We start from the raw sequence: 72,089 nt of genomic DNA on the forward strand, positions 1-72,089 counted from the left end.
GATGTACTGAACTTTGTTGCGATGTTACGGATAGAATCCGCATCGGTGCCGGATAAAACCAGCAAATGAAAAATGTGGACGGAAAGAATCCGCTTTGCATCATTACCGTGATTTAGAGTGCAAACAAAGTTGTTGTTTTTTAATTGACCTATTCATTAGCAAACATTTGACGTTGCCTATAGGTCTGTTCGGCGTCGTACTCCGACGTGGGTTTGACGTGGGATTTAGGTTGGTTTTGCAAAGTGGTTTGACGTCAAAACCTGGCGCCGATATATAGCTACTAAATAACACGACCAATATTCGAACTTAACTTACATTTCATGAATATCATCAACATCATGTAGGTCAGATGAAAATAACAACAACACAACCTAAAGCTGCAAACACATAAACATGGATGCATATGATGAGTATAGATAAACCGAGACAAGAGCAATAACTATCAGCCCAGTTGTCCAACCTCGACCTGTAAACAAACTTGACCGATATATATATATGTTTGATGCGGATTGCTTCCGAAACGTTGCTACTTAAATGATCAAAAGACAATTTATTGACAGACCAAGGACGGGCACCAGACAACTGCCTAGGGTGAGCTGTATTAAAACGATGTTTACGTCTGAAATAACGGTTTCTTCTTTCGCTTTTAGCTAAATGGTCTCTTTTAAGACTCGTAAACAGGAGTTCTAAGCTACCGCGCTCCTTGCATCACATGATTTTCAATAAACATTTTATCAAAAAATATAATTTAAACAAACATGAAAAAAAATAGAATGAAAATTGTGTTATATGCAATATATCACAGGTTAATGGTTGACGAATATCAAGGGAAATAAGCAAAATAGAAATAGGCAATTAAAGTCTTCGTTGTTATTTTCCTTATGTTAGGATTTGTACACGTGTTAATATGGAAGTAATACCAAGAAGCAGTAAATGTTCATTACAGGCGCCAATGTCATGGGACAGTAAGGGTTCATAACAGGCGTCAATATCGTGGACAGGTTCACTGCAGGAATCAATGACATAGAACAGAAAAGGTTCACTGTCAGAATCAATGTCATGTACTAGTAAAGGTTCATTACAGGCGTCGATGTCATGGAAGTGTTTAGGTTTAAAACAGATGTCAATGTCATAGAACAGTAATGGTTTACTGCAGAAATCGATGTCATGGATCAGTTAAGGTTCATTATAGATGCCATGTCATTGACCAGTAAAGGTTCATTACATGCGTCAATGACATGAAACAGTAAAGGATACAGGCGACAATGTCATGTTACTGCGAAGGTTTATTGCAGGAATCAATCTTATAGACCACCAAAGGTTCATAACAGATGCCATGTCATAGACCACTAAGGGTTCATTACAGGCGTCAGTGTCATAGACCACTAAGGGTTCATTACAGGCGTCAGTGTCATAGACCACTAAGAGTTCATTACAGGCGTCAGTGTCATAGACCACTAAAGGTTCATCACAGGCGTCAGTGTCATAGACCACTAAAAGTTCATCACAGGCGTCAGTGTCATAGACCACTAAGAGTTCATTACAGGCGTCAGTGTCATAGACCACTAAAGGTTCATAACAGATGCCATGTCATAGACCACTAAGGGTTCATTACAGGCGTCCGTATCATAGACCACTAAGGGTGCATTACAGACGTGTCAATGGCATAGACCGTTAAGGGTTCATTACAGGCGTCAGTGTCATAGACCACTAATGGTTCATTACAGACGTGTCAATGTCATAGACCGCTAAGGGTTCATTACAGGCGTCAGGCTCATAGAACACTAAGGGTTCATTACAGGCGTCAATGTCATAGACCACTAAGGGTTCATTACAGGCGTCAGTGTCATAGACCACTACGGGTCGTTTACAGGCGTCAGTGTCATAGACCACTAAGGGTCCATAACAGGCGTCAGTGTCATAGACCACTTAGGGTCCATTACAGGCGACAGTGTCATAGAACACTAAGGGTTCATTACAGGCGTCAGTGTCATAGACCACTAAGGGTTCATCAAAGGCAGGCGTCAGTGTCATAGACCACTAAGGGTTCATCAAATGCGTCAGTGTCATAGACCACTAAGGGTTCATTACAGGCGTCAGTGTCATAGACCACTAAGGGTTCATCACAGGCGTCAGTGTCATAGACCACTAAGGGTTCATTACAGGAGTCAGTGTCATAGACCACTAAGGGTTCATCAAAAGCGTCAGTGTCATAGACCACAAAGGTTTCATCAAAGGCGTCAGTGTCATAGACCACTAAGGGCTCATTACAGGCGTCCGTGTCATAGACCACCGAGGGTTCATTACAGGCGTCAGTGTCATAGACCACCAAGAGTTCATTACAGGCATCTGTGTCATAGACCACCAAGAGTTCATTACAGGCGTCAGTGTCATAGACCACTAAGGGTTCATTACAGGTGTTTGTGTCATAGACCACCGAGGGTTCATTACAGGCGTCAGTGTCATAGACCACCAAGAGTTCATTACAGGCATCTGTGTCATAGACCACCAAGAGTTCATTACAGGCGTCAGTGTCATAAACCACCAATAGTTCATTACAGGCGTCTGTGTCATAGACCACCAAGAGTTCTTTACAGGCGTCAATTTCATAGACCACTAAGAGTTCATTACAGGCGTCAGTGCCATAGACCACTAAGGGTTCATTACAGGCGTCAGTGTCATAGACCACTATAGGTTCATAACAGATGCCATGTCATAGACCACTAAGAGTTCATTACAGGCGTCAGTGTCATAGACCACTGAGAGTTCATCAAAGGCGTCAGTGTCATAGACCACTAAGAGTTCATCAAAGGCGTCAGTGTCATAGACCACTATAGGTTCATAACAGATGCCATGTCATAGACCACTAAGAGTTCATTACAGGCGTCAGTGTCATAGACCACTGAGAGTTCATCAAAGGCGTCAGTGTCATAGACCACTAAGAGTTCATTACAGACGCCAATGTCAGAGACCACTAATGGTTCATTACAGGCGTCAGTGTCATAGACCACTAAGAGTTCATTACAGACGCCAGTGTCATAGACCACTAAGGGTTCATTACAGGTGTCAGTGTCATAGACCACTAAGAGTTCATTTCAGGCGTCAGTGTCATAGACCACTAAGAGTTCATCAAAGGCGTCAGTGTCTTACCACTAAAGGTTCATCACAGGCGTCAGTGTCATAGACCACTAAGAGTTCATTACAGGCGTCAGTGTCATAGACCACTAAAGGTTCATAACAGATGCCATGTCATAGACCACTAAGGGTTCATTACAGGCGTCAGTGTCATAGACCACTAAGGGTTCATTACAGGCGTCAGTGTCATAGACCACTAAGGGTTCATCAAAAGCGTCAGTGTCATAGACCACTAAGGTTTCATCAAAGGCGTCAGTGTCATAGACCACTAAGGGTTCATCAAAAGCGTCAGTGTCATAGACCACTAAGGTGTCATTACAGACGTCCGTGTCATAGACCACTAAGGGCTCATTACAGGCGTCCGTGTCATAGACCACCGAGGGTTCATTACAGGCGTCAGTGTCATAGACCACCAAGAGTTCATTACAGGCATCTGTGTCATAGACCACCAAGAGTTCATTACAGGCGTCAGTGTCATATACCACCAATAGTTCATTACAGGCGTCTGTGTCATAGACCACCAAGAGTTCTTTACAGGCGTCAATTTCATAGACCACTAAAAGTTCATTACAGGCGTCAGTGCCATAGACCACTAAGGGTTCATCACAGGCGTCAGTGTCATAGACCACTAAGGGTGCATTACAGATGCCATGTCATAGACCACTAAGAGTTCATTACAGGCGTCAGTGTCATAGACCACTAAGAGTTCATTTCAGGCGTCAGTGTCATAGACCACTAAGAGTTCATCAAAGGCGTCAGTGTCATAGACCACTAAAGGCTCATCAAAGGCGTCAGTGTCATAGACCACTAAGAGTTCATTACAGGCGTCAGTGTCATAGACCACTAAAGGCTCATCAAAGGCGTCAGTGTCATAGACCACTAAGAGTTCATTACAGGCGTCAGTGTCATAGACCACTAAAGGTTCATAACAGATGCCATGTCATAGACCACTAAGGGTTCATTACAGGCGTCCGTGTCATAAACCACTAAAGGTTCATAACAGATGCCATGTCTTAGACCACTAAGGGTGCATTACAGGCCTCAGTGTCATATACTGCTAAGGGTTCATTACAGACGTGTCAATGGCATAGACCGTTAAGGGTTCATTACAGGCGTCAGTATCATAGACAACTAAAGGTTCATAACAGATGCCATGTCTTAGACCACTAAGGGTTCATCAAAAGCGTCAGTGTCATAGACCACTAAGGTGTCATTACAGGCGTCAGTGTCATAGACCACTAAGGGTTCATTACAGGTGTTTGTGTCATAGACCACCGAGGGTTCATTACAGGCGTCAGTGTCATAGACCACCAAGAGTTCATTACAGGCATCTGTGTCATAGACCACCAAGAGTTCATTACAGGCGTCAGTGTCATATACCACCAATAGTTCATTACAGGCGTCAGTGTCATAGACCACTAAGAGTTCTTTACAGGCGTCAATTTCATAGACCACAAAGAGTTCATTACAGGCGTCAGTGCCATAGACCACTAAGGGTTCATTACAGGCGTCAGTGTCATAGACCACTAAGAGTTCATTACAGGCGTCAGTGCCATAGACCACTAAGGGTTCATTACAGGCGTCAATTTCATAGACCACTATGAGTTCATTACAGGCGTCAGTGACATAGACCACTAAGGGTGCATTACAGATGCCATGTCATAGACCACTAAGAGTTCATTACAGGCGTCAGTGTCATAGACCACTGAGAGTTCATCAAAGGCGTTAGTGTCATAGACCACTAAGAGTTCATCAAAGGCGTCAGTGTCATAGACCACTAAGAGTTCATTACAGACGCCAATGTCAGAGACCACTAAGGGTTCATTACAGGCGTCAGTGTCATAGACCACTAAGAGTTCATTACAGACGCCAGTGTCATAGACCACTAAGGGTTCATTACAGGTGCCAGTGTCATAGACCACTAAGGGTGCATTACAGGCGTCAGTGTCATAGACCACTAAGGGTTGATTACAGGTGTTTGTGTCATAGACCACTAAGAGTTCATTACAGGTGTCAGTGTCATAGACCACTAAGAGTTCATTTCAGGCGTCAGTGTCATAGACCACTAAGAGTTCATCAAAGGCGTCAGTGTCATAGACCACTAAAGGCTCATCACAGGCGTCAGTGTCATAGACCACTAAGAGTTCATTACAGGCGTCAGTGTCATAGACAACTAAAGGTTCATAACAGATGCCATGTCATAGACCACTAAGGGTTCATTACAGGCGTCCGTGTCATAGACCACATAAGGTTCATAACAGATGCCATGTCTTAGACCATTAAGGGTGCATTACAGGCATTAGTGTCATATACCGCTAAGGGTTCATTACAGACGTGTCAATGGCATAGACCGTTAAGGGTTCATTACAGGCGTCAGTGTCATAGACAACTAAAGGTTCATAACAGATGCCATGTCTTAGACCACTAAGGGTTCATTACAGGCGACAGTGTCATAGACCACTAAGGGTTCATCAAAGGCAGGCGTCAGTGTCATAGACCACTAAGGGTTCATCAAATGCGCCAGTGTCATAGACCACTAAGGGTTCATTACAGGCGTCAGTGTCATAGACCACTAAGGGTTCATCACAAGCGTCAGTGTCATAGACCACTAAGGGTCCATAACAGGCGTCAGTGTCTTAGATCACTTAGGGTCCATTACAGGCGACAGTGTCATAGACCACTAAGGGTTCATTACAGGCGTCAGTGTCATAGACCACTAAGGGTTCATCAAAGGCAGGCGTCAGTGTCATAGACCACTAAGGGTTTATCAAATGCGTCAGTGTCATAGACCACTAAGGGTTCATTACAGGCGTCAGTGCCATAGACCACTAAGGGTTCATCACAGGCGTCAGTGTCATAGACCACTAAGAGTTCATCACAGGCGTCAGTGTCATAGACCACTAAGGGTTCATTACAGGCGTCAGTGCCATAGACCCTAAGGGTTCATTACAGGCGTCAGTGCCATAGACCACTAAGAGTTCATCACAGGCGTCAGTGTCATAGACCACTAAGGGTTCATCACAGGCGTCAGTGTCATAGACCACTAAGGGTTCATTACAGGCGTCAGTGTCATTGACCACTAAGGGTTCATCACAGGCGTCAGTGTCATAGACCACTAAGGGTCCATAACAGGCGTCAGTGTCATAGACCACTTAGGGTCCATTACAGGCGACAGTGTCATAGACCACTAAGGGTTCATTACAGGCGTCAGTGTAATAGACCACTAAGGGTTCATCAAAGGCAGGCGTCAGTGTCATAGACCACTAAGGGTTCATCAAATGCGTCAGTGTCATAGACCACTAAGGGTTCATTACAGGCGTCAGTGTCATAGACCACTAAGGGTTCATCACAGGCGTCAGTGTCATAGACCACTAAGGGTTCATTACAGGCGTCAGTGTCATAGACCACTAAGGGTTCATCAAAAGCGTCAGTGTCATAGACCACTAAGGTTTCATCAAAGGCGCCAGTGTCATAGACCACTAAGGGTTCATCAAAAGCGTCAGTGTCATAGACCACAAAGGATTCATTACAGGCGTCCGTGTCATAGGCCACTAAGGGCGCATTACAGAAGTCAGTGTCATAGACCACTAAGGTGTCATTACAGGCGTCAGTGTCATAGACCACCAAGAGTTCATTACAGGCATCTGTGTCATAGACCACCAAGAGTTCATTACAGGCGTCAGTGTCATATACCACCAATAGTTCATTATAGGTGTCTGTGTCATAGACCACCAAGAGTTCTTTACAGGCGTCAATTTCATAGACCACTAAGAGTTCATTACAAGCGTCAGTGCCATAGACCACTAAGGGTTCATTACAGATGCCATGTCATAGACCAATAAGAGTTCATTACAGGCGTCAGTGTCATCGACCACTGAGAGTTCATCAAAGGCGTCAGTGTCATAGACCACTAAGAGTTCATTACAGGCGCCAGTGTCATAGAACACTTAGGGTCCATTACAGGCGACAGTGTCATAGACCACTAAGTGTTCATTACAGGTGTCAGTGTCATAGACCACTAAGGGTTCATCAAAGGCAGGCGTCAGTGTCATAGACCACTAAGGGTTCATCAAATGCGTCAGTGTCATAGACCACTAAGGGTTCATTACAGGCGTCAGTGTCATAAACCACTAAGGGTTCATCACAGGCGTCAGTGTCATAGACCACTAAGGGTTCATTACAGGCGTCAGTGTCATAGACCACTAAGGGTTCATCAAAAGCGTCAGTGTCATAGACCACTAAGAGTTCATTACAGGCGTCAGTGTCATAGACCACTAAGGGTTCATCAAAAACGTCAGTGTCATAGACCACTAAGGGTTCATCAAAAGCGTCAGTGTCATAGACCACTAAGGGTTCATCAAAAGCGTCAGTGTCATAGACCACTAAGGGTTCATCACAGGCGTCAGTGTCATAGACCACTAAGGGTTCATTACAGGCGTCAGTGTCATAGACCACTAAGGGTTCATCAAAAGCGTCAGTGTCATAGACCACTAAGAGTTCATTACAGGCGTCAGTGTCATAGACCACTAAGGGTTCATCAAAAGCGTCAGTGTCATAGACCACTAAGGGTTCATCAAAGGCGTCAGTGTCATAGACCACTAAGGGTTCATCAAAAGCGTCAGTGTCATAGACCACTAAGGTGTCATTACAGGCGTCCGTGTCATAGACCACTAAGGGCTCATTACAGGCGTCCGTGTCATAGACCACCGAGGGTTCATTACAGGCGTCAGTGTCATAGACCACCAAGAGTTCATTACAGGCATCTGTGTCATAGACCACCAAGAGTTCATTACAGGCGTCAGTGTCATATACCACCAATAGTTCATTACAGGCGTCTGTGTTATAGACCACCAAGAGTTCTTTACAGGCGTCAATTTCATAGACCACTAAGAGTTCATTACAGGCGTCAGTGCCATAGACCACTAAGGGTTCATTACAGGCGTCAGTGTCATAGACCACTATAGGTTCATTACAGATGCCATGTCATAGACCAATAAGAGTTCATTACAGGCGTCAGTGTCATCGACCACTGAGAGTTCATCAAAGGCGTCAGCGTCATAGACCACTAAGAGTTCATTACAGGCGCCAGTGTCATAGACCACTTAGGGTCCATTACAGGCGACAGTGTCATAGACCACTAAGGGTTCATTACAGGTGTCAGTGTCATAGACCACTAAGGGTTCATCAAAGGCAGGCGTCAGTGTCATAGACCACTAAGGGTTCATCAAATGCGTCAGTGTCATAGACCACTAAGGGTTCATTACAGGCGTCAGTGTCATAGACCACTAAGGGTTCATCACAGGCGTCAGTGTCATAGACCACTAAGGGTTCATTACAGGCGTCAGTGTCATAGACCACTAAGGGTTCATCAAAAGCGTCAGTGTCATAGACCACTAAGAGTTCATTACAGGCGTCAGTGTCATAGACCACTAAGGGTTCATCAAAAACGTCAGTGTCATAGACCACTAAGGGTTCATCAAAAGCTTCAGTGTCATAGACCACTAAGGGTTCATCAAAAGCGTCAGTGTCATAGACCACTAAGGGTTCATCACAGGCGTCAGTGTCATAGACCACTAAGGGTTCATTACAGGCGTCAGTGTCATAGACCACTAAGGGTTCATCAAAAGCGTCAGTGTCATAGACCACTAAGAGTTCATTACAGGCGTCAGTGTCATAGACCACTAAGGGTTCATCAAAAGCGTCAGTGTCATAGACCACTAAGGGTTCATCAAAGGCGTCAGTGTCATAGACCACTAAGGGTTCATCAAAAGCGTCAGTGTCATAGACCACTAAGGTGTCATTACAGGCGTCCGTGTCATAGACCACTAAGGGCTCATTACAGGCGTCCGTGTCATAGACCACCGAGGGTTCATTACAGGCGTCAGTGTCATAGACCACCAAGAGTTCATTACAGGCATCTGTGTCATAGACCACCAAGAGTTCATTACAGGCGTCAGTGTCATATACCACCAATAGTTCATTACAGGCGTCTGTGTCATAGACCACCAAGAGTTCTTTACAGGCGTCAATTTCATAGACCACTAAGAGTTCATTACAGGCGTCAGTGCCATAGACCACTAAGGGTTCATTACAGGCGTCAGTGTCATAGACCACTATAGGTTCATAACAGATGCCATGTCATAGACCACTAAGAGTTCATTACAGGCGTCAGTGTCATAGACCACTGAGAGTTCATCAAAGGCGTCAGTGTCATAGACCACTAAGAGTTCATCAAAGGCGTCAGTGTCATAGACCACTAAGGGTTCATTACAGGCGTCAGTGTCATAGACCACTAAGAGTTCATTACAGACGCCAGTGTCAGAGACCACTAAGGGTTCATTACAGGTGCCAGTGTCATAGACCACTAAGGGTTCATTACAGGCGTCAGTGTCATAGACCACTAAGGGTTCATTACAGGTGTTTCTGTCATAGACCACTAAGGGTTCATTACAGGTGTCAGTGTCATAGACCACTAAGAGTTCATTTCAGGCGTCAGTGTCATAGACCACTAAGAGTTCATCACAGGCGTCAGTGTCATAGACCACTAAGGGTTCATCACAGGCGTCAGTGTCATTGACCACTAAGGGTTCATCACAGGCGTCAGTGTCATAGACCACTAAGGATTCATTACAGGCGTCAGTGTCATACACCACTAAGAGTTCATTAAAGGCGTCAGTGTCATAGACCACTCAGAGTTCATGACAGTTGTCAGTGTCATAGACCACTAAGAGTTCACTACAGACGTCAGTGTCATAGACCAGTAAGAGTTCATTACAGGCGCCAGTGTCATAGACCACTAAGGGTTCATTACAGGCGTCAGTGGCATAGACCACTAAGGGTTGATTACAGGTGTTTGTGTCATAGACCACTAAGGGTTCATTACAGGCGTCAGTGTCATAGACCACTAAGGGTTGATTTCAGATGTTTGTGTCATAGACCACTAAGGGTTCATTACAGGCGTCAGTGTCATAGACCACTAAGAGTTCATTACAGGCGTCAGTGTCATAGACCACTAAGGGTTTATCACAGGCGTCAGTGTCATAGACCACTAAGGGTTTATCACAGGCGTCAGTGTCATAGACCACTAAGGGTTCATCACAGGCGACAGTGCCATTTACCACTAAGGGTTCATTACAGGCGTCAGTGCCATAGACCACTAAGAATTCATTATAGGAGTCAGTGCCATAGACCACTAAGGGTTCATTACAGGCGTCAGTGTCATAGACCACTAAGGGTTCATCACAGGCGTCAGTGTCATGTACCACTCAGAGTTCATGACAGTTGTCAGTGTCATAGACCACTAAGGGTTCAGTACAGGCGTCAGTGTCATAGACCACTGAGAGTTCATCAAAGGCGTCAGTGTCATAGACCACTAAGAGTTCATTACAGGCGTCAGTGTCATAGACCACTAAGGGTTCATCACAGGCGTCAGTGTCATAGACCACTCAGAGTTCATACCAGACGTCAGTGTTATTGAACAATGAAGCTTTTTGATATCAATCATAGATAATAATGTATCTTCATTTGGTGATATTTTCCCAGTACCCTGCTTATTATATCTTATAATGATGTCACAAAGATTACCGGACAGTGGCCTTGGTCTGCCATCCGTATCTCACACTCTTATCATTTTTGTCTGGCGCCGTCTACAAACTATCGTCATTTTCTTACGCGGTAAATATGGATCAGTGAAATCTCTTGTGAAAATCTGACATCAGAATACTGATCGCGTTTTGCTTAAAGCCTACCTACATGCATACCAAATGTTTCCTATCCATTCTCTTTCTTCTCCGAAAATGTCCAGGTCCGGCGACGTTTAAAGCAACCTATTTCTGATACTGAGACATCTGATATTACAATGTATTACTCTTTTGGAGTTTTACTTTAAGCTGTCAAATAGCGGTAATATTCTTTTGTGAAGGTGTTCACAAATAACGAACGCGTTGCATGTCATCGGGCATGAAACCCATTTGTATTTAACTTCATGTTTACCTCCTTATTGGTGGAGTATGCCGCCCTCCAGATTCAAACAACACTTAGTGGCTTAACATGGAACAACGTCATCGGGCAGTATAAGAGCAACAGCGTACTTGTGACCGGCGATTCTAACATAAATAAGACGAAAACGATGAAGGTTGATCGTTTCTTTTAATGCAGTGCAGCCTATCAATTATCCAACCCATTTTACGGATTCTATGTTCATGAAATATCACAATATTCTTTCCAGTTTTGTGGCTGACCTCTTAATCCCGATATGAACCAACCTCTTTAATTAAAAAGCAATCGAAAGCTGAATACCAAAATAGAATAATTGTACCAACCAGCAAAGACAATTTAAGTGATAAAAAGAGGTTAAAATTTGCAAAATAATGATTAAAAAATCATCAGCTATCCACACCTTGACCATCGGCATTAAATCAACAACAAACTTATGGATTTATCAAGGCGATTAAGTGAACCAGCTATAATTATGTAGGGCATTGCAGTCAACCAGCCCACGTATCTTCACCGCGAAATATGTAGGGCATGTAGTAAATTAACACACGTATCTTAACGGCGATATATGTAGGGCATTGGATAGAACTAGCACACGTATCTTAACGGCGATATATGTAGGGTATTGCAGGGAACTAGCACACGTATCTTAACGGCGATATATGTAGGGTATTGCAGGGAACTAGCACACGTATCTTTACGGCGATATATGTAGGGCACTACAGGGAACTAGCACACGTATCTTTACGGCAATATATGTAGGTTATTGCAGGGAACTAGCACACGTATCTTTACGGCGATATATGTAGGGTATTGCAGAGAACTAGCACATGTATCTTAACGGCGATATATGTAGGGTATCGCAGGGAACTAGCACACGTATCTTTACGGCGATATATGTAGGGTATTGCAGGGAACTAGCACACCTATCTTAACGGCGATATATGAAGGGTATTGCAGAGAACTAGCACACGTATCTTTACGTCGATCTATGTAGGGCACTGCAGTGAACTAGCACACGTATCTTTACGGCGTTATATGTAGGGCATTGCAGAGAACTAGCACACGTATAATTACGGCGATATATGAAGTGCATCGCAGTGAACCAACCCACGTATCTTTACGGCACAACATATAGGGCAAAGGAGTGAAGCAGCTCAAGTATCTTCACGGTGATTTATGTATTGCATTGCAGTGAACCAGCACACGTATCTTTACGGCGATATATATAGGGTATTGCAGGTAATTAGCACATGTATCTACACAGCAATATATATAGGGCATTGCAGTGACCCAGCTGACGTATGAACTAGCACACGTATCATCACTGCGATATAATAAGGGCATTGCAGTAAAATAGCCCCGTATTTTCACGGCAATATATGTAGGGCATTGCAGTGGATTAGCACCCGTACCTTCACGGCGATATATGAAGGGCATTGCAGTGAACTCGCACATGTATCTTTACGGCGATATATGTAGGGCATTGCAGTGAACTAGCACACGTATCTTCACGGCGATATATCAAAGGCATTACAGTGAACTAGCTCCGTATTTTCACGGCAATATATGTAGGGCATTGCTGTGGATTAGCACCCGTACCTTCACGGCGATATATGAAGGGCATTGCAGTGAACTCGCACTTGTATCTTTACGGCGATATATGAAGGGCATTGCAGTGAACTCGCAAATGTATCTTTACGGCGATATATGAAGGGCATTGCAGTGAACTCGCACATGTATCTTTACGGCGATATATATAGGGCATTGCAGAGAACTAGCAGACGTATCTTTACGGCGATATATGAAGGGCATTGCAGTGAACCAGCTCACGTATCTTTACGGCGATATATATAGGGCATTGCAGTGAATTAGCATACGTATTTCTACGGCGGTATATATAGGGCATTGCAGTGAATTAGCACACGTATTTCTACGGCGATATATATAGGGCATTGCAGTGAATTAGCACACGTATTTCTACGGCGATATATATAGGGCATTGCAGTGAATTAGCACACGTATTTCTACGGCGGTATATATACGGCATTGCAGTGAATTAGCACACGTATCTTTACGGCGTTATATGAAGGGCATTGCAGTGAACCAGCTCACGTATCTTTACGGCGATATATATAGGGCATTGCAGTGAACTCGCACATGTATCTTTACGGCGATATATGAAGGGCATTGCAGTGAACTCGCACATGTATCTTTACGGCGATATATATAGGGGATTGCAGAGAACTAGCAGACGTATCTTTACGGCGATATATGAAGGGCATTGCAGTGAACCAGCTCACGTATCTTTACGGCGATATATATAGGGCATTGCAGTGAATTAGCACATGTATTTCTACGGCGGTATATATAGGGCATTGCAGTGAATTAGCACACGTATTTCTACGGCGATATATATATATATATGGCATTGCAGTGAATTAGCACACGTATTTCTACGGCGGTATATATAGGGCATTGCAGTGAACCAGCTCACGTATCTTTACGGCGATATATATAGGGCATTGCAGTGAATTAGCACACGTATTTCTACGGCGGTATATATAGGGCATTGCAGTGAACCAGCACACGTATCTTTACGGCGATATATGTAGGGCATTGCACTGAACCATCACACGTATCTTTACGGCGATATATGTAGGGCTTTGCAGGGAACTATCACACGTATCTTCACGGCGATATCTTAAGGGCATTGCAGTGAACCAGCCCCGTATCTTCCCGGCGATATAAGTAGGGCATTGCAGTGAATTAGCACATGAATCTTTACTGCGATATATGGAGGGCATTGCAGAGAACTAGTACACGCATCTTCACGGCGATATATGTAGGGTATTGCAGAGAACCAGCTCACGCATCTATACGGCGATATACGTAGGGCATTGCAGTGAACTAACACACGTATCTTCACGGCAATATATGTAGGGCATTGCAATGAACTAGCAGCACACGTATCTTCGCGGCGATATATGTAGGGCATTGCAACGAACTAGCACACGTATTTTCACGGCGATATATGTAGGGCATTGCAGTGAATTAGCACCCGTACCTTTACGGCGATAAATGAATGGAATTGTAGTGAACTAGCATATGTATCTTTACGGCGAGATATGAAGGGCATTGCAGTGAACTAGCACACGAATCTTTACGGCGATATATTTTGGGCATTGAAGTGAACTACCACACGTATTTTAACGGCTTAATATGTACCTGGCATTGCAGGAAACCAGATCACGTATCTTTACGGCGATATATAAAGGGCAATGCAGGAAACCAGCTAACGTATCTTTACGGCGATAGTTGTAGGTCATTGCAGAGAACTAGCCCGGCAGCTTCACGGCGATATATGTAGGGCATTGCAGAGAACAATGGTCACGTATTTATACGGCGATATATGTAGGGCATTGCAATGAACAAGCACACGTTTCTTCACGGTGATATATGTAGGGCATTGAAATGAACTAGGACACGTTTTTTCACGGCGATACATGTAGGGCATTGCAGTGAATTAGCTCCCGTATCTTCCCGGCGATATATATATGGCATTGCAGAGAACCTGCTTACATATCTTTACGGCGGTATATGTAGGGCATTGCAGTGAACCAGCTCAAATATCTTTACGGCGATATATGTAGGACATTGCATTGAATTAGCACAAGTATCTTTACGGCGGTATATGTAGGACATTGCAGTAAACCAGCTCAAATATCTTTACGGCGACATATGTAGGGCATTGCATTGAATTAGCACACGTATCTTTACGGCGGTTTATGTAGGGCATTGCAGTAAACCAGGTCACGTATCTTTAAGGCGATATATGTAGGGCATTGCAGGTAACTAGCACACGTATCTAAACAGCGATATATATATGGCATTGCAGTGAACCAGCTCATGTATCTTTACGACGATATATGTAGGACATTGCAGGTAACTAGCACACGTATCTACACAGCGATGTATAAAGTGCATTGCAGTGAACTAGCACACATATCTATACGACGATATATGTATGGCATTGCAGGTAACTAGCACACGTATCTAAACAGCGATATATATAGGGCATTGCAGTGAACCAGCTCACGTATCTTTACGACGATATATGTAGGACATTGCAGGTAACTAGCACACGTATCTACACAGCGATGTATAAAGTGCATTGCAGTGAACTAGCACACATATCTATACGACGATATATGTAGGGCATTGCAGGTAACTAGCACACGTATCTAAACAGCGATATATATAGGGCATTGCAGTGAACCAGCTCACGTATCTTTACGACGATATATGTAGGACATTGCAGTGAACCAGTTCACGTATCTTTAAGGCGATATATGTAGGACATTGTAGGGAACTAGCACACGAATCTTTACGGCGATATATGTAGGGCATTGCAGAGAACTAGCACTCGTATCTTTACGACGATATCTATAGGGTACTGCAGTTAACTTGCACACGTAACTTTACGGCGATATATGTAGGGCATTGCAGTGAATAAGATCACGTATTTCTACGGCGGTATATATAGGGTATTGCAATAAACCAGCTCACGTATCTCTACGGTGATATATGTAGGGCATTGCAGTGAACCAGCACGAGTATATTTACGACGGTATATGTACGGCAATGTAGGGAACTAGCACCCGTATCTACACGGCATTTATATAGGGCATTGCAGTGAACCAGCTCACGTAAATTTACGAAGATATATGTAGGGCATTTCAGTGAACACTATCACGTATCTTAACGACGATATATGTAGGGCATTGCAGTGAACTGGCACTTGTATTTTCAAGGCGATATATATAGGGCATTGCAGTGAATTAGCACCTGTACCTTCCAAGCGATATGTAGGGCATTGCAGTGAACCAGATCACGTATCTTAACGGCGATAGAGGTAGGGCATTGCTGTTAATCAGCCCAAGTATCATTATGGCAATATATGTGGGGCTATGCAGGAAACTAGCACACGTATCTACACAGCGATATATGTAGGGCATTGCAGTGAACCAGCCAATGTGCCTTTACAGCGATAAATGAAGTGCATTGCAGAGAACCAGCCCACGTAACTTAACGGCGATATATGTAGGGCATTGCAGTGGACAAGCACAAGTATTTACACGGCGATATAATATGTAGGACATTGCAGTGAACTAGCACGCGTATCTTCACGGCGATATATTTACTGCATTGCAGTGTATTGAGCACACGTATCTTCCCGGCCATATATGTAAGGTATTGCAGAGAGCCAGCTCACGAATCTTAACGGCGATATATGTAGGGCATTGCAGTAAACCAGCCCAAGGATTTTTACTAAATATGAAGGGCACTGCAGTGAACCAGCCCACGTATCTTTACAGTAATATATGAAGGGCATTGCAGAGAGACCAGCACATGTTTCTTCACGGCGATATATGTAGGGCATTGCGGAGAGACCAGCACATGAATTTTTATAGCGATATATGTAAGTACTTGCAGGGAACTTGCACGCGTATCTTAACGGCTATATATGTAGGGCATTGCAGTGAACCAGCACACGTATCTTAATTGCGATATATATTAAGGGCATTGCAGTGAACTAGCACACGTATCTTAACGGCGATATATGTAAGTCATTGTAGGGAACTAGCTTCACGGCAATATATGTAGGGCATTGCAGTATACCAGCTTAAGTATCTTTACGGCGACAAATGTAGGGCAATGCAGTGAACCAGCCCACGTATCTTTACGGCGATATATGTAGGGCATTGCACTGAACTAACTCACGTATTTTACGGCGAAATAGGAAGGGCATTGCAGAGAACCAGCTCATGTATCTTAACGCCGATATATGTAGGGCATTGTACTGAACTAACTCACGTATTTTACGGCGATATAGGAAGGGCTTTGCAGAGAACCAGCTCATGTATTTTAACGACGATATATGTAGGGCATTGCAGAGAACCAGCTCATGTATCTTTACGGCGATATATGTAGGACATTGCAGAGAACCAGCACACGAATTGTCATGGCGATATATGTAGGTAATTGTAGTGAACTTGCACACGTATCTTCACGGCGATATATGTAGGGCTTTGCAATGAACTAGCACATGTTTATTAACGGCGGCATATGTAAGGCATTGCAGAGAAACAGCTCATGTTTCTTAACGGCGATATGTGTAAGGCATTGCAGAGAACCAGCCCACGTGTCTTTACAGCGATATATGTAGTGCATTGCGGAGAACCAGCTCACCTATCTTTACGGCGACATATGTAGGACATTGCAGGGAACTAGCACACGTATCTACACGGCGACATATAAAGTGCATTGCAGTGGACCAGCACACGTATATTCACGGCGATATATGTAGGGCATTGCAGGGAACTAGCACACGTATCTACACGGCGACATATAAAGTGCACTGCAGTGAACCAGCACACGTATATTTACGGCGATATGTGTAGGGCATTGCAGGGAACTAGCACACGTATCTACACGGTGACATATAAAGTGCATTGCATTGAACCAGCACAAGTATATTTACGGCGATATGTGTAGGGCAATGCAGGGAACTAGCACACGTATCTACACGGCGACATATAAAGTGCATTGCATTGAACCAGCACATGTATATTTACGGCTATATATATTGGGCAATGCAGTGAACCAGCCCACGTATCTTTACTATTTATGAAAGGCATTGCAGTTAACCAGCCCACGTATCTTTACTATTTATGAATGGCATTGCAGTTTACCAGCACACTTATCTTTTCTACATATGAAGGGCATTGCAGTGAACTAGCCCACGTATCTTTTCTACATATGAAGGGCATTGCAGTGAACCAGCCCACGTATCTTTTCTACATATGAAGGACATTGCAGTGAACCAGCCCACGTATCTTTTCTACATATGAAGGGCATTGCAGTGAACCAGCCCACGTATCTTTTCTACATTATGAAGGGCATTGCAGTGAACCAGCCCACTTATGTTTACGGCGATATATGAAAAGCATTGAAGAGAACCAACAAATTAATGTTCATGGCAATATATGTAGGTAATTGCAGGGAACTAAAACACGTATCTTAACGGCGAATTATGTAGGTTATTGCAGTGAACCGGCACTATTATCTTAATGGGGATATATGTAGGACATTGCAGTGAACCAGCACTCGTATCTTAATGGCGATATATGTAGGGCATTGCAGGGAACAAGCACACGTATCTTGACGGCAATAAATGTAGGGCATTGCAGTAAACCAGCTCAAGTATCTTTACGACAAAATATGTAGTGCATTGCACAGAACCACCACACATATCTTTACGGCGACATATGTAGGGCAATGCGCTGAACCAGCCCACGTATCTTTACTATATATGTAGGGCATTGCACAGACCCAGCTCAAGTATCTTTACGGCGATATATGTAGGGCAATGCAGTTAACCAGCCCACGTATCTTTACTATATATGAAGGGCATTGCAGTGAACCAGCCCACATATCTCTACGGCGATACATGAAGGACATTGCAGTGAGCTAGCACATGTATCTTCACGGCGATATATGTAGGGCATTGCAGGAAACTAGCACAAGTATCTTTACGGCGATAAATGAAAGGCATTGCAGTTAACAAGCACTCGTATCTTCACGGCGATGTATGTAGGGCATTGCAGTGAACCAGCTCAAGTATCTTTACGACGATATATGTATTACATTGCAGTGAACCAGCACACGTATCTTTACTATATATGAAGGGCATTGCAGTGAACCAGCCCACATATCTCTACGGCGATATATGAAGGACATTGCATTTAACCAGCCCACATATCTCTACGGCGATACATGAAGGACATTGCAGTGAGCTAGCACATGTATCTTCACGGCGATTTATGTAGGGCACTGCAGGAAACTAGCACAAGTATCTTTACGGCGATAAATGAAAGGCATTGCAGTTAACAAGCACTCGTATCTTCACGGCGATGTATGTAGGGCATTGCAGTGAACCAGCTCAAGTATCTTTACGACGATATATGTATTACATTGCAGTGAACCAGCACACGTATCTTTACGGCGACATATGTAGGGCTATGCAGTGAACCAGCCCACGTATCTTTACTGCAATATACGTAGGACATTGCACAGACCCAGCTTAATTATATTTACGGCGGTATATGTAGGGTAATGCAGTGAACCAGCCCACGTATCTTTACTATGTATGAAGGGCATTGCAGAGAACCAGCTCACGTATTTTTACGGCGACATTTGCAGAGCATTGTACGAAGTTAAGAAGTTCGCCTTGTCTTTTGTGGTATATCCAATGCATTTGACAGACTTTGGCATCGAGGTCTTCTCTTCAATGTTATAGTATTAAAGGCATTTTACTTATCTGTTTTTTTACCTCTAATCTGTCAGACCAGGCAATGTGTTTTTGTCTTTGAAATTCTTTGTCAAGCTGGAAATCTATCAACGCCGACATACGGAGGGGCTCCTTTCTTTGCCGTTTCCTTTTTCTTGTCTATATCAACGACATAGTCGCCGACATCCAAGCCAATATCCGCCTTTTTGCTGCCGACAGAAGTCTTAACATAATCATTGATGGCCATAACGAATCAAGTTCTTAATAACATTTTTTAAGATTCAATGTTGGTCTTATGCTTGTTTGGTCTCCTTTTTTCCCGCCAATACGGTCTATGCTTGTTCACATAAACGCAACAGGCGAGATCATCTGGATATCATGAAGCAGGTATCCGAAGATTTAAGTCTAAACGCACAAACGCCCCTGTTTAGCCGGTCGGACAACGTTAAATAGACATCCCATAAAGCATCTTCGGTGAATAAAGTTGGCAGCAACTTGGTATACAGCGATCTTTGAAATTTCAAGCTTGACCAAATCTTGAACGCCTATACGTATCTTTCACCAAGCCGTTCATTAAATATAGTGATGTGACATGGAAAACCTGCTCTTATGACCTGAAAAATGGCAGTCTAGTTTCATTTAAGGCTTCAATGCCATGAAACTGTAAAGGCTTAGTATAGGGGTAAATATGTCATGGATAACAGATATGAACTTGACGGGACAATAAAGGTTCATCAGATGCGCTAAAACCATGGAACAGTGAAGGTAAATTTCAGGAGTTTAAGTCATGGAACGGAAATGGTTCATAATCAATGTCACAAGGCAGTCGGTAATGGTTCATAACAGACGCGAATGTCATAGAGTAGCAAAAGTTTATTACATGGGTCAATCTCAATGGACAGTAAAAGTGAATTTCTGGTATCAATTTCATGAAACAGTATAGGTTCGATACTGGCGTCAAAGTCACGACACCTACATATTCATTAGAGAAATAAATGTCACGGAACTGTAAAGTGTCGATACAAATGTCAATGCCATGGAACAGCAAAGGCCAATTAGAGCAAACAATGTCATTTGAGAGTTAAAGTTCATTATAAGCGTAAAAAATGAGACAGTAAATGTTCATTACACACGCCAATGTCATGGAATAGTTAGGATTCATAACATACATCAATAACATCGAACACTTTATGTTCATTACAGACGCCAATGTCATGGAATAGTTAGGATTCATAACATACATCAATAACATCGAACACTTTATGTTCATTACAGACGCCAATGTCATGGAATAGTTAGGATTCATAACATACATCAATAACATCGAACACTTTATGTTCATTACAGACGCCAATGTCATGGAATAGTTAGGATTCATAACATACATCAATAACATCGAACACTTTATGTTCATTACAGACGCCAATGTCATGGGATAGTTAGGATTCATAACATACATCAATAACATCGAACACTTTATGTTCATTACAGACGCCAATGTCATGGGATAGTTAGGATTCATAACATACATCAATAACATCGAACACTTTATGTTCATTACAGACGCCAATGTCATGGAATAGTTAGGATTCATAACATACATCAATAACATCGAACACTTTATGTTCATTACAGACGCCAATGTCATGGAATAGTTAGGATTCATAACATACATCAATAACATCGAACACTTTATGTTCATTACAGACGCCAATGTCATGGAATAGTTAGGATTCATAACATACATCAATAACATCGAACACTTTATGTTCATTACAGACGCCAATGCCATGGAATAGTTAGGATTCATAACATACATCAATAACATCGAACACTTTATGTTCATTACAGACGCCAATGCCATGGAATAGTTAGGATTCATAACATACATCAATAACATCGAACACTTTATGTTCATTACAGACGCCAATGTCATGGAATAGTTAGGATTCATAACATACATCAATAACATCGAACACTTTATGTTCATTACAGACGCCAATGTCATGGAATAGTTAGGATTCATAACATACATCAATAACATCGAACACTTTATGTTCATTACACACGCCAATGTTCTGCCACATGTTCTTTAGAGAAATCAGTGTATTGGGACAGTAAAGTTTCATTTAAAAGGGTAAATGTCAGGGGATAGTTAAGGTTTATAATCGATGTCAATGTCGTGGAAAGGATAGGATTCATCACAGAAGCCGACCATGGAACTTTAAAGGTTCATTACAGACGTTTATGTGATGGAACAGTTAAAATTGATTACAGACGCCAACTCCATGTAGCAGTAAAGGTTGATTAAAGTAAAGGAATCAATGTAATGGAACAGTGAAGGTTGAATACAGGCGTCAATGCCATTGTACATTAAAACTTCGTTACTGGCACCAATGTCATTCAAAAAATTACCGCAGTCATAGTCATGGAGCAGTCACTCAAGGTTCAGAGCAGGCGTGAATGCTATGGAAGAGCTAAGGTTTCTCACTGGTGTCGACGCAATGGAAGGGCTAAGGTTTCTCACAGGTGTCGACGCAATGGAGGAGCTAAGGTTTCTCACAGGTGTCGACGCAATGGAGGGGCTAAGGTTTCTAACTGGTGTCGATGCAGTGGAAGAGCTACGGTTTCTCACTGGTGTCGACGCAGTGGAAGAGCTACGGTTTCTCACAGGTGTCGACGCGATGGAAGAGTTAAGGTTTCTCACAGGTGTCGACGCAATGGAAGGGCTAAGGTTTCTCACAGGTGTCGACGCAATGGAAGAGCTAAGGTTTCTCACTGGTGTCGACACAATGGAAGGGCTAAGGTTTCTCACAGGTGTCGACGCTATGGAAGGGCTAAGGTTTCTCACAGGTGTCGACGCAATGGAAGGGCTAAGGTTTCTCACAGGTGTCGACGCAATGGAAGAGCTAAGGTTTCTCACAGGTGTCGACGCAATGGAAGGGCTAAGGTTTCTCACAGGTGTCGACGCAATGGAAGGGCTAAGGTTTCTCACAGGTGTCGACGCTATGGAAGGGCTAAGGTTTCTCACAGGTGTCGACGCTATGGAAGGGCTAAGGTTTCTCACAGGTGTCGACGCAATGGAAGGGCTAAGGTTTCTCACAGGTGTCGACGCTATGGAAGGGCTAAGGTTTCTCACAGGTGTCGACGCAATGGAAGGGCTAAGGTTTCTCACAGGTGTCGACGCAATGGAAGAACTAACTAAGGTTTCTCACAGGTGTCGACGCAATGGAAGGGCTAAGGTTTCTCACAGGTGTCGACGCTATGGAAGAGCTAAGGTTTCTCACAGGTGTCGACGCAATGGAAGAGCTAAGGTTTCTCGCAGGTGTCGACGCAATGGAAGAGCTAAGGTTTCTCGCAGGTGTCGACGCAATGGAAGAGCTAAGGTTTCTCGCAGGTGTCGACGCAATGGAAGAGCTAAGGTTTCTCGCAGGTGTCGACGCAATGGAAGAGCTAAGGTTTCTCGCAGGTGTCGACGCAATGGAAGAGCTAAGGTTTCTCGCAGGTGTCGACGCAATGGAAGAGCTAAGGTTTCTCGCAGGTGTCGACGCAATGGAAGGGCTAAGGTTTCTCACAGGTGTCGACGCAATGGAAGAGCTAAGGTTTCTCACTGGTGTCGACGCCATGGAAGAGCAAAGGTTTCTCACTGGTGTCGACACCATGGAAGAGCTAAGGTTTCTCACTGGTGTCGACGCCATGGAAGAGCTATGGTTTGTCACTGGTGTCGACGCCATGGAAGAGCTAAGGTTTTTACAGGCGTTACTGCCATGGATATTTAAGGGCTCATAACATGAATAAATAAATGCCTTCGAACGGTTAAAGCGTTATTAACTTATTACAGAAATCAATGTTTTCAAATAGTAAAACTTCATTAGCTTCATTACAGGCGTCAATATTATAAGCAGCAATTGTTCATAATGGTTATAAATTTCATGGGATGGTTAAAGCTCATCACAGGCCCGAATAAAATGTAAATGTAAAGGTTCATCAAGGGCGTCAATGTTATGGGAAAGTAAAGGTTCAATAGATAAATCAATGTCATGGAACTGAACAGTGAATGTTAACTACAAGTGTCAATGTCATTGCCCAGTTAATGTTCATTACAGACGCCAATATCATGGAACAGTAAATTTTCAACATGCGTTAATGTCATGGAACAGTAAAGGTTAATCGCAGACACAATGACATTGAGAAGTAAAGGTTTGTGACATGAATCAATGTCATTTGACAGTGCATGTTTGAAACATAAGAGATACGAACTAGTTAATATGGATAACATGATAACGTTCGCGAATTGTTTCGTGTTAAACACTTAATTTTCGCGATAATTATCTAGCTAAATAGATAATATTTGCGTTACTTTTTTCGTAAGATAAATATCGAAAAACTAAAAACAATGAAATTATTAAGTGGAATTCCCAATCCATAACTAGTTAACCTGTTAGTGTTGTACATCTTAAAAGGTATTAGGTGGAAGTTCTTGGCACTCTCAAGCCTGTTTTTAGTCTTATGATATTTATCTTCCAAAAAAGGTAACGCGAATAATTAAATAGACAGCTAAATAATTATCGCGAAAATTAAGTGGATAACACGAACCAATTTGCGAACGCCATCAGGTTCTCTGACGGCATTAACTCATATGCCACCATAGGTTACATTCGGAACTCCTCGGCCATTTTTTTCAAAAACAACCTCGGATGTATGCAGGTACATCAGTTGAAGTAGTTCGTAAAATTTTGAATTATATCATTAATTAAATGTAGTGTTTTAGAGTTGTATATATTGATCTAAGTTTAAATTGATTGCCATTGAATTGTATTATTGCAAACATAATAAAGAATCCCAAGAGTTAAGTCACAAAGTTTAACTGCTAAATAAAATTACTACGCGATCTACTTGCAGCGGACTTAAACGTACCACTTTTTGAGTATGTAAACCGTCCAAATACATCCGAGGTTGTTTTCGATAAAATGGCCGAGGAGCTCCGAATGCATAGGTTAACGTAATAAGATTCGTGTTACCACTTAGCTATAAATGCATTCCAGATTCAGGCGCTAACAGGTTAACTGGTTATGGTTTGCGAATTCCACTTAATAAGTCTTATAACGTTAACCAGTTAGTATGTTACTTATTAAGTGAAATTCGCAAACCATAACTAGTTAACCTGTTAATGTTGTACAGCTAAAAAGTAAACAAGTGGGAGTTCTGGGCACATTCAAGCCTGTAAATAGTCTTATGATATTTATCTTACCTAAATAGTAACGCGAATATTAACTAGTTAATTAGATAATTATCGCGAAAATTAAGTGGTTTACACAAAACAATTCGCGAACGTTAACATGTTATCTTACGCCAGTTATATGCCACCATAGTTTTGTAAACATTTAAACTTGGAACATTTTTATGAGCGAACTTCAAGGGAAGTTAATATGACAGATTTACATTTTCTTCTATTAAGCTATTAATTCCCTTGTTTCATATTATTTTGTTTCGTTTTAAATACAGTAAAACAACAGAAAAAGTTAAGTGACTCGGAAACTTCTACTGCTGCTTCAAGTATCTTGCAATGTGAATGGAAGCATAGAATTAGACAAAGTGTACAAACGTTATCACAGGGACCAACAGTTATAAACGTTGTCACAGTCACCACGTTGTGTCAAACGTCATAACAGTGACCGACAGTGACACACGTTGTCAAAGTGTCAAACAGTGACAAACGTCATCACAGTGACCAACAGTGACACACGTTGTCACAGTCACCAACAGTGATAAACGTCATCACAGTGACCAACAGTGACACACGTTGTCAAAGTGACCAACAACGCCAAACGTCATCACAGTGTCCAACAATGCCAAACGTCATCACAGTGACCAACAATGACAAACGTCATCACAGTGACCAACAATGCCAAACGTCATCACAGTGACCAACAATGCCAAACATCATCACAGTGACCAACATTACTTAACGTTGTCACAGCGACCAACAGAGCTAAACGTTATCACAGTGAACAACAGTGACAAACATCATCCCAGTGACCAATAGTGCCAAACGTCATCGCAGTGACCAATAGTGCTATAACGTCATCCCAGTGACTGACACTCCCAAACGTCATCGCAGTGAACAACAGTATTAAAAGTCATCCAGTGACAACGTTGTGTCAAACGTCATAACAGTGGCCAACAGTAAAAAACGTTGTCACACAGTCACCAACAGTGACAAACGTTGCCACAGTGTCCAACAGTGCCAAACGTCATCACAGTGATCACATTGTGTCAAACGTCATAACAGTGACCAACAGAGACAGACGTTGTCACAGTGTCCAACAGTGCCAAACGTCATCACAGTGACCACATTGTGTCAAACGTCATAAGAGTGACCAACAATGACAAACGTTGCCACAGTGTCCAACAGTGCCAAACGTCATCACAGTGACCACATTGTGTCAAACGTCATAACAGTGACCAACAGAGACAGACGTTGTCACAGTGTCTAACGTCATCACAGTGACCAACAGTGACAAAAGTTGTCACAGTAACCAACAATGACAAACGTAACCACAGTGACCAACAGTGACAAACGACCAACAGAGCCAAACGTCATCACAGTGAACAACAGTGACACACATTATCTCAGCGACCAACAGTGCCAAACATCATCCCAGTGACTTACACTCCCAAACGTCATCGCAGTGAACAACAGTGAAAAACGTTGTCAAAGTCACCAATAGTTACAAACGTTGTCACAGTGATCAATAGTGACAAACGTCATCCCAGTGACCAACAGTGCCAAAACGTCTTCACAGTGTGACAAGCGTTACCACAGTGACCAAGAGTACCAAACGTTATTCCAGCGACCAACCGAACCAAACGTCATCCCAGTGACCAACATTGTCCAACGTTATCATAGTGACCATCAGCGCAAAACATTATCCCAGTGACCAACCTCACCAAACGTCATCCTAGTAGCCAACGGTGCCCTACGTAATCCCAGTGACCAACAGTGGCTAGCGTCATCCAAGTGACCAACAGTGGCTAGCGTCATCAAAGTGACCAACAGTGGCAAACGTCATCAAAGTGACCAACAGTGGCAAACGTTATCACAGTGACCAACAGTGGCTAGCGTCATCCAAGTGACCAACAGTGGCTAGCGTCATCCAAGTGACCAACAGTGGCAAACGTCATCAGAGTTACCAACAGTGTCTAGCGTCATCCAAGTGACCAACAGTGGCTAGCGTCATCCCAGTGACTAACACTGCCAAACGTCATCCCAGTGACCAATACTGCCAAACTCCATCCAAGTGACCAACAGCACCAAACATCATCCCAGTGACCAACAGTGGCTAGCGTCTTCCCAGTGACCAACAGCACCAAACTACATCCCGGTGACCAACAGTGGCTAGCGTCATCCCAGTGACCAACAGTGGCTAGCGTCATCCCAGTGACCAACAGTGGCTAGCGTCATCCCAGTGACCAACAGCGGCTAGCGTCATACACAGTGACCAACAGTGCCTAGCGTCATCCCAGTGACCAACAGTGGCTGGCGTCATCCCAGTGACCAACAGTGCCGAACATCATCATTGTGCCCAACAGTGGCTAGCGTCATCCAAATTGACCAACAGTGCCTAGCGTCATCCCAGTGACCAACAGTGCCTAGCGTCATCCTAGTGACCAACAGTGCCTAGCGTCATCCCAGTGACCAACAGTGGCTAGCTTCATCCCAGTGACAAACAGTGCCTAGCGTCATCCCAGTGACCAACAGTGGCTAGCGTGATCCCAGTGACCAACAGTGGCTAGCGTGATCCCAGTGACCAACAGTTGCTAGCGCCATCCCAGTGACCAACAGTGGCCAGCGTCATCACAGTGACCAACAGTGCCTAGCGTCATCCAAGTGACCAACAGTGCCAAACGTCATCCCAGTGACCAACAGTGCCTAGCGTCATCACAGTGACCAACAGTGCCTAGCGTCATCACAGTGACCAACAGTGCCTAGCGTCATCACAGTGACCAACAGTGCCTAGCGTCATCACAGTGACCAACAGTGCCTAGCGTCATCACAGTGACCAACAGTGCCTAGCGTCATCCAAGTGACCAACAGTGCCAAACGTCATCCCAGTGACCAACAGTGGCTAGCGTCATCACAGTGACCAACAGTGCCTAGCTTCATCCTTGTGACCAACAGTGCCAAGCGTCATCCCAGTGACCAACAGTGCCAAGCGTCATCCCAGTGACCAACAGTGGCTAGCGTGATCCCAGTGACCAACAGTGCCTAGCGTCATCCCAGTGACCAACAGTGGCTAGCGTCATCCCAGTGACCAAAAGTGGCTAGCGTCATCCCAGTGACCAACAGATGCTAGCGACATCAAAGTGACCAACAGTGGCTATCGTCATCATAGTGACCAACAGTGCCTAGCGTCATCCAAGTGACCAACAGTGCCAAACGTCATCCCAGTGACCAACAGTGCCTAGCGTCATCCCAGTGACCAACCGAAGCTAGCGTCATCACAGTGACCAACAGTGCCAAACGTCATCCCAGTGACCAACAGTGCTTAGCGTCATCCAAGTGACCAACCGAAGCTAGCGTCATCCCAGTGACCAACAGTGGCTAGCGTCATCCCAGTGACCAACCGAAGCTAGCGTCATCCCAGTGATCAACAGTGGCTAGCGTCATCCCATTGACCAACCGAAGCTAGCGTCATCCCAGTGACCAACCGAAGCTAGCGTCATCCCATTGACCAACCGAAGCTAGCCTCATCCCAGTGTCCAACAGTGGCTAGCGTCATCCCAGTGACCAACAGTGGCTAGCGTCATCCCAGTGACCAACCGAAGCTAGCCTCATTCCAGTGACCAACAGGGCTAGCGTCATCACAGTGACCAACAGTGGCTAGCGTCATCCCAGTGACCAACAGTGCCTAGCGTCATCCCAGTGACCAACAGTGGCTAGCGTCTTCACAGTGACCAACAGTTGCTAGCGTCATCACAGTGACCAACAGCACCAAACGTGATCCCAGTGACCAACAGCACCAAGCGTCATCCCAGTGACCAACAGTGCCGAACATCATCCTTGTGCCCAACAGTGGCTAGCGTCATCCAAATTGACCAACAGTGGCTAGCGTCATCCCAGTGACCAACAGCGCCTAGCGTCATCACAGTGACCAACAGTGCCTAGCGTCATTCAAGTGACCAACAGTGCCAAACCTCATCCCAGTGACCAACAGTTGCTAGCGTCATCACAGTGACCAACAGTGCCTAGCTTCATCCTTGTGACCAACAGTGGCAAGCGTCATCCCAGTGACCAACAGTGCCAAGCGTCATCCCAGTGACCAACAGTGGCTAGCGTGATCCCAGTGACCAACAGTTGCTAGCGTCATCCAAGTGACCAACAGTTGCTAGCGCCATCCCAGTGACCAACAGTAGCTAGCGTCATCACAGTGACCAACAGTGCCTTGCGTCATCCCAGTGACCAACAGTGGTTAGCGTCATCCCAGTGACCAAAAGTGGCTAGCGTCATACCAGTGACCAACAGATGCTAGCGTCATCAAAGTGACCAACAGTGGCTATCGTCATCATAGTGACCAACAGTGCCTAGCGTCATCCAAGTGACCAACAGTGCCAAACGTCATCCTAGTAGCCAACGGTGCCCTACGTAATCACAGTGACCAACAGTGGATAGCGTCATCCAAGTGACCAACAGTGGCTAGCGTCATCAAAGTGACCAACAGTGGCAAACGTCATCACAGTGACCAACAGTGCCTTGCGTCATCCCAGTGACCAACAGTGGCTAGCGTCATCCCAGTGACCAAAAGTGGCTAGCGTCATCCCAGTGACCAACAGATGCTAGCGTCATCAAAGTGACCAACAGTGGCTATCGTCATCATAGTGACCAACAGTGCCTAGCGTCATCCAAGTGACCAACAGTGCCAAACGTCATCCCAGTGACCAACAGTGCCTAGCGTCATCCCAGTGACCAACCGAAGCTAGCGTTATCCCAGTGACCAACAGTGCCAAACGTCATCCCAGTGACCAACAGTGCTTAGCGTCATCCAAGTGACCAACCGAAGCTAGCGTCATCCCAGTGACCAACAGTGGCTAGCGTCATCCCAGTGACCAACCGAAGCTAGCGTCATCCCAGTGATCAACAGTGGCTAGTGTCATCCCATTGACCAACCGAAGCTAGCGTCATCCCAGTGACCAACAGTGGCTAGCGTCATCCCAGTGACCAACCGAAGCTAGCCTCATCCCAGTGACCAACAGTGGCTAGCGTCATCACAGTGACCAACAGTGGCTAGCGTCATCCCAGTGACCAACAGTGCCTAGCGTCATCCCAGTGACCAACAGTGGCTAGCGTCTTCACAGTGACCAACAGTTGCTAGCGTCATCACAGTGACCAACAGCACCAAACGTGATCCCAGTGACCAACAGCACCAAACGTCATTCCAGTGACCAACAGTACCTAGCGTCATCCCAGTAATCAACAACACCAAACGTAATCCTAGTGACCAACAGTGACAAACGTTATCCCAATGACCGACAAAGCCTAGCGTCATCCCAGTGACCGACAGAGCCTAGCGTCATCCCACTGCCAAACATCATCCCAGTGACCAACAGTGCTAAACGTTGCGGTGTATACAATTGCTGAATATGTATCCGTAGTTTCCATTTGCTGACATCGTACGACCAAATTTATTACATCTCCATTTTTATGTCTTTTGGAATTGTCATTTTATACATGTATATCGGAAAAGTAAAGTATGTTATCTGGGTGAAGTGGGTGCAACAAAGATCTGATTAAAGTCCTTGACTATTATAATCTACCGTATAATTCACAAGATCAACAAAAAAAGTCTTAGTGATTCGACAGTTTCTTATGCGGTGACTAATCTACAAAATACGCTTGTCATTTGCAGAATACAAATATTAAAAAAATACCACTCAGGTGTTTGGTTATTAATATTTATTTCTTAATAAAATATTGATACATGCATTGACATTTGACACCGGTAACAGAACAAAGGACAAAAAGGGTAAAGAATGAGCTTATGTTTTAAATAGTATTTAATAACCAAAATCCTGCTGATGTCATGCACGCGTTTACCTCGTGCGGTCTGAATGCGTACCCGCCATGGAGGATATGGGTTTCAAAAATATTTGATTACTTAATCTCGCGGTTGACAATTAAGTCAATAATTAAAATACCCGTTTAGTTGATCAAATGTAGAGCAGCTCTGCACGAAGAAACCAAATAATCATGACACTTTGTCAAGTCTGACCTTTTGCAGCTAACCCATTAATCATTTTTTCCGAAAAAAAAATTAGCAAAATGATTCTATTGAAAATTAAGATTGAAAGTTTATATTCTTTAAAATGAATGTCCTTTGACTATAATCAAATTACACGTTTATCTTTTAATCCTTGTGATCAAAGGACATACATCAGTAATGCGCAGAGGGGTGTGGACTTGCTTTAGTAATGTGCAGGGAAGGGGGGGTCATACTTTAGTAATGTGGAGGGGGACTTGCTTCAGTTATGTGCTAGGGGTAGGACATACTTCAGTAAGGTGCAGGGGGGTTGGGACATACTTCAGTAATGTGCAGGGTGGTTGGGACTTGCTTCAATAATGTGCAGGGGGGGGGGGGGGCTTCCTTCAGTAATGTGCAGGGGGGATACTCCAGTAATGTGCAAGGGGTGGGGATGGGACACACAACAGTAATGCGCAGGGGGTTGGAGCTAGCTTCAGTAATGTGCAGGGAGGGGGGAGTGACTTGCGTCAGAAATGTGCAGTGGGGGACTTGCCTCAGTAATGTGCAGGGAGGGGGGAGTGACTTGCGTCAGAAATGTGCAGTGGGGGACTTGCCTCAGTAATGTGCAGGGCAGGGTGGTTGGGACATACTTTAGTAATGTGCAGGCGGGGACTTGCTTCAGTAATGTGCTAGGCGGTGGGACATATTCCATTTATGTGCAGGAGGTTGGGACAAACTTCAGTAATGTGCAGGGGGCTTGTGATTTGCGTCAGTAATGTGCAGTGGGGTACTTGCCTCAGTAAAGGTAAGGGGGGGGGGGCACACTTTAGTAATGAGCAGGGGGGGGACTTGCTTCAGTAATGTGCAGGGAGACTTACTTCAGTAATGTGCTAGGGGATGGGACATACTTTAGTAATGTGCAGGGGGGTTGGGACATACTTCAGTAATGTGCAGGGGGGACTTAAATCAGTAATGTGCAGGGGGGACTTGCTTCAGTAATGTACTAGGGTGGGTAGGATATACTTCAGTAATGTGCAGGGGGGTTGGGACATACTTCAGTAATGTGCAGGGGGGTTGGGATAAACTTTAGCAATATGCAGGGGGGGGGGGACTTGCTTCAGTAATGTGCAGGGGGACTTGCTTCAGTAACGTGCAGGGGGTGGGATTGGACATACTCCAGTATTGTGCAGGGGGCGGGGATGGGACATACTTCAGTAATGTGCAAGGTGGTTGTGACTTGCGTCAGAAATGTGCAGTGGGGGACTTGCCTCAGTAATGTGCAGGGGGGGGGGGCATACTTTAGTAATAGGTTGGGGACATATTTCAGCAAAGTACAGAGGGTGGGACCTGCTTTTCACGGCCCGTGTACAATTTCCTGCAACCATGAACTACATGAAGGAGTTTTGCAAGGTCTCAACAAACAAGAAAACAATGACGACGAAGCTATAGATGAGAATACTCTCTATAAACATGTTTTAAGAAAATAAAAGCAGTTAGAATGAATCTAGTCTCAGATATGATTTACGAAGTCCATAACTATATATTAATCTCGATATTTTGATGTTGTTTGTTTGGGTCAATTACCTTAAGTCATTATAGATGAGGACGTCTGAAATATTCGTGTTGATGATAGCATGGTCAATTGTCAATCAATCTTTAAATTATTCAACTACAAATTGATTTAACAATGGCAGTACCATAGCACAAAATAAATATTTTCCGTTTACAAAATATAGTAGATTTTTCTCACCTCGAAAGCTTTGCATACATACAGTCATAGATACATTTTTTTTATTAACATTGGTATTTTGGTGAATTATTCTATAAATGTAATCATATTCGGTCTTGCATACTAATATTAATTTATGTAAACTTTTCTAATATCAGTTTACAATTTACATTTCAAGAACAAAATGATAGTCATCTTCTAGTACATCACATAAATGCCATCTACCAGCCTTTACTTGTAATCTGTGAACAGACACCCTTAATCTTGACAATACAATTGCATAATTATCAATATTAACATACGTTATAAAAGTTGTAAAGTTGAAATCTGTAAATAACACAGTTCTAGCTGACTCTGTTAATTCTGAGCGCCAAGTTTGTATACATATATCTGTACTTTCTGCTTAAAAACATGCAAAAATAAATCGATATCACAAACTCCATGCATCATTAAACCAAGTCTATGTAGTAATCCTCTTAACATCCATAATCTATTATTTGGATTTCTATCTTATTCAAAATACATTTTGTCATATACAATTCAGACATTATTGTTTGCATATTTATTATTTTAAGCCAATATTTAATAACATCTACAGCACGTTTACTAAACAATGAAGTCCTACCTAGCTCACTATAAACAAAATGATTTTGAGTTTGTCTTCTTACCACTTCTTTACAATTTTTTTTAAATAAATGGACTCCTTCTATTTGCTGACTATTAAAAAGATCCATACTTCAGCGCCATAACTTTAAACATGATGTTTAAGTTTATCAAAGTATATCATCTTTGTTTCACATACAACATTGGGGATTGAGATAAGCACTGTCTAAGTTTATAAACATTTACAACCTTCATAGAATGTCCAGATAAAGTATCAAACGTACTAGTAAGAGAAACCCCTGATGTAAATACAATTCCAAGATATTTAAACTGTCAACAATTTGTAATTCCTGACTTTTTTTTCAAAAAATCCTCCTCAATCTACCTCCTTTCCTAAATATAATAACCTTGGCTTTGTCTTTGCGAATTTACATTTTATTTCCATCTATCACAATATCTTTCTTGTAATTACAGACCTTCTTGTAAACCAGCCTCACATTCTGACGACACAACAGTATCATCAGCATAAAATAATATAAATATAAAATATACATTAATGTGCAAAATGCACCATAGTGTTTTGTTTTTGCCTAGAGCTCTGCTGTTAGGAAACCATGTTCATTTGAAAGTATAGTTTGTGAGAATGGGATAGTCTGAAAAATAACCGACGTCGCAACTGACAATGCTTCAAGTCGTTACGTAGAAAATCTTATGTCCCATCTTACTTTGCATTATTGATGTAAACGTCAAAAGTGTTGAAAAGTTTCAATCTTTTCGTAACTTGCGTACACACTATCAATAGTGTTTTAAAATAAAAACTCATCCACCACGAAAGTTTAATAGGTTGATTTGAAATAAGATACTTTAAATTAATGTAAAATAAACAGTAATAATTAATGGACCATACATTACGCATTTATCATTTCAAATAAGTATTATTCTGAAACATAAAAATCCCGCCGGTGAACAGTTCAATCACGACCAAGCAATCAGAACTCGGTGTCCTGAAACACTGCATCAATAACGAAGGACGGAGATAGAGGCTTGAGTCAGAGCTACTACAAAGGGTTTAAAGTGGTCGGGATCGCAGGTTTCTTTAAGACTTTACAATCTTGTCGACACAATGTGACGAAGCGAAATCAACATTTGACAATAGCATGCATGCCCCCGTCGGTCCAACATCTTAGATACCGAGAAGAAGGCCTATATAAATCATAAGCCTTGATTAAATCTTCCATTTGTAGCATTTTACTCTTGCTATGGTTTTGTAGAACCTATTGTGTCAGGCAACATTTTTTTTGTTTAATCACCCCATGGTTGGCGACATCTTGAAAGGGGTCTTGCCCCACACCGAGGGTCGATGAGCCACCAGACTTACTCACATAATATGATTTTCTCCAATTGCGCAGGTTTAAATAAGGCTGTCTGAGACTACAAAAACGCTCGTTAAAGCTCAAATCGATGGTTTCTTATTTCGTTCTCATTTATTTGTAGAGTAAATTATTAAGAGTAAAAAAAACACATCTGTTAACGCAGAAGAGGAACCGGCAGTGACCTCCACAACATGTTGGTGGGCTATAACTCCTTTCACATTCTTTGTTCTAATACCGTTCCATCGGTGTGAGTACATCATCGGTTGGCGGACTACAGTACCCTGAGTACATCATTGGTTGGCGGACTACAGTACCCTGAGTACATCATTGGTTGGCGGACTACAGTACCCTGAGTACATCATTGGTTGGCGGACTACAGTACCCTGAGTACATCATTGGTTGGCGGACTACAGTACCCTGAGTACATCATTGGTTGGCGGACTACAGTACCCTGTCTTCTTGTCAGCAGAGGAGCCAAGACGATGCTCACCAGGCCCGTACAAAAGCCTACATTAATTAAAAGAGTTACATCACACTAAGGGAGTACGTGTATGCTATATATGTTGATCATAGAATAACCATACTGACTTTAAGATGAATTCGTATTAACATGAACAATGGTACACCGATTGTTAATGTGTTGTCTTCGTGACAAAGTAAATCAAGGTTAGTGATATAATGTGAATCGTACTGTTATATATCTATATATTATGCATTTAAATATGCCCATCATATTAATTACAGACACAGGTGTACAGTTACTTCGACATAAGATCAAGTGTTAATAGTGCTCAGCATCTGAGTATTATCATAATAATTAATTATTGATAACAATTAATGAATGATTAAATCAGAGTTGACGAGGACAGATCTTTCAATATGATGGATACTCTTTCATTAAGGTACAGCATTTTAATCAGTTAACATCACTAAAACATTAATTTACGGGCATGTTAAAAAACAAAACAAAAAACAACACTACTTTCTGTCCATTCTTTATCGTTGATATATGTAATAAGGATTCCCCGCAATTAAAAACTAGAAATGTGTCATGATAGGACCCGGATGCCCCCATACGCTGCGTTTGTCACAAACGCAAGGACCTTTTATTTGTCCATTCTCCATAAATGTGCATCAAACTAAGTGCAGCGGGACACGAAATCCCAGTTTAACAACTTCATCACCCGAATAACATTCCGCCAAGGTTTTTTGACCCTTGGTAAAATAGTTTTGAAGTTTTGAGCGAAACAAATCCAGATATGACATTTCTTGCCAGTTCAAGGGCCATAGCTTTGATTTTACCAAGTGCAGCGGGGGACGAAACCCCAGGTGCACAGCTTCATTACGCCATCAACCTTCCCCTAAGGTTTCATAACTCTATGAAGTAAACTTCTGGTGTTTTGAACGACATAAGTCAAGAAATACAATATTTGCTAATTCAATGACTCTGTTTTTACTAGGTACAGCGGGAGACGAAACTCCAGGTGCACAACCTTATCACACCATTGACATACCCCTTAGGTATCATGACTCTGGGTAATACAGTTTTGGAGTTTTGAGCGACACAAGTCAAGAAATGCCAATGTTTGCTAATACAAGGGTTACAACTCCCGTTTTACGAAGTGAAGCGGCAAACAAACCCCATGGTTTTGAGGGACACTAGTCGAGAAATGCCTGTTTTTGCTCATTCAAGGACCATAACTCTGGTTTTACTAAGTGCAGCTGGAAACAATATCCCTTAATAACATTCCACCAAGGTTTCTTGACTCTAGGTAATATAGTTTAAGACTTTTAAGCGGCACAAGTTCGCATAATACTTACGGACGGAAGGACGCACGGACACACAGACTAGCACTAATGCATTAATGCACGGACGGACACACAGACTAGCACTAATGCACTAATGCACGGACGGACACACAGACTAGCACTAATGCACTAATGCACGGACGGACACACAGACTAGCACTAATGCATTAATGCACGCACGGACACACAGACTAGCACTAATGCACTAATGCACGGACGGACACACAGACTAGCACTAATGCACGGACGGACACACAGACTAGCACTAATGCATTAATGCACGCACGGACACACAGACTAGCACTAATGCACTAATGCACGGACGGACACACAGACTAGCACTAATGCACTAATGCACGGACGGACAACGCCAAATCTATATATATCCCGTCCCCAATTTTTGTTTGGGCATAAAAAGCCAACTTCCCGCATATTTTTGCCAGTGCGCAATGCATTCTGTAACCACATAAATAACAGGAGAACTGCAATACATAATGACTTGCGCTTTTTAAAACTGTCAACTCAAAAGTGATACTTGTTAATTTATGAGAGTGTTAGCGCTATTTCTCTCGCCTTCTAAATACATGAACAATGGGGCCTGGTGACCGTTGAGGGTCCGTAGCCAGGCGCCGGGAAACGATCCATGACCCATTTCTATAATTTACAACCCCCAACTGTGATTTAGACATACAGACTCACAAACCCGGCCGATGACTGGCCAAATCTAAGGCACCTTCGTCGTTTGTGAATGTTTTATTGCAAATTTGCAGGTAGTCAATGCAAGTATTAACCTTACTAGTATTTTCAACTACTATAATAGATCACATGTTACCAGAAACTATTTGTTCCAGAAGAGAAATTTGAAAAACAAACACATCCAGTTCCGAGCTTTATGGTTTGTTAAATGCATCATAATGTGGCAAATATAAATGCTAAATTCTATAACCATAGCAACTAACCACTTGAGTTCTATCTCCGACTGGACACTGCTTACCGGGGGTTTTACCCGACCACATTAACGGTGTTGTCAACGGAATGTTTACCGCCTGAAATCTTACCCTCCCACCGCCATTAATGTGTATTAAACGGGTTGAAACACGCTATTAAATGATCAAATTATAAAAGCAGCCAAATACGATAAAGAGCAAATTTGTTGCGGTCAATACCTATGGAATCTCGAATTGCAGTCATCACGCGAATCGAACAATGCCCACAAGTACATTGCGAAAAGAGTAAACGACTATCTTCATGTTCTACTTATTCACTGTATTGGGTATCAAACAAACGTATAATGACGCACTGGGTTTGTGATGTGGGGTTGTGTGAGTACAGGGAAGTGTCCCCTCGCTCCCGCCATCTGTGGAGGAGGTTCACCTCTACACATCCGTCAGCTCTCGATGAACAGCTCACCGATGAGGATGTTCTGGCGTCATCTTCAACAAGAAGAGATGATATACGATACGTTCATATGCGTGCGGGGTAGGAAATACGATCATGCATGGATGCAGGAGCAACGAGGATGTTACAACAGCAAGGGATGTTCAAGTTACCGTTTTTTTACAGTTTTTCCCACAAACATTGTAAATGTACAATGCACTGAGTGGCCGTTGATGGGGCAGGTCAGTTCAACAGAAATAGATTAAATACCAATATGTAACCTTTATTGGACGTTTTTGATTCATTATAGACGGTATACAGTATACACCAGTTCGGAGAAGCCAAGACGGCATTGAAAAGCCCAGCTGCGTTATCGGGTCTCGTAAATTCGCCGAAACAGACCATAGAGACATGTTTTCCTTTTGTATATATATATATTTCCTGATGAAATGTTCTTTCTTGCGTCAGTTCATTTTTTATCTATACCAACATTTCCACGAATATTGGACAAAAGGACCATGACACAGACTTCAAAACATATTAAGAAAAACAAAGACATTTGAAATATGTTATCCCTACATCAAATAAAAGAAATTGGAAAAGAAACGCTAGCGTGACTCTTACTTCAGATTGTTTTGATAATTAGGTCAATTCTTACAGATGACCTGGATTCCCGCTGAACCAATTAAATTCTGTATGGATATAAAATAGAAGAGGCTTTAAAACGAGATCTAACACGAACTAATTTAATTGCCTGAAAAGGCCTTTATCCAGAGAGATGGTTGTCTATGGTCGGATTGATGGGCGCACGGAAGGCGTCCAATATGGAGACGTGTGGCACAGTTTGGCCATTGTGCGGCCAGGAGGTGAAGGCCGCGTCGGCGTGGGAGTCTGGGGTCACCGTCACCGTAAACATCGCGTGACAGGGCTCCATGGAAAACAGGAGGGTCTGTGAGGATCTGCATCTAATAGCACGTATAAATGCTAGACGAGAGTTCAACAGTCGTAATTAGTAATTAAAGCGCTTTGTTTCTTCTCCTGGCGAGGACAATTTGAAAAGGCGTTGGGCACTGGCGATGCTCGTCTGTAAAACAAAGACAATTATTTTCAGAGTAACAGTAAAGTCAATGCTTACATACTCAACTGCGAATTTACATCAGTTTTAGCCAAAGAACACATGCAGACATCCCTACTTAAGGTCCAAGTAGGACATTATCAAAGTGCGGGATAGTTGTTGACAGGGGATGGGTCCATACACCAATCATGAACTTGACAAACGCACAATGCTGCAGATCCAGATCAGTTTTCTCTATTTGTATGCAGCTGCAATTTCTATTTATTTTAACTTTCGTCGATTTGAGGTCTGGCTAAAGGGCTACGATTAAAGAATGATGGCCGTTATCAACTTGCAAATTTAAGGTCTGGTGCCTTGACGTTCATAACGTGCAAACTCCTGAAACATGGTGCATATGAGTCCCAATAACCACCGCCGTACAGGAGATTGCATCTTAGACCGCTTAAGAACAGCAAGTCCAGATGAAACCATACAGACGTCTCCTAGGCATTCTACAATGTGTTCTGTGTTCGCCTTCTACATAAGGCAACTCTGGGGTAAAAGGAATGTTAACAACTGTGTAAGTCGCTTTTTCAGCAAGTTGTCCTGTACTGGGAACGCTCAGCCTGGCATAGAAAGTGTTCTCCCCGGTGCAATACCATGCCAACTGCTATTTTAGCTTATATCCAAGAGGACCTCACTGCAGTGGAAAAAGTGTGACTTCACAGATGAGTTTAAATCCTTCAAAATGCTATGTTATAATGTTAGCAACCGATCATCGAGGGGTCCTTGATGTCATGCATACACACATCCTTGGCCATGACCTAGAAGCTATTGGTGTCAGCAAATTCCTAGATTCCGACCTAGATTAAGACCTAATCGGGGACCAGCCTATAAGTGAGCTTGAACTGGCATAGCCAGTACTACAAACGAATATTAAAGAATGCACACCGAAGCCAAGGAAGTTTCCTGACCGAGGTGAGAAAATTATAGACCGTCTCACACAGACACGGACTGGCAAAAACCATTTAACAGGTACAGCACAGAGAAGCCCGTTTCGTTTGCAACAAATATAGGATTGTTTGTCGTCGGCACAGCAGACTGCCGAGCAACCGCCGACAGGTACTTTCCAAGGGTGAGAAACACAGTGGCCAACATAGACTCCCAGAAGTGCATTTAATAAAACAATGTACGAGATGGAGTCACCTGCCAACCAGTCCATCAAAGATGCACAACTTTGTAACATGTAGTAGTAATAATAATAATTAATAATAATGATAACAGACTACGTTCGGCAAAATCTCTTTTGAGCTATTTACGTCATTTGTGATTGAAGTTACGTCTAAAATCCTTTATTAAAACAGCCCCCGGCGGCTCATCATGAGGACGAGGAAGAAGCGTGCATTAACACGCGGCTTAAACTATGACTCATTTGGGAAATTTATATATTTGATTTTATAATCGTAAATTTCATTTTCCAAAAACATATTCTAATCATAAGATATTGTCGGTGTTGGTGCTATACAATTTGATTTGCATCTTTATAAAGCCCTCGTGCCGTTACCGCGTGGGACCCGTCTGTATAATCTACCACTTATAGCACATATCAACCTCCTACCAGCACGTTCGCTACACTGCAAAGTCGTTTAACTATTAGCACGCTTAAATAAAAGTGTCAAAATAACAATCAGGATACAAATTTACCTCAAAGCGCTTTTATCATACACATAATCAAGATGTCATTTAGTTATTTACCCCACCGCAAATTAAATAAAATCGTAAAAATGCGCCACCCCGTACTTAAGTAGTGATAACAAATAGAGATGGCATCAGCGCCCGGAGCCCTGGGTTGTGTTGAGGCTGCGTTCAGACGGAACCCTTTGATTGAGACATTGACGTTACAAGGAAAACAGGGATGGTTTCTACATAATTGTATTTAACCTGGTCGGAAAAGGCTCTTGTATACAAGACCATACAAAGATGGAGAATATCAGTGAACATCTTCCATGACCGTGATCTCAAGATTATTCAAACATATCTTGCCCTTTCTTAGCGCATACATATCGTGCTGTTGAAAACTTTTTGGTGAAAGTATTTGTTTTTCAGTTTGAGATAGTTCTGACTCATTCCCATCAAGTACAAAATTACATCCTAAATCTTCCGACAGGGATGATGAGTATACAGAACCTGCTCGTATGCACTCTTCCATGCTCATGCACATCTGTACATGTGCATCATTGAGACTTATACTCACATTAAGTACATATTCATTTACTCGTCGGAAGCATTTAAGAATATTTGAGGGAGATTAACGCTCGGTTATTACAGAAGGTTGCTTTGTGGCGGTGCGTCCGCGGCGGTGTCATAGTGACTAACGGAACGTCGCCATTACTGTCACACAGAGGTTGTGAACTTAGCTATAAATCCGACACATTTATATGATTCATCAGTATTAATATCAACAATAATTTGGTGTGGTTTATTTGCTTTATATATTAATGAGATTTTTATCACCTTAGATTTATTTGTGATTTATATATTTGAAATTCGTTATTAAGGTACACTAAGAGATCGGGGGCACTTGGTACATTGGCAGCAACGTCGTCGAATACTATAACATTATTTCAGGTCTGTTTGGGAGCGACTTTTTGATGGAAGCTTTGAATGTGAACAAATCAAAAGAAAATCCATTATTTCTTTGTAAAACAAAATATGACTAAAAAAACTCATTGGCGTGAGCAACTATTATTGCATGTTTCTGGAAGCACTGGAAACTATGAAAGTAATCAAAAATTAATTCAATAAAAAGTTCAGAGGATACTTCGTTATGGAATCAAATAGAAATCCTACAAGTGATTCTCAATATTCCTTTCTTATCTCTATGCATTAGTTCTATTGCTTGAATAGTTTCTTTTTATCTATTGACATTGGTGAAATGTTAAAAGCAATAAAGATTTTACTACTGTTAATTAAACAATACACTTGTTTAATAGTTTTACGACAAAAAAGCTGTGAGTGATGAGAAGTAAAAACGTCCCCTTACAATACACAGACCAATTCTAGGTGAGAGATGAGAAGTAAAAACGTCCCCTTACAATACACAGACCAATTCTAGGTGAGAGATGAGAAGTAAAAACGTCCCCTTACAATACACAGACCAATTCTGGGTGAGAGATGAGCTCGGAGTTGTACGTACATGTATTTGCGGAGGAAGAATTCTCAAGAACAGTTTAACCTTAGGTATTTCACTTTTCCACAAATATGTCCAATACCCTTGGTTACACACGGAACAGAATTGAAAACTGAGATGCCCATTTTCAAGGTGGACCTACCGTATGACTGGCCCCTTTCTGTCGGCATTGCCCCCTTTTCGTCCTCGCCAGGTGAGCCCATGCCCACCCAGTGCCCGACTTGGGGAGCCCTTAACTCCTGCGTTCTCTCGTTACCATGAAGATGCATGCATTTAAACCATAAAACTTGAAATCTGTTAACATCTAATTTAACTTATTCAAAAAATTAAACAGAGTGATAAAGTCCTTAAAGTCATTTACAAGTGCAAAAGATTTTAAAGGAATATTTGGGGGAACTTTACGTTTATTTAATATAGATAAAATGGAATTGCGAAATTGAGTCTTAACCCCCCCCCCCTCCAAGTTTTCCTTGATTCTTGTTTGTATTGGTGAGTGGTGGCATATGTTTTACACAGCTGTTTTCGTGCAAACACCATTTGTGTATCCAGCATTGTCAAATCACCAGGATCTATCAAAATGTTTGGGAATATTTTTACAGATTTTCAGCACAAAACCTGTTAAGATTGCATTGATAAAGGTTTTCCTCTTTATAAGGGAATCCCCAGTAAACGCAATTTATTATACATTATCAGCGATGTCTTGCAAACGGAGTCATTGTTGTATCAACATCACTTTGAAGAGCAAGCTATACGTTACTACCAGAGACATAGAACAAGAACATAAAAATATTATAGTGTTAATGCAATGCTCGATGTTGCTGCTGATGCTATCATAATTCGTGATTTTCAAAGATCGTCTCAAGCTGTCAAATTCTTGCGTTTGAGATTTTGCTCTGTGCCGTATTGACACCTGAGATAATCGAATTATCGCGAGACAAAAGGGATTTAGGTATCAGAAAAGCCGCGCAGGCATTTTTGACAATCGCGCGTGACAACGTATCAAGGTGACAATCAAAGTGGTGGGAGTAATTCTTTGTTTAATCCGACGTCACCTCTCTTTTTAAGAGTGAACGATTATGTTGAGAACAATGAAGAATAATTGCCTATATATTGAGATTGCAACGATATAAACACATGTGATTCTTCCGTTTTTAGTTCTGATTATACAACTATTCATTAGTGATCCAGGAGGAATTTGCTTTACAATAGTGCACCAAACAGGTAATTATATTGTTTAAGTCTCTGTACTGTCATTGATTTTCACCTATTATGATTTCGAAACTTACAAGGGAAGTAACCCGTGGAGGCTTGTCATCATAATTCCATTCGTGGTATTACTTAGATATAATTGATTTGGTAAAACTATTGGTTTATAGGTAAGGCATTCGACTGTACAAAGGCTTTTCATTATTTAAGAAACATAATGTGAACATGCTTATTTATTGATGTTTGAAAATAATAAATAAAGTACTGTAATCACCTAATCACCATGCAGGTATTTCAAAATATTATACACCATATACAATGTACATAAGAACCGTTTGCACAAGCCAATTTTAAATAAAGTTTTCTTTAGCTTGATTTATCATTATTGTGTAAATGAATTGTGCACCATAGTGATTAAATTATTCGAAATTGGTGTACTTTTAAACGTTGATCAAAATTTAATTTCCAATTGACAGGTAATAAAACAATTTTCTCCATATATCAAGCAAGTGACAAATTTAATTTCTATGAATGAACATTTAAATGGCCTGTTTCATTATCATGAATCATACAGGTCACGTGCATGTATCACGTGATTTTCGTCCAATCAGCGCACCTGTCGCTGATATAGCTGGTATATGAAAAGTAGTTAACAGCTGAAAGAGTATATTAGTCCATGAGAGAACTTTATAAACTGTGTTCAGTATTTGTGTTTATATTAATCTTATTGTATAACTGAATCGGATATTTTACCAGAAATGAATATACAACAAAAGTTGGCAGTGTAAAGGATTTCTTCAATATCACACAATATAATTATATAAATAACGTCGACGTAAACCACTGTGCTCATTTACTTGTATTTAGGATTGATTGTTCACGATGCCACCTCAATCAATGATGGACCATAACTTCAACATCCCGTCGTCAGAGCCACCATCCCCGCTGCCGGAAACACGCATCAAGTGTGTACTCGTCGGGGATGGCGCCGTCGGGAAGACGAGTCTCATAGTCAGCTACACCATCAACGACTACCCGACAGAGTACATGCCGACGGCATTCGATAACTATTCAGGTAAGACAGACGCAAGGACGAACATTAATATGTTAAGTCTAGTATATGCAAGTAGCTAGAAGTGAAACCAGGCAAATTTAAACGTTGAATATACATGTAGATACAATTGCCTTACTGGATAACTGTTTATTCAAATTTTCTTAAAAACTGACGAAACCGATGTATTGCATAAGTGTATTATTTTACAGCAGAAGATCTTTGGTTGAACTATGTCCTTAAGCCATTTAAATGCATGTCTTAAGACGATATGTTTGAAATACGACGTATTTAGTGTATATCCCTGCTGTCATTTCATGACTTTTATGTGTAAATGATGTGCCCTGCTTTTTTACAATATAATCTGATGATATGGTAATGATATATCATGGCCATACATGTAAAACTGTCAATGTTGAGCCCACATAAATCAAGACATTCAACAATACATGTATATAGGACCAGTGCGAGAGGGTGAAAGTTGCGCTTCAAGATATGTAATCCTATAACCTGCTAGTCTTAAGCAAAATCATCGAAAATCCAAATTTCTTCTGTAAATAATTTCATAGTACACAATGTGAAATACCTTCTGCTGTAAAAATATTGGCGCCTGGTCAAGAACAATGACTACCCATGAAGAGGGATTTACAGACGAGAGCCCAGGATTTCACACACGAGAGCCCATTGGCAATTAAAATACCATAATCATAGAAACGTAGAGTTTGACATGTTGCAACATTTTTTTTTAAAGAAATCAAAAGAGATTGGGTGGGAATTTTGACTGATATAAATATTTTACTTTTTTGTTGACCTGTCATGTAGAGATTGGCTTGCCGATTATATATGTTGACAACCCCTAATTTTGACCCTCACATCTTAACTGACAACCCCTTTGGCATTTATAGTTCAATAGTTTTATTAAATACCAAACTCGTCTATTCTATATAGTTTGACAACCATCAGATACAATAAATTAGTTAAAGTACAAATGTTATTAAAGGCATTCAATTAAATAAACATTTTTAATAAGTTAAAAACATAACACTTGCTTTAATACAAGTTTTCGGACCAGTGGATCGTTTCACCTTTCATCGTTTCATTCATGGGCTGTGAAAATTCGAGACTGTGATTTTGTAGATAAGATTTATTTTAAGGTTCGACATGAGTCATCATGTGAAAAAAAAATATATTATTATCAACAGCATTTTGAAATGGTTCAGACAGCAGCTAAGTTTCCTCAAGTTCGCATTGATCTTCGTCTATTTTCGTCAATTACCCGGTCAAACATCGGCTATAATCAAAGTGTTTTTACTTGACAAAGTCAATTAGCATGCATTAGTCAGTAGATGGTCATTTCACCTTTGGAAAGTTCACTTAGTTTGGTCAGTTTTGCTCTTGGCTATAAATACATAAGACATTTTTATTGCAAATAAATGCTGTGATACATTTGCATTTGCTTTTCGATTGATATGCAGTAATTAATCTGAACGCAGATTTAAATTTGTCTTGAGGCGAAGTTAACTGAATATTCACGGCTAAGTATAACAAATTTCACACATAGAAGACACCCATGTCAAAATATTTGAAAATGAAGACTCGTGGTTTCTTGACCGCATCGTGACTGCCTGTGCTCACAGCTTAAAATGATAATGTGTCACCGCAGTTTTAATGTACATGTATACATGTAAAACCGTCACAACAAATTCGTATAAATGAACTCTTTAAGTTCGGCAACTAACTGGTTAACATTTACATTTACATGAACACTAATGTTGACTGCTGGTTTTGTAGGAAGAGATTGTTCATTTTCTTGGAAGCGGGTAGCTAGCGCGAGTGTCGATGACTTACCCGGTCGGAGGAGGTTGTCGCTATCACCCAGCTTTGTGATAACAGACCGCGACTACATGGATCGCGTTTACATGTAAACAAACACTGTCCACATCAGCATCACCGCCAACCAGGCGACAGATAGCCGTTTTATCTGATTAATTATTAAAAACTTGATACTAATATGCGAAAATAATATTGTTAGTGTGGCTGAATTAATTATTATGATACATTTTGTGTACGCATTTCACCGCGAATGTTGATACCCAGATACGTCACTCAGATACTTAGGTATATAATGCGAATTACGAATTAAAGAAGTAAGATAATTCACATGACAGCAGATGAACGTTATTATTTATTTCTCTACCTATGCATATTGATCCACACTTTTTATAGATTATAGCCGAAATATTTATTATGAGGTTAAACATTTCTGGGAAAGAATTCAAAGCGGGCTGCTTATCAGCTGTGTAATCTGGATACCTGGTAGAGCCAGACAGTTTGCACGTACAGGGAACCATCGGATCAATGTTTTCATTCCAAAATATCCGAAAAATAGCTGGCTTCCGAATTAAAAAGTCAAGAGCAACACAACACTTTTTATTGCTGGAGAATTGTTGTGTAGATTTACGTTCATTTTATGTCAGAAATTGCACATTAAATGTCGACAATTTCTTATATTTACCAGATGCAATACATCATATCAAGTGAGTGTGCAGTGTGGTTTAATTTTCCGTGTAATTAACGTCGTCTTGTTGTGCATTTTAATGATCAGTCTCATATAAATCTTTCATGTAGATAACATAATAGTCTCATGCCCTGTAGACGCTTCAAACCAGCGCAATTTACAGACCACTGACGTTCACAGGCCTTATGGTTCATAAGGAAATAGGAAGAAAACTTTGGAGAAGATGACAGGCAGCTCAACACCGCCCGTTGTTTCAAAATTACACACTGCTTGAATGATTTAGCTACTTCATAAAGATTAATTTGGTTACAAACAATTGACCGCAATTTATGGAAGCGCACTTCTGTAGACGGCATTATGGTTAACATGATGGACTGTCCTCCAACACCAGGGCTTTGGGAAGAACACAGGGCGCCATCCATCAACGTTAAATGGAAGTTCAAAGAAAATAGTACTATAATCTTTACTTTAAAGGTTCAAATTCGTCTCTTTCAAACTAAACACTGATTGAACCATCGAACGCCTACGTCTAGGACAGAGATAAACTATCAATATTAGATAATCGGTTCACTCAGGTGTTTGAAGTCATTTAACATCGTAACAATTCAATTGTTTGGGGTTCAATACGGAGGTGATATACATGTGCTATCGCCGGTGGATCGGAGGGTTGCCCGGGTGCAGTCGGACACTGCGCGACCCAGATAGCGTCGATCTCCGGCAACCCTGCACCCAAGCGCGGGTCAGCTAAGGTCGCCCTATTGTGAAGGCCGTTATCTACTATCTGTCTCCGTGTCCCTCGGCGTTCTCACACCTTCTCCGAGTTGAATCCAGTAACATCCGTCAGTCATATCGGCTATTGCTGACCCACTTCTGCTCTTATATTAATTACCTCACATTAGAATGTCAAGAAACGGTGAAATAATTATTATATATCATAACTGAAATGTCAACCACCACAATTATACTCATCGACTTTCCAGAACACTTGGACAAAGAACAGTCGTCGACCTTGTTGAAAGAATATTTTCAAAACCTTACATACAGTTCACCCGGCTAGGTCGATGCCGCTCAAGACCATGGTTCAAACGAAGCGGTTTTGAACCTTTGTTTTGTGAAGACGGTGATGTATGGTGAGCCGGTAGTGCCATCACAAGCCGCCCGGGGCCATCGTTGTCGACCTGCGTATCTTCATAATACAATGGGAACATTGAACGCTCTATTCATCAATAGTGTATTGTAATGCTGAAATCGAATATGACTTGTGCTCATCTATCATTACCACTGGGACGTTGAATGCAATCTGTTGTAAAAAGACACATGTATATAAGACATACGTTACATGTTAAACGCTCTATTCGATCTGTCAAACTGTTACGTCTGACTCATTGTCTTGTTCAACGCTTGTAAATGTTTCAAAATGCAACGAATGTGAAAACGGTGGTTTCGTGGATATACATGTTGCTAATGTTCAATACACATCATATCATTCCTTTGATATTGTAGGAGATAAACTGGTTGAAAATCTACACGACAATTATACAGAGTCTTGATTAAATCCGACGTAGATATCTTGCCAGCCGATTTTTCAACAGGCTTATCAATTATTTGCACATGGACATGATGTCATTGTTTAAATAAATGTATAGCCAAACACATTATCTGTATTTTGAGAACAGTCTTGACAAGTATCTTGCCACTCAATATGAGATAAGAACAAATATACAGGTACAACTTGTCCTCGATCGGGACTGGCACAGTCTAGAAAACAAATATTGTCATATAAGGCTTGAGACGACTATTAGCAATATCTAACAATTATCTGAACTAGCCTTATTTGGGCTCCTCAATTTCATTGTCTATTTTCGGATATGGGACTATTATCTTTTATTTGGGGTTCTTTCATTGACATTTACTAAATATCAGGACCTTGACAAGCAAAAGTCATAAGTGAATGTTATAAAGGAACAGGTACTCAACATCTGTCGAGTCTAGACAGTACTCATTGGCATGACTACCGTTGGCAGAGTAGGGTACGGGTTGCGGTAGGGGGTTTGGGTTATGGGGGTGGTGGTATTTAGTGTGTTGTCCCTCGTCTTGATGTGGGCTTACACTAAGGCAGTAGCTATGCCAGCTCTTTACATCTATAGCCTTGTCTTCATACACATGGTCAAATGAAAGTTAGTACTAATCCTGTAGTGATATCATTATTGCTATCAATGCCACGCAAGCCAGTATGACTTGTGAGAAATGTGCTGGTTACCTCGAATATTTGTGATGCAAGTTGTTAATTGTTATTGTTTCTCATTTCAGTGGTCGTGACGGTGGACAACAAGCCCATCCGGCTGCAGCTCTGCGACACGGCCGGCCAGGTAAGAGCCAACTTCTTACATCCTTAAATACATCCTAGCCTACCACATTGCCCGGATAAAACATTGGATAATGTCACAGTACAAGTATTCACTGGTTGACTTAGTGCTCTTTTGTTTTTCGCTAATGTGTTTCATGTCGCGATAAAGGATATTGCGATATCGCATGTTGGACGGACGTAAACATCCTTAAATGTCTTTAGGAGGTTGTGCAAAATATGCAAAAAGTTTATTTGAAGATATTACTGAAAGGGTCTTGATAGATATATTTGTTGCCTGACTGTGCCATGACAAAACTGACTGTAAGGGTCGCGGACATTTGAAAACAGCTAATCTACTAACAGCATTAATGTTCCCGTAGACGTTTGTCATAGTTTTGCCCTCTGTGACACGGCGGAGCGTTGTTAATACGATACATCTTAAGTTGGCTTAACACAGCCTCTGTCACCGTGTATATTGTGGTCGAGGTTCTCCGGTTGCTGGTGAACAATGGCGTGTTGAGATATCATCTTTATACGGATGCGCTAGGCTGGCGCCGCTCGCGATCCCTCTCAGGCCTTTATAGCTTTCCGGTCTGCGAACCTCGAATACCCCGACCCGGGTCCGCCGCTACTGCCAGCGCCCCGGCTTCTTAGCTTGCGTGGAATGTCTTGTTAACACTGGAATGTCTTTGTTTCTGATTTCATAATATTTGAATTCACATTTATTTCACACGATTTTAATTGTTTGGTCCATGGGGATTTAAGCTAATATTACCGAGTGCTTACATGATGAGGGGTTCTCTCTGTACACAATTCATCTTGATTGTTACGAATTTTTATAAACGTCATTGTCGGAATCATGTATCATAATTGTTCGCTATTTTCTGATTAATAACTGATCATGTTACAATTGAAAAGTAAATTGAAATTGTATTCAAAGTTAGTGAGATTTATTTAGGAGATGCTTTTGTCCATGCATGCCTCAGCACTTAAACATTCGTTCAGTTGGTCGCTCATAGCTTTTAGTCGTATTTGACAAACATCTTCGCCGTTTGTTTGCATTGTGAGTTTTGATGGCTGATCTTAAAATCATGCCTTCAAATTCAAGATTACCTTTAATTATAACAATAATTTTTAGCGTATCAATTAGCGAGCAGAAGTTATCAGATTGCGGTCGTGTTCAATATGAAAAGGCAAACGTGATTACCTCCGGTCTGTCGTGGTTGAACCTTTGAGTGGGTTCCGGGAGCCATGTATGCGAGATGGAAGATTTTAATGTACGATCTGAGATCAGGGTCGACCGATATTTGCTTGCTTTGACCCCCTTAAAGCTAACGATAAACTGATCGAATCTATGTATGGGTTCCGCCACGCCCACTTGTTTTGTAGTTGTCTGCAAGCCCATTCATAACCGAGCCTTTCCTTGTTTGAGATATGTGTTTTTGTTCACATTAAACGTATCACCGCTGCCTTTCCTCAACACTTAAACCCCCTAAGACGGATAGCTCTGTAAATACTACCAAACATATTCACAAACATGGCTATTTATCACGCCAAGACATGGAAAGCTCAGTAAATGATCTCATTTATATTTATTGAAATATTCATAGAAGCTCAGTGCATATGAAGTTTATCTTTCTACCCGAGTGATCATCAAAGTTTGAATGAATGTTTTCCATATTAATATTCGTAACATATCCGCTGTGCAGAAAGAACACGACCGAACCACGGATTTGTTCTCACACTTGCTGCGGTTCAGAAGCCATCCGTCAACTGAACAAACACAGTTTTTTGCCCCTATGACTCAACCAAATCTTACATGACACTTGTTTTTCAAACCAAAACTGTAAGCATTATTTTGTTCAGAATTGTGAGGTTTTCATTTTTTCCAGCTTATAATGATCGATTATGGGTTTCTTTACCAAACCAGTAGCATAAGAAATTGGTGTTTAAATAGCAACAAAGTAATTTAGACGTGTTCGTCTTTCTTTTGAAGTTTGCACTGATCTCGTATATTTGGATGATCAAAAAGTACACTACTTCGTAAATTGTGAGCTTTGCGCTTGTCGACTTGGCGGAACTCCCTTTCATGTATTACATACATGCAAGTTCATACTAAGTTCCTAAATAGTCAAACTTAAGATTTCTGGAGAAAAAAAATTCAAAAGGCTGTATATACCTAATTACACCGAACATTGTAATTATATATGCAATCGGAATTCGGGTTTGGAACTTTAGGGCCGTCAATAGTTCACTTCTTGTGATCACAGACAATGGTCAACGGTCGCCCGCCTGAACTAGCTGACAGTTCCGGGCCGCGCTCCTGCGTGGAGCTTTCGAGCCATGGAAGCCTCGCCACCTGGCGCGTCTAGAATGTCGAGCGTCCAGCCATGGAGGGTGGATTGCATTGTTTAATTATTTGTAATCATATGTGCATGACTTTATTCAGATTGACTCGCCTTATAGGATTTGCTTTTCAAAATAGTGTTACCTTTCACTTTTATGTCATTTTTGCGGTAAGGTTAGAATTTAAATTTAGCAACTAAATAATGAACTTATAATTCTTGTTTTCTAAGCCGATTCAATCGTATTACGACTGGCATTGGTAAAACCTGCTTCGTGTTCTTTGATCTCTTACGATTTTATGATCGGAAATATGGAGACGAAATTCCCTTTAAGGAATTAAGAGCTTTAAATACTGGGCCCAAATACTAAATCCTTACGATCGGGTATGATCATGAACTTTAATTCAAACATAACACTTACTGCCTTAGTAAATGCACAAATCAAACGTTTGTTCTCTGACTAAAAGTAACAAAATGGTACACAATATTCGGCTTTTTTTCAGCACAATTTGAACATTTATATTATTTAAAGTGGGCACATTGAGGTGACAGTGTATTTGTATTGGATATAAATCATATCTTTAATGATAATCATGCTTGTTAAGGTGATTATACATTAATGGTGACTATATTAACAAGATCTATCACGAAAGGCTACCGCCAAATATGAATAAGGTCTAACATTCTGTCACAGAAAGTCATTGAATTCAAACAGGTGTCAGTCCATTTTCACAAAAAATAGTGTTTACAATGAAATTGCTCACGCAAACTCGTTTCACGCCATATATTGAATACCTTGGCCATTGATATAAAATACCTTGGCCATTGCTAGCATGCAGACATGCAATGTTATATCATTCCCTTGTAGTTGTCATGTAGAAATACCTGTGGTGTTGAACATGGTCGTTCACCACCGCACAGAAAGGATGTTAACATGGGTACATTCTCATCCCAGCCATGTTTGGTCACAATGTTCGTACTTGTAACGTTACAAAGGTGCTCTGCCCTAGCAGTTTGCATTAATCACTTTAGTATTCTTAATTTGCCAAAGATATCACGCGATGTGTATGTATATTTAGCAATGATTACAAAATAGAGCAACTTGAATGTAGTGGTCGTGATATGCGGCTATAACGTATACAATTGTTTTGCCAGTTTGGTTTTGGTACAAGTTACAAGCTGTAGGATGTCTTGTTTTGTTACTTCTGTTTACAAATGTGATTTACTTAGGTAGGCCTATTCAATTGAACAGAATGGTCGTTAAATGAGTCATAAATCTTGTAAATTTATCCCCGGGCTCTCGGGCTCCAATTGCTCCATGTGAAGTAGCCTCGTTCACCCGGGTTCACGGGGTAATTACTGCAGATTGGAGGGAGGACCGCCTTTTGAAGCTCTCAGATCGCATTACAAGGTGAAAACAGCCAACGTTTAAGGTTGTTTAAGCCCTCGTGTAGGTAAACTTGTTGTACGGGCTCATGGTGTTGAATGGGGAGCCCAGCGGAGGGTCTTTGATCGGGCAAACCGCAGTGATCCCAGCCCATGCTCATCTTCCATTATCTGTCCGGTGTGATTATGAAAGTTTGATGTCGTAATAGCTTCCAAAGATGCCGCTGTTGTGATTAATGATCTTCAACAAACTTGAATTTGAATTCGCCGCTTAATGATTGCTATTTTGCATTCCATTTTCCAATATGAAATTTCGCTTAAGGATGAGTACGTTCGTTCAGCCTACACTCAGCGACTCTGTTACAATCAAAAAGTAAATATTCTTTCATGTGATATTCAATACCAAATTAATGCATAAAAAAGCTTAAGAACTGAGCGCACACTATTTGGGAATGTCTTTCTTTACTTCAGACGGCTATTGACGCAGTTTCACATGTTAATTTACATATACGTACACGACCTCACTCTTATTTTTTGCCATTTCAGGACGACTTCGACTCCTTACGGCCCCTGTGCTACCCCGAGACGAACGTGTTCATGCTGTGCTTCAGCGTGATGTGCCCAACATCCTACCAAAACGTGGTAGACAAGTGGGTACCGGAAGTGCGGAAGCACTCCCCGGACGCGCCAATCATCCTCGTCGGCACACAGTGCGACCTCCGGAATGACGTCAAAGTACTTATAGAGCTCGCGCACTACAACGAGAAACCAATCACCGAGGAGACAGCCAAACAGCTCGCTGAGCGCATCGGCGCAATAGACTATGTTGAGTGCTCCGCGCTCACGCAGAAAAACCTTAAGGAGGTGTTCGATTCAGCAATTCTCTCCTCTCTTGACATTTTCAAAAAGCCAAAACCCATTAAGAGGAGAATAAGTTTTAGGCGGTCAAGAAAAGATAAGAAACGGACAGAAAAGAAACCCCAGCCTGTGATTCCGATGCGTCCTCTGTCAGACTGCAGTGTTAAAAAGGTGGGCTGGAAACGCTTCTGTTGTTTTGTATGATTGTGACTCTGTCCGTGCGGCAGATCACTGGTCACTGTCACTCGCGATACATTTGCGCGGTGACCACAGACGCTTGAAAATAGAGGTCATTTCAGCCCAATAGATGAGTGGTGGCCTTCATGTGATAGTGACGTGATACGTGACAGTGTTTCATACCGGGAAAGGCAATATTACTTAAACAAGTTCATTAACATGTGAAAGTTGATCATGGTTTGATGCTTACAATAATTGTTATATTTTCTATTTTCATGTACATATGTAATTTATTACAAAGTCTTTCATATGATCAAAGATCAAATGTTGTAAGGTGAAAAAGAGTGAGAGATATGTGAGATAGGCCATGCGTATGTGTGCATGTGTGTTAGTGTGTTAGTTCCGCTTCCACAGGCCCGGTCTGGCCGTTAGGCGGCCGCGGACGCCTGCTACATTGTCGTGCATGTTTTGTTTGTTAGTCACACCATTCCATTCCATAACTTCCGCTTGGCAAGGAACACATTAGACTACTCGTTTTTGTTTAGTTTAATGCTTTGTTTCTTTGTTATCAATTTGTTTCTACAGGTGCTTATATTGTATGTTGTGAATTTAGCATAATTTCATATCAACGAATCTTTTTTGAAGACAAATGCACCGTTTTCCATGTTTTGTGCGCACTTATGACCCCTTACTATAACCCCTAATAAGTTGACAACTATACTTATTGTATAAGGGTGGTCGGGCTGACTAAAGACTCACGTCTTCTGGTGGTAGGGTTCTTGTATTAACTCTGGTAACAGCACCAAGCCCCTGATATCCTAGGAATATTGGGCAGATGTAACACTTGTATATCTTGTGTTTTGTTCTAACACCTCACCGTTCAACAATGTCGATGTCAATATCGACAATGATTCAGCACAGGATAAGCACTATCTATATGTATGTGATACTCTGGGAAGTTGGAAAGAGAAACACTGATAATTGGCATTGATTGTTTACGTAAACAACAATCATCATTGTTTTGAAAGAAGGCTACCGTGCTAATGTAAATGTAAACCATAGCGTGTACATGTCCGACCAAGGTATGCGGCTACAAGCTATTGTGGGCATAGTCAATGTATTAGTAAGCCAAAGTTGTTGACTATAATGGTCATCAGTAATAGATGTAAACAAGATAATACGGACTAAAATAGTCTTAAAATACCATTGTTTACAGATAGAATGGCAAGCATTGTCGCCGGCTTGCGTGTTAGGTCCCTTATACAATAATGTCTCTATCATTAACATCTTGATCTAGAAAGAAGTTGTATCTTTAAAAAAATCTTGGAGCTGGAAAGCTTATGTGTGTCATTTTATATTCCATATAAAACTCTAAACTGTGAGTCAAATGTGTGCAAAACTTTATTCAATTGCATGTATATAGCCTGTTGCTTCTGGCTGTATAGAAATATACAATGTATATGTTTGCTGTTTCGGCTGGCTTTGCTGAATGAATTTCAAATAATATGTACATAACAGCATGCACTGCTGCTTAAATGGTTTAATGTCCTTACATTTGACACCGTGACATAGTTTAGGAGTCAATGGCTGATCTCCGAAAACACTGGTCGGTCTTCATTGCAAGTTGATTTATCTGTTGAAATATGACATTTACTATATTCTACGACAAAATAAGACATAATTTATTCCATAGCTCGTTAGCTTATTTGATAAAAAGCAGGATTGAATATATTAACAAGCATTATAGCCTTCTTTCCTTTGAAATCCAAGCCGTAGTTCATAAATGTGTACGGCGTTCGTCAAATATATTTCGTGTTCATTTGATGGTAAGGATTTTCAAAACAATATTAATGCCAATTTTAGTTTCCATATAAATCTTATACTTGAAATAAAATGTCATCCAGGCGCAAACCACTTTGATAAAGTTGCCAACCAGGCGCACATCATTCTGTACTGGGCATTGTTAAAATAGAAACCTTGCCGATCATTTCTGAGAAATGTGTACAGAATAATTCGACACTGCAATAAGTTGTATTAAGATGTTATGTGCTAAAGTCAGTTCAAAGATATGTTCTGCAATACTGATGTTATCTCTTTGTTAATTGAAGATCTATATTATATATTTACTATTTTCATAGAAATTGTTCCTCTTTGTCTGAAATGCTTTGTTTTCTATTCAGAAAAAAGTAATTTAAAGCAAAAAATAAAATAACGAAACTTATGCTTTGTTCGTTATCGTTGCGACAATTGTATACACTGTATATTATATATACATATAGGGGCAACTGGAGGACGTAGGAACGATCCAACGTGCCGACGACGACAATTGTATATATAATATGGGCAACTGGAAAGCGTAGGAATCCTGGATCATTTTATTATTTTTAAATAGATTCCAGCATGTCTGTATTTAGGTCAAAAACGTATTGTCAAGAAAAATACTTGGTATCACATGACGTGCAGAAACTGCTATGCTGGCTTTAAGTTAAACACTATTTGAAAACCTCAACATGAAACTTTGTCCACATCTTGACAGTGATAATACGCACTTGTATAGCGAGTAACGCAGCTCTCTGGCTAAACTGTGTGTGATACCAACCACTAAGTTGATCAACGAAAAAATGACGAGCGTTGACATCAGCTTGCATAGCCACAACATTTATATAATGAAATATTGATCCATTCTGTACAAATAAAAGGTTGGACATGCAATTTATATAAAAACTCCACAAAATCTGACATGCATGTTGACGGTATAACAAATACTTCACGGTCGCTGACGCATAGATGGCACGCAAAAACGTCCACCCTGCTCAAACAAAATTCAAATGATTGAAAATAAGTGGTTTAATTGTCAACCTATTTGCATTCTTTCGATGAAAGTGCTTTGTCTTTAAATATATGGTTTATTTAATGCCAGTGAAATTGGATACCAATTATTTCAACTTTCTTTTAAACAATTCGCGCACCGTGGTCCAGTAATTAGGCTTAACTCTCGTGGTCTTAAGTGGGAATAAATCACAGAAACCTACATATGATATATATTTAAAGAGCCCAGAGTTAAATCAGGTTAACAGCATATTGCCGTTTTATGGTAGGGTTTGTCTTTAATTAGATGTCCCGTTCCGCTGCGAGCCCTCCAAGTCCGCGTGTGGTATTTATGGTCGGGCTGCGGGATATGTTTTATGTATTTCAGCTTGCTGGGCAAATGGTTTAGTTTTAATGTTCAATGACAAAGCTGGCCATAGATCTGTTCAAATCTAATCATGGTTAAAATATAGTGTTACTTTTTGTTACCTATTGGTTATTCGCGCTGCACAATTAGGTTATTATTATTAGGAGTAATGAGCTCCGTCAAATTTGTACAGAGTCATCCTGTGGGTACTGATACTCTTGGTTGGTGACTGGCAATATAGAGACAATGAGGACATAGAAACCCTAGCTTCGTATTGCAAGAAACTTAAACTCAAAAAGAATTTGCCTGTCTTGCAGTGTTTCAAAGTACGTCTGTTCTGACGGTAAGTCAATCTGGAGTCCACTGGTCGCGGCGGACATTGTCACAACCCCGACCATTGACTCGAAGGAGCAAATAGAACCCCATACAGAGAGCGATGTAAACACGAGTCAGTAGCCCAAGGGTCGTTATCTTCTAGATCCATATTGCTTCGATTGCCTAAATATTTAAGTAATTAGAAGTCAGAGAGTGAACTAAACGGCCATTGACCTTTAATGATAAACAGTAACTCAAATAACTGATTGTTAACCCAACGATTGTTTGTCAGATCATAACTTTTTAGTGGGTAATATATTGCTTGTATATCGATACATCTTCGTCGGGGAAATGTTAAAAAGCGATGGATAAATCAGTCTCCTTTTTTTTAATAACCACAGAAGGAACATTTTATCCCAGAGGACAGCATACACGATGACTGTCCAGCAGCTGTTCCTTATAGGCAAACGGAGTTTAATTCCATCCAATTTAAAGGTCCAATTAACTCGGATATGACAAGTAAACATCATTTTAATTCAAATTTCGTTACTTTTAGGCCCGGTATGGAAGCAAATCAGTGTTATGTTCATGATCGTGGTTTCAGCGAGTATCACCGGGAATACAAGCACCGGGATTCAGGCACCGGGATTACAAGGACCGGGATTCAGGCACCGGGAATACAAGCACCATGATCCAGGCACCGGGAAAACAAGCACAGGGATTCAGGCATCGGGAATACAAGCACCGGGATTAAGGCACCGGGAATACAAGCACCGGGATTCAGGCACCGGGAATACATGCACCATGATTCAGGCACCGGGAATACAAGCACCGGGATTAAGGCATCGGGAATGCAAGCACCGGGATTCAGGCACCGGGAATACATGCACCATGATTCAGGCACCGGGAATACTAGCACAGGAATTCAGGCACCGAGAAAACAAGCACAGGGATTCAAAACCGGGATTCAGGCACCAGGAATATAAGCACCAGGATTCAGGCACCGGGAAAACAAGCACCGGGATTCAGGCACAGGGAATATAAGCACCAGTATTCAGGCACCGGGAAAACAAGCACTGGGATTCAGGCAACAGGAATACAAGCACCGGGATTCAGGCACCGAAAATACATGCACCGGGATTCAGGCACCGGGAATATAAGCACCAAGATTCAGGCACCGGGAAAACAAGCACCAGGATTCAGGCACCGGGAAAACAAGCACTGGGATTCATGCACCAGGAATACAAGCACCGGGATTCAGGCACCGAAAATACATGCACCGGGATTCAGGCACCGGATATATAAGCACCAGAATTCAGGCACCGGGAAAACAAGCACCGGGATTCAGGCACCGGGAAAACAAGCACCGGGATTCAGGCACCGGGAATATAAGCACCAGGATTCAGGCACCGGGAAAACAAGCACCGGGATTCAGGCACCGGGAATACAAGCACCGGTATTCAAGCACCGGGAATATAAGCACCAGGATTCAGGCACCGGGAAAACAAGCACAGGGATTCAGGCACCGGGAATACAAGCACCGGGATTCAGGCACCGGGAGAACATGCACCGGGATTCAGGCACCGGGAATACAAGCACCGGGATTCAGGCACCGGGAATACACGCACCGGGATTCAGGCACCGGGAAAACAAGCACCCAGGGATACAAGCGCCCGGGGATACGAGCCATTCAGGTGTAAGGATCCTATACTTTCTTAAATACCAGTATGGATGTACATACGTAGACATTTAACAGCCAGTTAGCACCAAGGTCACGTTAGTACGTCAAGAACGACCGGCGATACTTAATGAATTCAACTCATTGTATTCAAATGCAAATTTGGCTCCGCAGGCTTACTTGTTTATGTACAAATATTCAATAACAAAATTCCCATCACATCTTTCATACAACCATACCCGCACTTGGTTATAGCTTTCCTACCTTTTTATGATTATGAATCGAACTTAGATACCATCAACTGTTTTGACAAATATATTCTCTCAATGAACGTAATTTATCATTATACGAGTAATGGAAAGTATACAGTCAGTGCAAATAACCTCCAAATCAGTCAATGGCACGAAGGCGAAGAGTAAACACGGGCAAAGAAAGGTCTCGAATATAAGTGTGAGTTTCATTGTCGGCTTATTGAGCCCGAGATGAGAGGTCGGTCGAGATCCCGGTCTGGTGGAGCCCAGAAAACAACCTGGCACCCGGTAGATTAACTCCTCAACCCGCATTACAAAGACTTATGTCAACAAATAGTGACGACCGAAATCAAAACTTGAATTTATCAATGGAACATTGGAACAATTATGTCTGTGTGTTTTTAAGGTTGATTTAAGGGAAAGGGATTGGGTAATACAATATTAAATCGGTGTTATCTGTTTCAGATAGATCTTGTAAATTCATGAATGAATGACCGTGCGACCTGGCGACAGGCGGAAAACAGAGGCGGCATTGAGCTATCACCGATAGCAAAGATATATGACCGATCGGGGATAGCTTGCCATAGATAGGCACGGCTGGCTCACAGAACTACTCTTGTACACTCCTGTTATCAATTGGGGGGATATCAACAAAATGAATGTACAACAACTATTACGCACATGCCATCTCTTCACTTATATAAGAGTTTTCAATTATAATCCTTTATATAAATAAAGGAGTACCTGTATATAGCAAAATATAGTGTATTAAATATATAATTTACATGTAGATTGTGCTGGAACAAGCTAAGAATTGTTTTATTGCATATTAGCGGCATTTATGTGCACTCATATCGTAAGATAGTTAAGGCGTGTCCCGGATTACAAACCTTCCGAAGCCCATGTCGCCATATCCGCCAAGTTTCCGCCGTCTCTCCATACCGATAAACACTGGCACCAGATTAGCGGATTATTGCCGTCCACAGTTGTTATAAATGGCACACTTTATCTTTTATTGAACAGCTGTGGGAAAAGTTTTCAATGATGTCTTTTCATTCAGTTTTAAGATCTGACGAACTCAGATTTAATAAATTACGCTAGGACAGAGGTGATTTAATCATCAGGGCTGTGACTAATACCGGCTGGGTAAACGAACTCATTTTAAAAAACATTCCAATAACGAGTCCCCGTTGAAGGCTACCTGTTAATTCTATTTATAACAAATGTGCACTAAACTGGTTAATACGGCATGCAAAGCTTTAATATGATTTTTTTGTAATCATAAATAACGAATGCAAAGCAAACACCCCTATCTTTGTCTGAGCTAGATAGCGTGTTTATTGTTCAGAAAAAAACGCATACAAGGAATTGGGAAGACTTTCCACAATGTCAGGGGCACCGACATGGCTGCCTCGTGCCAGAGTTCCGTCCAGACAAGCGCCTCTCACCCCAAGCATCTATGCTTTAAGTAGGACACGGTCTTGTTTTCCTTCGAAACAGAATCTCATGCCGATATATTAGGGGAGATGTAACGATAATGGGGAAGATATATTGACTTCAAGCCAATGAAATAGCTATCAAATATGCAACGTGAAGTCAATGTTTCAGATTCGGTAATTATCCTGTTAATTTCAATGTATTTACCTTTGATACATGTCCAATAAGCAATCTGCGAAAGAGTTTCAAAATTTCCGATGTTAATTCTTTATAGTAAAAACATGTGACAGTAAATAACGCGATACATACATGTATTCAAAAGTAGTAAACACTATCATTATGCAAATAACTTTGATAAAATCTGACCCTGAGCCACCTTCCACAAAAATATACGTGAACTGCCTGCTGATTGACCTTGTATATAGGAAATTCATTTATAGGGCTCTTGAGGGTTCTTGAGAGCATCTTCTTGGACAGAAGCCGCACACGGGCGGCGGGCCAACCATCCGGGGATCGTAAACCGCGCCAGTTTGACACACTTTGGCTATCAAAGCTTCGAGAAACTGGGTCAAATGCCATAAAATATTTATTTTATTCCAGATTTAGAATGTCATAAACTTCAAGATAATAATTCGAAAGAATTACTATTAAATGGTGCGTGTTTATGGTGATGATATAAAATACGGTCACCACAGCGGGTAGCTGCTCACCAACATTCAGAAAAAGCATATCAACGTGAAAGTGGTTAAATAACAGGGTTGAAGGTGATCAAAGAAATTGAACAACGTTCCCATCCTTAACAGTAGTAAATTGGTGATTGCATAAGTGCGAAAAGTCGGTTTATTTTCAAATAATATATTGAAAGTATTTCAATACCTACTGACACACTGGGTATCTTGATTGCATTAAAAGGATTCATGCATGCCATGTGGTCATAACTTAGAGATCAAAGGAATAAAGAAGAGATATTTCCAAATAATTATATCTGAGTTTGTTTTCAATACGCTCTGATAAACGGTACTGTATGAAAGAGCGGACCTTGAAATCTTATGAGTACGTCGATTCAGCATTTGGACCAGAGTGAAAAAGCACCGTAGTTGGTAATTGTTTCGTCCATTCATAGAAACAAGTCTACAAAGAGACCGGCGAAGCGATGGATAAGGCAGTTGATCCGTTGTGTAATTAAATGTACATCAATTGCAGCGTCGCAAGGTAGGTCAGAGGCGGAGGCACTTCTAGTTTATGGCGGTCCAACGCGGCCGGCCGTCAATCAGCTGTCAGCGTCTACACCTGGCCGCGGTCGACCGAGGGACTGGCCAGGGTCCTCGTGATTGACGGGGCGGCGGGTGAAGGCCAGGACGTCCAATGCAACATATAAGACGCCAAACGCAGCGAAGATTTCAACTGGCCACCTACTGTTGTTACCTACGTTCAGTCCATAATTACATGTTTGTGTATATTTGTGCTTGCGACAATGCTAATGAAAGACATTGACCATTGACGTTTTGCGTTTTTCTGTAACACAATTTGAGTGCAATGTCTGCTTAAATTTTGATGCGACATTTTAAAAATCCGCACTTCTAAATGTACTGTTATCAAAGTTTCATCAAAACATTTCAAACACAATTATTTTCTCATAAAGCAATACTTCCATTGTTTAATATGCTGATACAGCAGGGGTCGATCGGCGAGATAACGTATGATTTACGGGACACGCAGGATGGACTGGACATACAGGATGGCCTGGAATGAGGCGCGATGATAGGGACGCTCGTAACAGGTGGTCATAAAACACGTGCTGCGCGCCGCGGACCGTCACCTCTGTGGTCAGCGCATAATGGGACAAGCACTTATGATTCATGATTAACCATTTTGAAACCGCAATCACAACTTTTATTACCGGTATTGCAATATATACAGCTCATTTATAACAATTATGCTTATTTTCTTCATGTTATTGCGTTCCATATTTCAATCAATGACTGAATCATATTTGAATAAATTTACAAATGTGGCTCTGATTCAAACGTTGATTAGTAAGACGGGAAGTTAAGAAATAAAATCAAACAAAAAAGCATTGTTCAAATTGTTATTTTGTACAGCAACGCATGGATGTTACAAAACTATTTTGTAGTTGGTAATGGTGATGAAGGATTTGTCAACAGTCTGTGTCGTATAAGTCTCCTGAACAAATTTATATAGGCAATTGTAACTAGCAGTTTATATGTTAATGGAAGTAAATGTTGCTACATAACAGTTTTTATACATGCACACCTTACAGCCTTTTCATAACAGCAAACCAGCAGGTACACTGTACAAATACACAGGTGTCCGTCACATAGCTTGATAACTAGAATATGGCCCTTCAGTCCTTTGGTAGTGTTTAACAATTAACAAAAAATAATTAAAATTGATAAAATGACATTTCAATAAATTTCTAAGAGTATAGCTTGAAAAAATATCTTTACATTATATATTTAGGCATTTCGAGATTTTCTGACATTGTTAAACTGCAGTAATTCATAATTATTGCATGCCAGATAGTTGGTAGGAGTGACCCTTTTGATAAATCTGAGGAAAAATAAATATATTAGGTTAAATGTCACTTAGTTTTGTACAGGTCAAATGACATCAAAACAGGAGTTCATTCCCATCAAATCACTGTTGTGTTTTTGACCGGGCACTCGGCTATGTCTTCATTGCAAGAAGCGTTTTCATTAGACGGCTAACATCATTAATGACGTAATTTGAAAAGCCTTCGGATTTTGCCCCAAATTGACATTTACATATATAATGATATTTTTCAAGTTATACTCTTAGAAAGTTATTGAAATGCCATTTTATCATTATTATTTTTTTTTTGTTATTTTTTTATTTATTTTTTTGTTATTTTTTTTTATATCAAAGGACTGAAGGGCCATGTTTTAGTGATCAAGCTATGTGACGGAATCTGTTTACAAATATAACCCACTCCATCCTATACACCTCAACTTCGGCGAGGTTCCTATAACAATTAATCGTGGAGATAATGTCATAAGCCTGGTACTTAAGTAGTCTAAAATAATAGACGTTAAAAACGGGATTCTTCTAATCGAGGGACTTGCCATATAAAAAATCGAAAAATAAAATCCGTCCTCGTGCAGTTATTTGGACTAAGGTATACATTACATGATCACAGTGCTGGTATCTTCCCATCATGAGTACCTTTCACCCACGTGCAACCATCTAGTAACATATGACGAGATTCATTATAGACATACAGACATAAAAAATATACAATAAACACTTACAAGTTTGTGATGCATGGTAAAGGCATGATTTTTTGTCACACGCGACTGAGAGTAAAATAACCAGCAATAAAACACATTCATCCGCTCCATTATCCTGAAATAAACCTCCCTTCACGATTTCCCACCTGTGTGCAGTGGAAACATGTTATGATCGTCTAATTAGCGGCTTCTTTTCATCTCATCTTTTGATGTTAACATAAGAATCTTTGAAATTGACCTCTCTGTAATGACGGTGATGGGTCATGATTGCGCAAAAGGCATTTTATATGTGCATAAATAAACTATAGTGGGATGTAAGGTTTTGAAACATAAAACACCGTAGAAGCCTGTCACATACTACGTGTGAATCTCGCCGGGCCTGTCACACACTACGTGTGTACCTCGCCTATCACACACTACGTGTGTACCTCGCCGAGCCTGTCACACACTACGTGTGTACCTCGCCGGGCCTGTCACACACTACGTGTGTACCTCCCCGGACCTGTCACACACTACATGTGTACCTCGCCGGGCCTGTCACACACTACGTATGTACCTCGCCGGACCTGTCACACACTACGTGTGTACCTCGCCGGACCTGTCACTCACTACGTGTGTACCTCGCCGGACCTGTCACACACTACGTGTGTACCTCGCCGGACCTGTCACACACTACGTATGTACCTCGTCGGGCCTGTCACACACTACGGGCCTGTCACACACTACGTATGTACCTCGCCGGACCTGTCACACACTCCGTATGTACCTCGCCGGACCTGTCTAACACTACGTATGTACCTCGCCGGGCCTGTCACACACTACGTATGTACCTCGCCGGACCTGTCACACACTACGGGCCTGTCACACACTACGTATGTACCTCGCCGGACCTGTCACACCCTCCGTATGTACCTCACCGGACCTGTCACATCCTCCGTATGTACCTCGCCGGACCTGTCACACACTACGGGCCTGTCACTCACTCCGTATGTACCTCGCCGGACCTGTCACACACTCCGCATGTACCTCGCCGGACCTATCACACACTACGTATGTACCTCGCCGGGCCTGTCACACACTTCCTATATACCTCGCCGGATCTGTCACACACTCCGTATGTAACTCGCCGGACCTGTCTCACACTACGTATGTACCTCGCCGGACCTGTCACACACTACGTATGTACCTCCCCGGACCTGTCTCACACTACGGGCCTGTCACGCACTCCGTATGTACCTCGCCGGATCTGTCACTCACTCCGTATGTACCTCGCCGGACCTGTCACACACAACGTATGTACCTCGTCGGACCTGTCACACACTACGGGCCTGTCACACACTACGGACCTATCACACACTACGTATGTACCTCGCCGGACCTGTCACACACAACGTTTGTACCTCGTCGGACCTGTCACACACTACGGGCCTATCACACACTACGGACCTATCACACACTACGTATGTACCTCGCCGGGCCTGTCACACACTTCTTATATACCTCGCCGGATCTGTCACACACTCCGTATGTACCTCGCCGGACCTGTCTCACACTACGTATGTACCTCGCCGGACCTGTCACACACTACGTATGTACCTCCCCGGACCTGTCTCACACTATAGGCCTGTCACTTACTCCGTATGTACCTCGCCGGACCTGTCACTCACTCCGTATGTACCTCGCCGGACCTGTCACACACAACGTATGTACCTCGCCGGACCTGTCACACACTACGGGCCTGTCACTCACTCCGTATGTACCTCGCCGGACCTGTCACACACTCCGCATGTACCTCGCTGGACCTATCACACACTACGTATGTACCTCGCCGGGCCTGTCACACACTTCGTATATACCTCGCCGGATCTGTCACACACTCCGTATGTACCTGGCCGGACCTGTCACACACTACGTATGTACCTCCCCGGACCTGTCTCACACTACAGGCCTGTCACTCACTCCGTGTGTACCTCGCCGGACCTGTCACTCACTCCGTATGTACCTCACCGGACCTGTCACAAACAACGTATGTACCTCGCCGGACCTGTCACACACTACGGGCCTGTCACACACTACGAACCTAACACACACTACGTATGTACCTCGCCGGGCCTGTCACACACTCCGAATGTACCTCGCCGGACCTGTCACACACTACGTGTATACCTCACCGGATTTGTCACATACTACGTATTTTCCTCGCCCGACCTGTCACACACTACGTGTGTACCTCGCCGGGCCTGTCACACACTACGTGTGTACCTCGCCTGGCCTGTCACACACTACGTTTGTACCTCGCCGGGCATGTCACACACTACGTGTGTACCTCGGCGGGCCTGTCACACACTTCGTCTGTACCTCGCCGGGCCTGTCACACACTACATGTGTACCTCAGCGGGCCTGTCACACACTACTTATATACCTCGCCGGACCTGTCACTCACTACGTGTGTACCTCGCCGGATTCGTCACACACTACGTATTTACCTCGCCGGACCTGTCACACACTACGTGTGTACCTCGCCGAACCTGTCACACACTACGTGTGTACCTCGCCGGACCTTTCACACACTACGTATGTACCTCACCGGACCTGTCACACACTACGGGCCTGTCACACACTACGTTTTTACCTTGCCGGACCTGTCACACACTACGGGCCTGACACACACTACGTATGTACCTCGCCGGACCTGTCACACACTACGTATGTACCTCGGCGGACCTGTCACACACTACGTATGTACCTCAGCGGACCTGTCACACACTACGTATGTACCTCGCCGTATTTGTCACATACTACGTATGTACCTCGGCGGACCTGTCACACACTTCGTATTTACCTCGCCGGACCTGTCGCACACTACGTATCAACCTCGCCGGACCTGTCACACACTACGTATGTACCTCGCCGGACCTGTCACACACTACGTATGTACCTCGCCGGACCTGTCACACACTACGTATGTACCTCGCCGGACCTGTCGCACACTGATTGTGGTGGAAATGGGCCGTGTTTTTACCTTCCTGGTTGTCCCGCTGGGCCAAGTAAGTGCGGTGGTTTTGTTTTCGCGCCAAAATTAGCGGGGAATGGGCCTTTCCTAGGATGTCCCGGGGTTCGGGGGCAGTTTGTGGCTGGGGATTTTACCATCACTTTGTTCCCGCCGGGCGGGAATTTTACCCGGCAATGGCTGGATTGAAAGTCAAAGTTCCCGCAATTCCCCGGACCTAAGGGCCGTGGCTACAATTGACTGGTGCATAAACGTGATAAACAGGCCACACACTGGCCATAATCCGGTCACCAAAACCTTGGTGCTATAAAACAATACGTCAAATTACAACACTCATAACTATGGAAGACATATAAGCGATGGCTTAAGTGTATTTATGATGACTAGGGCTGTCAACAATTGTAATTTACGGCCGGTGGACGGACGGGTCAGGGCCGGGATGCCAGGCTTGATTGGCGGCAGGCGGGGTCAGCGCAACACGCACCAACAACTCGGTCAGGTACGCTTGCAGTTTACGAAATACAGACCATATTAAAAATCAACCCAAACTTGCAAAATGTCATGTGAATCCTTGTAAATATATGTGATTGTATTGGTATGTTATATGAAACGTTTGATTAACCTCCAGAAAGTATGTGTTATTCAGTGAAATTAAATATATGTCATGGCATTGATGACATTCTTTACATATTTTGTATTAGTGTTATCTTAATACAGTGTATACTGGTTGTAATATTCCGCATACGTTGTAATAAATTTAATATTTAACAGAGCCACGGTTCATCTGAACATTATTCGAATAGTTTCTGGTTTAATGAATGCATGTTTTTGCAATAGTTGTCAACATGTTCACATATAGGATATCCCTTTTGACAAATTATTGTAATATTCGTGATAATAGTTCATATACCATAATAACATTATGGTACGTGTTGAACTAACATGTCTGACATTTTGTCAAATATTTTAGGTAAACCTTTGGAGCAGACAGTGCAAGTTTTAATATTGTCCAAAACTATGACACTATCCCTCTGTGAGACAGTACAATTAGAGTAAAACCTCTGGGATACTGTCTCCAATTGATTGATTGATTGATTCAACTGTTTCTTGTTTGTAATTTCCTTCGCGTGACCGAGTTCTGGCTGTTTGAACAACCTCCTCTGGGTCCTTTGACAGTGCCACAGATATCATTAGCGGACCTTCCCTTCCACCTTCCAATATATATGCATACATGCACATTAAAAATAGTTTTGTTTCCGCTTTGCAGGGTCGGCGAAGCAGGCGTTCACTGGAGGAGAGGCAACCTAATTGACATTGTTAGCCTAACCGACGCCGACAATAACTGAATTTGAAGTGAAACATATAGACTTTCTGAAACCAACTTTAAGTCATCATGGACCAAGGATACTGGTGTTATTAATTAGACCACATTAGAACAACTCTTTAAACATAATATTTCGTTTATAAAATAAGAAAGAATGTTGCATTTTTTTAAACAATTAAGACATATTTGCCAATTAAATAGACGTATACGATAATTGATCTGTTGCTGACTGATCGATCGATAAAGGTGATTGATTTTTTATTGAATTAATTTATTCAACTCACCACGTTCCGATCAGTCACAACCAGGTAATATTCAATTTCGTAATGATGTATTCTGTGTTGTTATTGTCTTGTTTTCATTATGGCGACATGTACCACCAACGTTGAATCGAGCATGTTTTCATCATAATTATTAATAATAAAGCTCCAGGGAGAAGTCAATACTCCAATCAAAATTAAATTAAACAGGACATTTTTTAGGATCCTAACAATTTTTCAAATTATGATCCGTCAGCTGTATTGTTTTATATTCGGAATTGACAGCAAGTTTGATTGACTTTTCCAATTTATGTGAGATATGTTTTCTTTTTACATTTTTCCCTTTTAAATACTAATACACTCAGTAATATAATTTATAAATGATGGTCGGCCGCAGGCAATGTTTATTTGATAAAAGCAATAACAGTTATGAAACACACATCATTTTCATTTTTTGTTGTTGTTTTTTTCCGTTTCGCAAAAAAAGTGATCTAGAAAACTTGCGTAAAATTGCATGGTTGGTAAAAGCTATAAACCATGCCATATGGTAAACAAGAAAAGAAATCAATGAAATACTTTGATTTAATCATTTTCAAATAAAATCAACAAAATTTGGGTCGCCTTGGGCCAAATAGCCACTTGACCATTATTGTTGCAATTTTCGTTGCCCATAAAACTATTTTCTGGTAGCGCCAATTTTAATAATTAAATGAATTAGCGAAATGCTTTTTTCTTTTAAAGTTCGGACGAAGTGCACATTTTATATACATTTTTAACACTGACAATTCAAGTTTATGATTTAGTACTGACTTTATCACAGTTCATGAACTCGACAAATACATCGGCAAGCAACATTTCTTTATTTTTTTCTATCACTTTAGCTGTTAGGTCGTTCCATTGAAAACAATGTAATGCTCTCATGGAGACAGTTTCATTCAAAGTATTCAAGTCGTAACTTCAATAATTTTAAATCTGTATCAATGTCGCAAATTGCAACATTTCCCTTTTATTTCCACAACTTTGAATTCATTTTTAATACTGCCAAAAAATCAATCCACACAAGTATGTCGCACAATATACTTTAGTAAAATCTTAATCTCAGTCGCAACTCATTTTACCACCTAGCATCAAAAGTTAATGAAAATAGTATATGTGTGACACCTTTTAAAACCGTATTCTTTAATTTGAATACTAGTATGTCGATTAAAAACTCTGGTCGAGATTCCAAGGGATAAAAGATGTTCTGCAGCCAAAAACTGATGATATACTTGAGTACAATTCATTGTTTTTTTACTCATTGGTATAATCTTTTTATCAACACATTCTATAAGAAAATGCGTTTTCAAATAATATAAACACATGCAATATGTTGAATCATACTATGCTTTTATGTGGTCAGATGAGTTGAGATTTGACTTGAGTATTATTGTGATATTGTCCGGGGCCTGGTCCCTTTGCCGATGATCATGGTGGACGACGTTGGTGCGTGCACACTAGTGCCACCAGACCGTTCTGATTCTGAACAAGGCGGTTAGTTCACCAACCAAAGAACCCGCACAAGATTTGGACATTTAAGCGAAGTATGGACCATTCTGGTTTTCGTCAATCACCTTATTTTTATAAAAAAAAAATACCCAAATAATAAAACTGAAATAAAATGAATCATCAGTTGATCGCTATAATCAGTCGTAATGCTTTCAAAACGAGCGAGTTGCCATGTTATGAAGGCAGGGTGACAAAAAGTGCCTGGGCCCAGGTGCGTCCGACAGTGCCCTCTCAACCCGTTGCCAGGAGACCGGGTGCTCCTGTGCACAGCTATGCAGCCGCTGTCGGCTGCTGTGCATTATATGGCCGCTAAAATATCTCGGTCTTCTTATTTAATCGTCGTTTTATTTCTGCTCTATTCAGAATTCTGACGGATTCAACCATTTTCCCCTCCCCGAAAGGAATTAAGTAATTTATCTGATGTTTTATACCTGTAACATTATCAGTACAGTCATCGACAACTTAATCAGCAAGCACATGAATGGCTGTTAAATGCGTTTGTCTGATACAAATCGGGGACCATTTGAGGGCAATGCGAATATTTGCGCGTCTTTTGTGTAGCGTTGCACGACCATCTTTATCTGATCGAGGACATTTTTTCCTGAAATATGATGACTGTCATTACATGTTAAACAATCAGAGAAAAACTGTAATTACTATGCTTGGGATGTCAGTAATTTATGTTTGAAAATAACATAATTGTATGCCTTTAGTGTGGTCAAAGAGATCTAAAATTCCATCAAGTAATTACCATTCTTTCTGCATATTCATTTCAAAAGACAAAATACGAAAACATATGAAAAGGATAAACTATTTCTTAAGCATTTTTGGAATGAAACAGTTGCATTTTCATAGACAATAGGTGTATACCTTAGTCGACCAATATACAAAAAACCAACCTGATACTTCTTTAAGGTTTGCACTCAATAAGAAGACTAGAAAAGCCCCAAAAGGAATGGAATGCTAGAGTAACTTTCTGAAAATAGCAGGGATATTTCGTACATCACTATAGAAACGAATGTATGTGTTAGTGCCCATAGCAACGTCAAACAATGCATTGCAATTTGTGGCTTGGCATATCAGTTATGGAAAATGGGAATGCATAATAGAGTCGCATAAAACACTTATACTTTAACAAGAATGAAAAATTTTCCTTTTAATATCAATGCTATAACATGCATAATGGTGTCTTTATCTGTACGAGAAAAGTGGGTTTTGTTCATTTTAATCAGTAATGGAGTGTAAGTACCTTCATTGATATGTCGACGCCCTCCTATTACATTCATGTTGAGTTCGATATGATATACACATTGTCCTTTGTTAACATTTTCATTTCTGATTAAGAAAAACGAAAATATCGTTGCAATAATTACTAATATTTTCTTTATCTAAAATTGCGCCGTAAGTAATTTAATAAATGGTAAAACTCATTTTAATATATAGGTGTTTTAAAGAGAGTCATCAGTGAATTAAAAATGATATTCCACTGTCTAAAAAGGTGAATTTCTTTTTTATATATTTAACTGTTTTAAAATTTTAGCCCGATGTCACTTTCAAATCAAACTTCAACGCACTCGGGGCTGGGACACAATTTCAGCGACGTATTATTAGAATAATCGTTGTGTTCGCATATAATTTGGCGCATATAATAAAGGTAAATTGCTTATTTTAGCGTAAGATAGCAAACTATTTCACCTCGTGAACACCAACAATATATATACCACTCGTGGCTACGTCACTCGTGAAATATAGCTTTTGGTGCCCACCGTCGGTGAAATATATTATGATCTTACACTGAAACATCACCTATCGTTTATATTTATTTTACTGTCTGATACACATGGAGAGAGAAAATATGATGTTCTTGTAAATTTCCCACCAACCATTTTATCCACAAAGATCACAGAGTACGGTCAGGTTAAACGTGTCCAATGTATATGTCAATACAATGATGATATTTAAATAAGTTCATATATGAAAAAAATACATCAATAAAAAAAATAGTCAAAGCCAAAACACCTGTGCCGTACTGACAAATATACGATCTATGGGTTTAAACTGACACAACGTTTCAAAAGA

At 41.5% G+C, this 72,089-nt stretch overlaps 2 protein-coding genes across 2 annotated transcripts; one reads left to right on the plus strand and one right to left on the minus strand.

Annotated features, from left to right (window-relative positions):
* Nucleotides 1-2,011: 2,011 nt before the first annotated feature.
* Nucleotides 2,012-19,730, minus strand: LOC128208337 (cysteine-rich, acidic integral membrane protein-like). The gene is made up of 8 exons (XM_052911895.1): nt 19,606-19,730; nt 9,443-9,558; nt 8,400-9,248; nt 7,245-8,093; nt 6,450-6,938; nt 4,353-4,769; nt 3,275-3,763; nt 2,012-2,688 (listed from the first exon to the last, which is right to left on the minus strand). The coding sequence occupies exons 1-8, from the start codon at nt 19,728-19,730 to the stop codon at nt 2,012-2,014; spliced, it is 4,011 nt and encodes a 1,336-aa protein (XP_052767855.1).
* A 23,982-nt stretch (nt 19,731-43,712) lies between these two features.
* LOC128209224 (cell division control protein 42 homolog) lies at nt 43,713-55,967 on the plus strand. The gene is made up of 3 exons (XM_052913161.1): nt 43,713-44,139; nt 48,944-49,002; nt 53,258-55,967. Exons 1-3 carry the CDS (start codon nt 43,947-43,949, stop codon nt 53,771-53,773), a joined length of 768 nt encoding a protein of 255 aa, XP_052769121.1. The 5' UTR covers nt 43,713-43,946; the 3' UTR covers nt 53,774-55,967.
* The last annotated feature ends 16,122 nt before the right edge of the window (nt 55,968-72,089 follow it).

This window comes from Mya arenaria, chromosome 11 (assembly GCF_026914265.1).
Source record: "Mya arenaria isolate MELC-2E11 chromosome 11, ASM2691426v1".
Classification (NCBI taxonomy): Eukaryota; Metazoa; Mollusca; class Bivalvia; order Myida; family Myidae; genus Mya; species Mya arenaria.

Coding starts and splice junctions, on each gene's coding strand:
- LOC128208337 (XM_052911895.1), bottom strand. CDS start 19,730: ATGGCCATCAATGATTATGTTAAGACTTCTGTCGGCAGCAAAAAGGCG. Junction 9,249..9,442: donor GGTCTCTGACACTGGCGTCT/GTAATGAACTCT, acceptor ATGAACCTATAG/TGGTCTATGACACTGACGCC. Junction 3,764..4,352: donor GGTCTATGACACTGACGCCT/GTAATGACACCT, acceptor ATGCACCCTTAG/TGGTCTATGACACTGACGCC.
- LOC128209224 (XM_052913161.1), top strand. CDS start 43,947: ATGCCACCTCAATCAATGATGGACCATAACTTCAACATCCCGTCGTCA. Junction 44,140..48,943: donor GGCATTCGATAACTATTCAG/GTAAGACAGACG, acceptor TTCTCATTTCAG/TGGTCGTGACGGTGGACAAC. Junction 49,003..53,257: donor TCTGCGACACGGCCGGCCAG/GTAAGAGCCAAC, acceptor TTGCCATTTCAG/GACGACTTCGACTCCTTACG.